Source organism: Microtus ochrogaster, chromosome 1, assembly GCF_000317375.1.
Source record: "Microtus ochrogaster isolate Prairie Vole_2 chromosome 1, MicOch1.0, whole genome shotgun sequence".
Taxonomy (NCBI): domain Eukaryota; kingdom Metazoa; phylum Chordata; class Mammalia; order Rodentia; family Cricetidae; genus Microtus; species Microtus ochrogaster.
Window position 1 is genome coordinate 99099005 of NC_022009.1, and position 55361 is coordinate 99154365.

At 36.1% G+C, this 55361-nt stretch overlaps 1 pseudogene; it reads right to left on the reverse strand.

Moving 5' to 3' along the window:
• Nucleotides 1-21558: 21558 nt before the first annotated feature.
• Nucleotides 21559-50178, reverse strand: LOC101991590 (annotated as a pseudogene).
• Nucleotides 50179-55361: the final 5183 nt, after the last annotated feature.

The window sequence follows — 55361 nt, forward strand, 5'->3', positions numbered from 1 at the left end:
CATCAGGGTGGGCTGCAGAAGAGTGATGTCAGGAAGGCGACCCTGCGGGCGGAGAATAAGGCTGGTGCTGGCACAGCTCCAGCGCGCTGTGAGAATTGTGGAATCCACCTCCCATGGGAGGATATCAGAAGGCAGAGGCTCAAGATATTATGCAAAGACTGTGGAGAGAGATTTGTCTTCAACCAAGAACGGAGAATGTTTAAGAGAGTTGGCTGTGGAGAGTGTACAGCTTGCCTGGTGAAAGACTGTGGGGGTTGCTCCATCTGCCACCTGCAGCTGCCCCAAGATGTGGCCTCAGGGCTCTACTGCAAGTGTGAGCGGAGACGCTGCCTCCAGATTGTGGAGAAGAGCCGAGGGTGTGGAGTGTGTCGGGGCTGTCAGAACCAAGAGGACTGTGGCTGTGGCCAATTCTGCCTTCGCCCTCCCCACGCTGGTCTCAAGCGCTGCTTGTGGCATAAACGTGACCATCTTAAGAGTGGCTCGAAGGTGGCTGCCCAGAGTCACTCCCAAGCTCAGTCATTGCCTCCACTTCCTGCACCGCAGCACCCAGAGCCCACAGAGCTGCACATCAGCGACCTAGCGCCCACATCACCTATTAAAAACATTCATTAAAATTGTATTTTAATTAAAATGTTAAAAATAAAAGGAAAAATTGTTTTTATTCACATTTTGCAAATTACTCAGAGAAGAGTTAAATCATTGTAGCAATTTATTACCACTAGCAGCTGGTAAAAATGAGTCTCATACTTAAAAGCTTACTAATAATCCAAAGTGTAATGAATTTATTTTGCTTAATATTTTATCTATTCTTTACATTTTGTCTTTCAATATTTTGAAAATATTATTCTGCATCTTTATGTTTTTATCCATATTTCTTAAAATATGTGGATATTTCTAAATTACTTTTAATGAGAATATATGAAATATCAACTTTAATGATTACATTCTGGTAATTTTATACTTAACTTGGAGCATTACATAAAAGTAAACTGTATCTAAGGAAATTTTCCATTTTTGCATATTGAAATAATTTAAGTGAAATTACTGCTCATAATTCAAGTGTAGAATTTGATAAGCATTTATGGAGCTCCACAATCAGGTTTCTGAAAGTATCGATGAATCCCCCAAAACGACTCAAATCTAATTTTAATCATCTCATTCTCTTCCTTACTAACCGATTGTACCCTTAAGAATCAATAACACATGTGTGCGCTGTGTGTGTGGTGTGTTTGTAGTTTTAGTATTTTTACACATTTGAATATTATCTTCAACATTATCATATTTGTACATGTGATCACATTGGCATCCCCACCCTTTTACCCATAACCTTTCCACTCCCACCAACCATCTTTTGTTCCCAGCTAGTCTCCGTCCTACTTACATTACCTCCACATTCTTATTAGAGTAAGAAGTAGACAATCCTAGCTGTGGTGTGCTGGTGCGAGCAGTGTTCTACCTCTGTCTTTTCCATGCTTCAACTCCCACAGTCCTTCACTTTCTTCAGTGCTATTCCCTGGGCTTCAGAGTGTATGACATTTGTGGCACTTTGATTAGCTTAGCACTCAGTTACTTAATCCTCATTTTTGACCAGTTTCGAGCTTCTGGTTTGACTATTGTATATTGGGAAAGTTGCGTTAGTCTATGAACATAAGTATAAATATTAGAAAATTATTTAACTTAAATCCATTTCAAGAAAGATCAGCAATAGATTCCTACGTGAAGTCTGTGACATCCTTAGCCACAAACCTTTTTCTGGATCTACAGTCTCCAATATAGATTCCCATTCTTAAATTAATTCAGAAAACAGTCATGACCCCCAGAATACCAATGCACCTTTTCAGCAAAGGACTTATTTTGTTAGGTGGGTAAGGTCTATAGCTGTATGTGATCATTGATAATCTTTTTCCCTCCATGACCTTCATGAAAACTTGTAGGACTGTCAACACTAGGTGTCAGAGAGGAAGCTTCCATTCAATCTTGCCTTCATTTCTCTGAATCCTGTATCTAGCTGCCCTCAGTAATTGTGTCTCACTGTCTAGATCTGAATTGCAACAAAGAGCAATACTGATACCCTGTATTTTGTGGGATATACCTGGGGGATCTTCAGGTGGCAATTCACATTTGGCACTGGAACTCTTGTTTGATAAAATGCAACTTGTAGAAACGGTACTACCACAATGCGAAATGCCTCCAGAGTATCCTGCATGCTTTCTTATTTTGTAGCCTCTTTCATCAGGACAATATATTTAGGGATTCACCCATGTTATGTATATATAGCTACTTAACTTCCTTTTGTTTCTGAACAGTATTTCATTATACATATATTCCCAAAATATATCAATATTTTCATATATAAATGGGCTTCCTCATAGTTGTTTGAAGTTAAGCAAATATAAACTAATGTTGAATATAAAACTGCTTATTATATTCATAGTCAAGTGGTTTTGAAGGATATGTGATTTCCTTTTGGTGTAAATGTACATGAGATGAAAGTTTGAATAATGTTTTCGTTTCCAGCTAATTTTCGAAGAAATTTATATTATTTTCTTTAAAACACTACATTTCTGAACCTCATCTATGTTCTGATAGCATCCCATTTCACACACAGCTGAGAAATTGTCTGCTGTAATTAGAAGCCAGCGCGATGTCACTGTAGCTTGATTTTTTCCTTTCATTAATGATCGGTGATGATGAGCCTTCTAAAGCAGGCTTATTTATCACTTGCATAGAAGGGGAGTTCCTTGTCTTTTGGAAGCATGGCATTTCTGAGAAAGAGGTTGCCAGTGACTCTGAGGTCAAGGGGAAGGGACACAGACCTCTCAATCTCCTTTTTTCACACTGTGATCTTCATGTCATAGCTGGTGGTCAGTGCCAGCTTTAAATGTCTCACTGCCCTAAAATCACAATTTCTCTAGATATTGTTTTAAAAATGTATATCCAAGTACCATGGATTCACACTCCTACATAACAAGAGAAAGAAACTGCAAATGTTAATTGTTAAAAAATATGCAGAGAAATTTTTATAAATATGCATAAGAACTTAAAATATTATTTTTTTTAAATAGAGGGAAACAACTTCAAGGGTGGGGCTCAAGTTGGAGCAAGCATTGATTTACTACTCCCAGATACTAGATAGTCAGAGGTTAAGGACAGAACCAAACACCATTGGCAATAAATAAATAAAATCAAAGAAGTGACTCCTGATGATATTCTACTAGACTCATAGATGGGAACCTAGTTTGTCATCAGACGACCTTTATGCAGCAACTAATAAGAACAGATGCAGAGTCCCACAGCTGAAAGTTAGGTGGAGCTCCGTGAACCCTGAAGAAGTAGGAAAGGAAGGACTGTAGAAGCCACAGGGGGTGAGGACACCATGAGAATAAGGCCCACAGAATCAATTAAGTAAGGCCCTTCGGGGCTCATAGAGATGGAAGCAAAAATCAGGGGTCCTGCTTAGGTATAAGCTTGGTCCTTGACATACATGATATGTTTGTGCAGCCTGGTGTTCTTATGGTACTCCTCACAGTGCGAGTGGGAGCATCTCTGATTCTTTAGCCTACTCTTGGCCCCTTTTACTCCTCCTGGCCTTTCTTGTCCAGTCATGATATGAGTGAGGGTATGTGCCCAGTTTTACTAAAACTTGCTATGCCATGACGTCATTGGGCTGCCTGCTCTTTTTGGAAGGAAAAAGGAGGAAGTGGATCTGGGGAAGAGAGGACATGGGGGAAGGAAATGGGAGGAGTGGGTCTGGGGAAGAGAGGACATGGGGGAAGGAAATGGGAGGAGTGGGTGGAGGGAAAACCAAGATTCGACTGTACTATATGAGAGGAGAATATTTAAATAGTGGGAAACAGGAATAAGAGAAATTTGAGCTGTATCTAGTTCATATTTTCAATTTTTAATTAGGCAAGTGTACATTTTGTTGAAGATAATCCTAAGTAGATAGACACAGGGCACAACTGAATTTATGTCAGAATTCCTTCCTGAACTCTCTCCTGCTGACAGGACCCTAAAGCACTGCATTGAAACACAAGATAGGAGATACAGTTTAATACATTAATTAAAATCAGCTTTCCTAATTAATTTTAACATCACTTGTTGTTTTTTGTTTCTGAATACCTAAATCATTGGGAAAAAAATGAAGAGGTATTATCTTTTTTAGACTTCTACAAGATTTCTTGTACCTCATTATCTCTAAACATGTTCACATTTACCTGAAAATAGCCATTTATTGCAGCAATTAAAATAACATGAAAATGTTTCTGCTAATTAGAAAGAATGAACTAAGATGTCATCTCTCATTTTGGACCCAGACATGAAACCAATAAATGACATTTCTCCCTTGGACTCAATCATAAACAGATTTCTAAAAGATTATTTGCATACTTGTTATAAATATTTTGAAAAAGGGATGATTAGCTCAAACCTGTGTTTAATTTTGCATGTGTTTTTAAAAGATTCTTCTTTTAATTCTATACACACGAATTAACCAAAGTTATCTAATGCATGTTTGACTAATGAAAGAGAAGTCGTTAATCAAACAACATTGACTTCTCAGTTCACTTGCTCACAAGCACACTCATTTGTACAATGTAATAAAAGTGTTGAAATAAAAGAGACAAAAAGAAGCTGCAGGAGATGTGTGGGGGAAACCTGAATTAAAGTTGAAACAATAAGATAACAAAGAATTTTAAGAAAGCACATGTTTTCTGCCAGAAAACTTCATACCAACTAATTTTACTGAATTCTGTGCTTATTATTTCGTAAAAAATGGGTTCAGTGATGAAAGAACTTGATGGAATGTTTTGAAGAAACAATGCTTCATTTTTACTGAAATTTAGAAGTAGTTACCTTGGGCTATGCCTCTCTATAGAAGGAGAATAATGTAGATCACACTTCATTAACTGAAAATGAAAAGTGTAGAACTGCCACACAGATCTAAATCCCACTCTGTGCTCAGAGGACAGAAGGCAAGCAAGTTGTAACAGCTCCTGTCTGTTTCCCTAAATGACCTCTGTTCCCCCATTAAAATGCCTGCCAGAGACAGCTCAAGGCTGCCAGGACCATCTACTGCTTGCGCTAGCCAATACCAGACAATAGGCCCTGACCTTTCTATCTTAGAGCATTTATGAAAAAGGCTTACAATTATGAATCTTTCCTTTGTCCCTTTGAGATGTATGGGCATTTCCTACAACTCAGAAGTGTCTTTCTCAAGCACCTGAAAGCCATTGCTTTGAAATGCAATCAGCAGAAAAAAATAAAAAAAAGAAAAGAAAAGAAAGGAAGGAAGGAAAAGAGGCTTTAGTTTGAGGCTCTTGGGACAGAAAACAATCTGCATTTCCACAGTGGCCAGAACCCTACACAGCAGGCCTCACAACATCTCCCCTGACCATCTCTTTATTCTCTAACTGCTAGGAGCCCAAGTCTCTGTGTCTTGTTCCTTCATTTTTCCTTCAAATATCCAATAACTCACCACACTTCAGAACAGAACTCAGAGTTTTTGGAAATCATCAGTATTTACTGAATAAATTCTGTTTAAGCGACTTAAAAATTCAGCTATGCTTTTCTTTGCCAAAATTAAAGTGTTAAACATTCACCTAGGAATACATTACTCACTCCAGATCCTGTACTTGTCCTCTTATAGAGCTGACAAAATTTAATTCATTGGGAACATTCAAGAGTTTAAAACATTAGGAAAATAAGCACACCATTGAGCTATCTAGTAATTTCACAGACCCACTTGTCACATTTACTGTTTATCTGTAGACCATCAAGAAGATCATTCTTCACTAAGTTGTGTTGTCTAATTGATAAGAATAATGTTAGCTTATACAGAGTTTTGATGAATAAAAATAAATACAAGGACATGCTACACAGCCAGGGTCTGTGAGTTTCACCTAAGGAGCTGCATTATTGTAGCTCAACTTAATTATAAGAGAAAAACAACTGAGTCCCAGTAGCCCAGGAACTTTATATTCTTTTAACCTTAATGTTGGGAGATGTGTTCACAGGTTTCAGAGTACATTACAGCTAAAAAAAGGTTTAAAAATAACAAAGTTAGACTAAAGATGTTTTTGTTAAATAGCTTTGGGTGAAAAGCCCACGAAGAAAATTTCATGTTTTAAAAGGGCGCCTAGTTGAATGCAGAACCTTGTTAAGCTCAGGAAACAAGAACAAAGAAGTCCAATTATCATTGGCTAATTTTCTTTTCTTGCTAAAGTATCGTTTGCAAGGTTTGGGGACCTTAACCCTCATACAGGGTTGCATTGTCCAGACTTTATTCTAGGGGGGAGTGCCTGGACTTACTGCAACTTGCTATGCCGTGTTCTTTTGCTAGCCATGGGAGGCCTGCCTTTCTCTGAAGAGAAACAGAGGAATGCTTGGGAAAGGTGGAGAAGAGTGGTGGGGCATTGGAACAGAGAGGAGAAGAAGGAGGGGAAACTGTGATCAGCATGTAAATTGTCATCATTATAATAATCATTACAATAAATACAAAATCTTATGAATTCCAATTAATGTAAATGGTTTAACAATAAGGGTTTCCATGTGTACATGGAGTGAATAACTGTTTTTCTTTAATTTGACATATTACCCACACACACAAAAAAAAAACAAAATGCTGAACATGGTGGGTCTTCTCAGAAGTAATGGCATTTATATGGCAATATTATTCATAGAAAATTTATAGAAATATAAATATGAAGGATGTATAATTGCTGTGCAATTGTTGAAATGCTCTTTGATTTTTCTCTATGAAGTTTGTCCTTGCATATAGTTCTTGTTGGTATGTTATCTTCAGACTTTCAAAGTACTTTGCCACAACTCATGTTACACATGTGCACCAGCTAGTCCCTACAGACCACCTGGTAGCATTGAAACTGTACATCAAAAAATATGACCAAGGGAAAAGCTGGCCACTCCATCTCTTTACTTCTAATGATAGTTTCTAGAGGAAAACTCACTGATTTTTGAAGCCTGACTTGACTTTCTTCATACAGTAAATCTACCGTGTTTGTGTGATTTATAGAAAAGATATCTCTACATTGACACAAACAAATGGCTTCCTTTTAGCTAATTTTTGCTTAAATAAATTTTGAACAGGAAAACATATCTCAAGAAAGCTATTCAAGCACCACTTCAAATTTTATTGTCTAGAAGAAGTCAGAAAAATGATTATTAGTCCTATGCAAAGGACTAATTTTTTGTTTTGTTTTGTTCTGATTTTCGAGACAGGGTTTCTCTGTGTGACTTTGGAGCTTTTCCTGGAACTAACTCTGTAGACCAGGCTGCCCTCAGACTCACAGAGATCTGCCTGCCTCTGCCTCTAGAGTGCTGGGATTAAAAAAAATGCATCTGGCAGGACTAATACTTTTTGTACATACAAAGTGTGTAAAAATTGTAATCAATTGATAATTTATAGAGAGTTTCTAGACTGCAGAATAGACCCGTAGAGATGTGCATTGGAAATGGCATCCATTACCTAGCAGGTAAAAGATGCTGAGATTCAGTGGGAAGGAATGTATGCCCTGTTTCCAGGACATACGTCACATTGTTTCTAGGAAACTCTCAGATTCTGTTCCACCTGAGATTCGCAAAAAACCAAAAGTGCCATTTTTTTTTCCAGGAAACTTTAACTTATCAAGTTCACAGCTTCCATTTCTGTCCTGAAGGAGAAATCAATAAATGCTTTGGAGTACCTATCCCCACTGGTCTGAAGTCTTCAGGAGAAGAATTTGCGTTGAATAAATGTCTGGGGACATTGCAACAAAATTTCTCTTTGGGCCAAAAGCACATCAACTGATTTAAAATTTCCATGTGGCATCCATTTTTTAATTTTGTGCTTAAAAGTAGCTAATTGAAAAGCTTCTCAGGGATTTTTTTTACACTAGGTTTATTTTGCAAATAATAGTATATCTTGAAAGTAATATTTCATTTTAAAACAATTTTAATGTTCAAATTCGTGCATTGTGTGTTACATGAGTAAAAGAAAATTAGAAAGACAAAATATAATCAATGCTAAAATATAATATCCTAAAAGAATTAAGTAAATTTATAAAGCTAACATTTTGAAAATTAAATTGTTAGAGTATAAGCAAATATTATGCTTTTTATTATAGTTAGCTTAACAATTAATTCCAGATATATGCTTATAGAAAAGACTTCAGGCCATACTCTTCATATGTCAATCTTAGATATGAAAATATTAATGCCTTAAGCCTATTAACATCCCATTACATAATACATGGAAATCATTCAATCAGTAAGTTTGACTGACTATATAGTCTAAAATTCTCAATAGCCAATGAACAGTAAGGTGTTAGGTGTTTTGGATCATGCAGCAAACTAGTAGACCAAACTAGTAGACCATATATATTAATTTTTAATTAATTCCATTTTTGTTGTAAATTAATGACACTCTGAGAATCTTATTCTTTTGCTGCAAATATAAATCAGTCTGGGTAATCTGACACTTACAGTTAAGTCTGAAATTATAAAATTACACCACTTGGAGTTTATAATGTCTGGCATAGCATATGTTTCTTTTAATAAAAACATCACTAGTTATATCAACAAGTGTCTATTTTTCTACCTCTCTTTTTTTTTTGGTTTTTCGAGACAGGGTTTCTCTGTGGCTTTGGAGCCTGTCCTGGAACTAGCTCTGTAGACCAGGCTGGTCTCGAACTCACAGAGATCCACCTGCCTCTGCCTCCCAAGTGCTGGGATTAAAGGCGTGTGCCACCATCGCCCGGCTTATTTTTCTACTTCTTACACAATAAGAAGCTGAGAAAACATCAGTATATAGTTCAAATATAATATATTTGAGATAATACATTGCAGTACAGACAACTAAGTTTGGTTTCACTAAAATTTGTGTCTGGGCAACATTAGCAAAATTTGACAGCTAAAGATAAAATATACATTTGTAGGAATGAAAGTAAAAAATTAAAAAAAAAGCATTATATTGTCTTCCAACTAACAGAAAAACATCATGATCATTCTTTTTTGAGGGCTCTGAATTCTCTAACCAGTTTCTAATTTGAGTATATTTCACTCTTTTCACCTAACTATTTCAGAGAAAGAGATACCCAGATAAAGGTAGTCATGTTCATTCTTAGGTAACATAACTGTTCAAGGTGACCCTCAGAGAAATACTTCCCACTTAAATCTTCGTCCTTTAGCCAAGTGAGATGAGTGCTGGACCGCCACTAACACCATCTTCCTTTTCTATCTTCGCTGAGTTTGGAAACCAGCCCAAGGTGCTACGCACATCTGTGGTTGGTCTTTATTTGGATTTTTCTGGAGACAGCCTTACAGTCAAAACTAGAGATGTGTCTCTTAGGTAAATTCCAACAGCCAGTTTGAAAATGGATTTTTACCACCACAATATACTTAGTCTTCAAGGTATTTCAGGATAGAGGATTGTCACAAGTATGACTTTACCTATAGCAATTTCCATGTGTTATCCTGCCAGTGTGTTCTATTCCTGTTAAGAATATGAGAAGAAAAGAAACTCCTGTCTCTATTGACTGCTATTCCTTCCTGTCACCGTGTCCAATCCAAAGCATTTTGCTTTGTGTATTGTCATTTTAAGTATCTCCAGTTTCCTAAAGAGTATTTTAAAAATTGAAATCTCTTCTCTGTGGAAGTTTAATGACTGAAATACGATTTTTCTGCTATGCAGAGCCCCAGGATAATATGTCATTCCTTTTTTACCTCCTTTAGTATGTCCACAATTTTCTGAATAGTTTCTCTATTTAACTCACTTTTCCTTTTTACATATTATTTTTCTGTCTCTTTCTTAATGAGTTATATTTTTGACATAAATTAAATACTTCAGTGAAATGATCAACAAATTCAGACACCTTTAGATAGAAATTGTACCACAATTCAAATTTACCTCATCATGCTTTGTTCTAACCACTGTTTGTTACTTACTTTTCAGAAGGCTGGGGGAATTTCATGCAACATATATGAAAAGGCAAGTATTTGGATAAGGCTGCTTTAAAAATATGCATGCGGAACCAGAAGCATTAAGCTCACCAAACAAGCCTTGATTATCAGCATATAATACAGGACCTCAGCATAGAATACAGAAAACTGTACTCTAATCTTCCTTTCCCATTGCTTGAGCTACATCTGGAATCTTCTCTCTGTTCTAAAAGACTCTATACCTTCTTGGCCAGCGAAGGCCAACTAACCTTTGGAATCATAACTTGGAGTTTAACATTATCAGGGGTAGGACCCTAAAATAGTTTGAATTGTATGTAAATGAAATCAAGTGCACAATAGAACATTGGTCTATGGTACTAACAAGCTACAGCTTTGTCTTCTTTCTCTGAAGCATTTTTACATGATGCCTTACACACCACAAATCTGTTGTTCATCAACTTTTTAGTACAGTCTGTTAGAGCATCATTACCTTGTGTTCCTCTTTATGCCAATTCAAGTGAGTCTTCTCTGAAAGTACTCTACCATCCAACCTGAAATAACTGCTTCTCTCAGTATCTGTCTCATTTTGTTAATATCTCATAACAGTCACTATACTTTTCTATATACAGATTTGCTGTTTTTCTTGTCCTAATAGTGTGATATAAATTCTTTAACAATATAGATTCCATCATGAATATAGTCCTACTGTTTTCAAAATTGAAGGCTTCTATCTAACTTAATTGGAAAATCTTTTTTTCTTCTTCAAACCCCTCACTTCTTCCCTATCATCTGGAAGTCATGTTGCACAAACTGAAGAATTAACACATTTCTTCAAGAATGTTCTGTAGTCTTCATTAAGCTTTGTTTACACAATGCACTGACAGTCATGTGGTGAAACCAGAATTGAAGGCTGAGCATTTTAACAGTATATGGTAGATTAAGAGCAGCCATGTCTGAAAGAAAATGTGTCATCAAAATCATAAAGTATTGCATGTGGTAATTTTATTTCCCAATTGTCACTTGATTTTAAGTATTTACCAAAATCTACTGTATTTGAATTTATATCCATTGCAGTGAGAACATTACAACATAGTAGAAAATCTGGAAGTCTCAACTTTAGAGATCTGGTACCTATCAGTAGAAAAAATGGCATCATTTCTTGGATTTAAAGTTATTGCTTGTAAGCTACACAAAAACGTTTACCACAAAACATCTGTTATTTTAAAACACATTTAAAACAGCACACTCAGCATTCTCATCTGATAATTCGGAAGAAATGTTTGTAAAATCATAGATTTTAAATTTAAATTTAAAATCTTTGCTCAACCCTTGAAATTCTGAATATGATTCTACAATTCACTGGATATCAGAATGACTTGGAGAAGTTTCAGTGGCCATGACCAATTAAACCTGAATTTCTATGGGTAGAATCTAGGCATCAACATCATTCCCAGCTTTCCAAGTGACTGCAATATTCAGACAAAACTGAGATCTACTATCCCAAGGATGAGTGAATGTAAAAATGGGCAGCATGCCTAATATATATGGATATGAACAGAGTCAGAGATGGAATATTTCTACTTAAACCTTATGCCAGTCAAGTTGAAGTTTTGCAGTTACATTATGTCATTATCTCTGAAATGTGCTTGGTTGAAATCCAAGGAAGATAAATGAGCACTCTTCACAGAAATGGTTTAATTTGGCAGACATCACTGCTTCCACAAACAAACTGTTCAACAAAATCAATTCTTGGAATCATTATAACTTTAAGAATAGAAATTAAGAACTAAGAGGCAGGTGTTACATGTAGACAAGGCAACAGAAGCACTTGCACTCACTTTTATTACATGCAGCAGTGCTTCTCAAGGTATTTGGCTTTAAGTTTTGCCATACACCTTGGGTAAATGGCATCCCATTCTCTGCTGTTGTTATAGAAACTTTTTCCAAAAACATGACTCTAGTGTCAGTTCCTACACTTCTCTAAGAACATAAGTTATATAGGTAAAGTATCAATATTGTTACTTAAAATGAAATGTGTGTATAAATATATATTACATATATATGTACCAAAATATATGAAAGTGTTCACATATACACCAGAAACGTATCTATAAGTGTGTATCTGTACCCACAATTCATGTATCTGGCTAGCTGTCCTCTGTAGTTTTCCAGCCGTTTAGTAATCATGTATTATCTATACCTTCCAATCTTGAGAAAAACTGTAAGAACATTATCCTGTATTTTTCTATATCTTGTGACTGCTAAATTTAGCATATATCTTATACCCAATAAAATATATTACATTTTGATAATAAATCATAGTTCTGATTTTGTTAAACTTTTCACATACAAATTATATGTCATTCCTTAAATTAGTCATTTAGCTCAAATACATAGCTTAAAAATAAGTTCTATTATTAATTAAATCATACTAGGTTAACTGTCAAAGGAAAATATACTGTAGGGTATGAGAAAAAAGTGGAAAAAGCCAACCAACCAAACAAGAGTGTGATAGAATAATTATTTATCTTTTGGTAATTTAGAAATCTTTTACTTTTTCTTTTTTATGGTTTGGATTCTTTTTCCTCTCTAAAGGTTGCACTTTGTATCTCTTAGTGTTGACTCTTAATTTGAAATTTTTATTTGTTTAAGAAAATTGGTATATTTACTTTTTTAACATAGAGAGCAAAGAATTTTGTTTACTAATTTCACATTGTTGTAGAACAAGTGTGTGACTATGTGTAATAGACATCTTGACTTAATGAGAGTGCAATTGTTTAGCATCCTGGACACCTTGGTTTAAGAGGACTAGCCTCCCTGAGACTAATTTTGTGTGTGTGTGTGTAGATAGATAAATAGATAGATAGATACATAGATAGATAGATAGATAGATAGATAGATAGATAGATAGATAGATAGATAGATAGATAGATAGATAGATAGACAGAGAGAGAGAGAGATATATCCACATTGACTACCAGGGTATATGTTAATTCTTATTACATACAAACACACACATCACATGCATAACAAAAGAGATTGAATTGGTATTATTTTTCTTACCTTACATTTAAATGGCATATATTAACTGGAGCATGATGAAGGGTAAGCAACAATATGAATCAGAGACTGGATTTGCTTCCATTTGATTCACAGTTGCAATTATTGACTAGAACTGCCTGTTGCACATTATCCTTTAACTGATTACACACTGTGTTTATTAATTGATTGTATTAATTTTATAGTTTAATTCTTTCAATGTAGGAATGGGGCAACACACTAATCTCAGTAGAAGGGTCTTCATCACTTCACTACATCACAGCTGTTGTTTTTTCTTTGTTTTGCTTTGTTTGAGACAATGTCATACTCTGAGAGAGGCTGAATTGAAACTCATGGTCCTTTGTCTCCGCAATGCATGATGGCAATTGACAAAGTCGTTCCTTTATACGATATTTTAAGAATATAATTGAGCTCTGGTTTCATAGGTATCTGGCTTTATCTATCCATCCATCTATCCATCCATCCATCCATCCATCCATCCATCCATCCATTCATTGATCTATCGATTCATTGATCCATCCATTGATCCATCGATCCATCGATCCATCCATCCATCCATCCATCCATCCATCCATCCATCCATCCATCTACCTATCTTTTCATCATTATCTATTGAATTTCAGGACTCAGCTACACTGTGTAAGAATAGTGTTTGTCCTTAATTTTTGCCTCTCCTGAAAGGAAAAAGCCAGTCTCACAGAACTGGTGACAAATGACTCTCATCTTATTGCTCTTGTAACATGCCAGGTGGAATTCTAAGTATAAGAATGATATTAAGTGTGGTGGCACACACCCATAATGGCAGCATTTGGGAAGTAAAATCAGGAGGATCAGATTTCATTGCCAGTTCCGTTCCAACACAAGCCGAGGCTCCATCTCTAGCCATAAACATATAGCTGCTCTTGATTTTTTTATTGTTCATCTGTAAGTTACTGTTCCACCATTGAGAAGGCAAGATCACACTGGTCACTTTCCACAATGTCCTGTTCAAATCTAATGCATCACCCCTGTGAGCCTGGGTGACATTGTCAAGCACAGAGCATAAGTGGAACTCTTTTAACTTTAAACATCGATATCCCATTCCTTTACTATGTCCCTCAGGCTCCCCGTTGGTACCAAGGGTCTTCTTTAAGTTGGAAGGTATTGCAGCATTCTGCATTGTATCCTGGGATCAAACATTCTCATTTTATTTTATTTCATTTTAAAGTTTTTACACATGGAGCAAATTCATCTTTATACCTTAGTGCCACTCCTCTTTGTGCCACTCCTCCCAGGAGACCATTTACTTCACTTTCACTTGTATTGATGAATTTAGGAATATATGTATGCAACAACAATTAATTAAAAAAAGACACAATTATTTGAAAAAGAACAAGGATGGGGTATATATCAGTGAGGTTTTGGCTGGAGGAAAGGGAGGACTGTCATAAGTAAATTTTAACTTAAAAATAAAAAATAATGTATAAAAACAAGCCTGAGCAAAGTAATTTAAATGCATACTAAAACAAACATTATAGATACTGATAAAAGCTTATTTTCCTTTTCTTTATGCACAGTAATCCTTCCTCTGCTGCACCCTGACAAACAATCGCAAGATAATTCTGAAGATTTAAATCAAACAGAACCAACCAGAGTTCTAAATATCAGAACTCCAATGCAGTGAGATTGCTTTAGTAGGTTTCTCTTGCTTAGATTCTCTGGGGTTCTATTCTGAAAAGTAAAACAAAGAATATATGCAATTATAGTAAACTCAAGACTGATGCATGAGTCCATTGTAAAAATCAGAGCATATTTTCTATAGAAGCAGTTTAAATTCAATGAAGACAGTTTAGTAGTACATCATTTTACTACTAGATAGTGTGGTTAGTCATCAGATCACAGTCATAAATATAAATATGATACCATAAATATATCCATATTTCCTCATTTTGAAAAATATGCAATTATAAGTATTTTCTTTTGAAGTACTGAATGAGGCCAATGCAATTTCTTCCATTTGCATAGTTCTTTTTCTGTATAACACTTGATTTAAATCACTAAAGCAAAAAAGTGTTTAAGGACTATGAAATGGTGGTGTGTCCAAGCCACACCAAGCAGTAAGAAAATAAAAAGAGGAAACGCTCCTTGGCTCTACAGTTTGTAAACTGTATGGTTCTTTATTAATTCATTTGCCAGTGACCTAGTTTTCAATGACTTCTTTAGTACATTTTGCCCATTTCACCCCCATGTGTTCCTAATAATTGATCTCACCTAGTTGGTCCATGTTGGCATTGCTTCTGGAAACAGTGTGAGAATGAGCGTTTCTTGTGAATTAGACATGCCTTTTATTCTTGCGGGACTTCCGTGTTTAAATGAATACTCACACTCTTCATTACAGTATCCCTGAAATGCATGCAGACCCCGAGGCATACCAAATTACTGAATTAAGGTGACATAATTCTTAGAGAGTTCAGTGCTTCACTCCTAAAATATACCCAATGTCTCCAAGGTTCTGACTAATTTATGCTGCTGGGGGAACTGCCCCAATTTACTTTGGGTTTCAATAAGGTATCTGCAGTTGTATCTAGCTCCAGCACTGATTTAGGACATCAGTATTAACCAAATCAATGTTATCACATTTTCATTATTTGTAATTGATCCTTACTCCATAAAAGTAAAGAAGGTTATAGCTCATTCTCACTTGTTACATTTGCTGATATTTGTAAATCTGTGATGCTTCCAAGTTGGAGAGTATTGGGGATTTTTGTTGTGGTTGTCGTTTTCTGGACCTTGCTCTAAAATAACAGGTTCTTGTATATAAAAACAGCAGCAGGTGTACAGTCAGGATAATTTCTTTGTCTGATTTAATGGTCTGAAAATTCACAGATGTGATGAAAACAGTTAATAATTAACTGAAGAAATGCTTGGATAATACCATAGAAGCAAATCATTTTGTTCACCCATAAGTGACAGAACTGGATACTTAACATTCAAATGAAGCAGGAATATTGTGCTCCTTTATCCTGGGTATCTCTCAAGGAACAAAAGAGGGCTGTAAATAAAGGGGTAAAATTAGCAATCAACTTTGTTAATTTTTCAGGACGAATGTTGATGGAGGAAGGTCATTGGTTAATTAAATAAAGAAGCTGCTTGCCCTGATAGGTTAAAACATAGGTGGGAGGAGTAAACAGAACAGAATGCTGGAAGAGGAAGTGAGCTCAGACTCCACAGCTCTCCTCTCGGGGGCAGAGGCCTCAGAGACGACATGCTCCCATCTCCAGGGCGGATGCGGGGATAGCTCTGCTCTCTGAGGCACACACGATGAAGCTCCGACCCAGGATGGACGTAGGCTCGAATCTTTCCCGGTAAGACCGGTGCTACAGTTTATTAGAGATGGGTTGATCGGGATATCAGAATTAGCCAGTAAGGGCTAAAGCTAATGGGCCAAGCAGTGTTTAAAAGAATATAGTTTCCGTGTAATTATTTCGGGTAAAGCTAGCCGTGCCGGCGTCCGGGTGCAGGAACACAGCCCCGCCGCTCTTATTACTACAGAATGTTATATCTCAGTATTAAAAATTACTAATAGCCTGCTTCATAGTTTCTAAAATGTGGTTTTTCTAAACAACGTTCATCCATTCTTTAGTTTTTGTCTTTTTGTTTATAATGTGCTAACATAAACTGGAAGTTACTACTCCCATCTTTGATAACACCTTTTAAAGGAATTATTTCATGCTAGGGTCCTCTCATTTAATAAATTATGGATTCTCTCCAGGTTATTCCATTTCTATTTTGCTATCTCAAATCATGAATAAACTCTTTGCTAATCTTCTGTGGGTTTGTTATTTTTTTACTAATACTACTTGAGATCTCTGATATATTCTGACTTCTATGTGAAAATATTAGCATGGTTCCAAAAATGCAACATAATATAAGAATGTTCAAAGTCAGGAACAATCATGTCCTCATTCTGATCATGGAATCAAGTGGGATCTGGACTTTCAGGCAAAGATGTAGACTAGAAAGTAAAGATTGTTCTATGATTTCAAGGATTCAGTCATTTTTCCTAAAGCTGATTGGAGGAAATCAAGCAAACAATATATGAGCATTTGAGGATGCAAGCATTATTCCTGAGTAAAAGATTAAAGTTTATAAAGGACGAAATATTCTATATAATAGCTTATGATAAAGCCAGAGAATTGTATAGCTTTTCGTGAATTAAACACACTGACAGCATAATGGTATCAGAAACCTCAGACAGATATGTCTACAGAGTCCTGATTTGGATACTATGTTAGTATTTTATGAATGGTATGTTGAGAAAAATGGCATGAAAACATATGAGTTTAGTAATTAGGAAAATGGCTCCATGGTCCGAGCATTTCCCTGTAAGAAGTGAATAGATGAGCTGTAGTTTCCATCACCAGCACCGACTAATAGCCTACTGTGTAGAAGAAGACTAGAGAGGCAGAGACAGGATCCCTATAAAAAGACAAATACCTGCATTAGTCATATTACTGAACTCTGGATCTTGCTGAGAGACCGTACCTCAATGAATAAGATAATGAATGATAAAACATGATTCCTGATATCAGCCGGCAATGGTAACCAGTTCAGGCTTATCAGATCCGGGCTATTTATTTACCACTATCCCCTTACTGTATGACATAAGATGTCCTCACTTAACACTGTGGCATGGTTGTATATTATTTATTTTACATCATAAAGTGTCATGTGACATATTTTCAAGAAATTTTGTTCTTAGAAAATGGTTGTCTGTATGTGTTAATTTGTCATGGATGGTAGATGTTGGACCTATTCACCTCCATGTTTGATGATTCGATGTAATTTTAAAGGCATTTATATGTCTGAAAATTTTGAATATAAAACCGTCAAAAGGATCAAAGCTAATTTTTCCCCTTAGATTCACATCTTGCCCTAAAGTACTATTATTGCATCTTTCCCTGACTTTTACAAAAGACTTCTGAGTTCTATGAGACTCAATTGACTCCATGCTGTTTGTTCCAAAACTTGTCTGTCTCCAGTTATGAAGATCATCATCAAAGCCAAGCTCCCCATCTCGCAGGGACATGGGAAAGAAGGCTTCACTCAAACAATAAAAATGAAAATAACATTCTAATCATTGAGAGTTTCACTACTAATCTCATGGTAATACATGTTCATCACTGTTTATGATACTTAATATGCATTCAGTAAAGTTATCTAAACTTAATTAAATCAAGTAACCTAACATAACCAATAGCTTCTGCTATTTTCTATTTTTCTAAAGATGTAAATCCAGGTTGTTTCTAGCCCATGAACCTTTACAGTCTCTTCATCTTCCTGAAACCTACTGAACTTTTAAAAACATGGGTCTGCATTTTAGAATCTTAAATATTAATTTTCACTCAGCCTTTAAAGATTTCACACATAAAAATTTGCATTCAGAATCAATGGCTCTTTTACATGATAATGTAAGTTCTCTTAAATCAGCTTCTGGAATTATAGCTTGCATTTTAGTAAGAGATAGCAAGTGCCTCCAAGAGGCCTGTTGGTTTCTCTCTTTGGTCATTTTCCTTTTTTTTTTTTGTTTTTGTTTTCTTGAATTCTATTAATGCTCTTTAAAATTAATACACTCATTTCTATAATGACAAAATTGTCAGGAAAAACTGACATACCCTGGGTGTTCCTTGATCACTTGAGTCCAAACAACCAGTTTTCATTAAGGTGGAATTAATATTGTCTGTTGCAAAGCAATAGAAACAAATCGCTCGATTGTGGGTAGAAGAATTTTGTCTGGATAGAACTCTTCAATCATTCTGAGGATATGAGAAATCAACAGAGAAACAATAATAGCCTATGGATACTCAGCTTCTACTCCCATGCTACACACAATTTACTTAAAATCAGCAACTTTACATTTGGGGTTGTATTGCATGTATGTTACCATGACTAATACTTCTGGGAGAATCTTCTTGCTTTAATGTTGCCACATGTTTATTTGTTTAGAAATGGGGGATTACGTAGCAAAGGGTGCCCTTAGACTCCAGTGACTGAGGACAACACTGAATTTCTGATCATTCTGTCTCTTTCTCCCATGTGCTATCGATGAAGGCAATGCTGTGCACCACCACACTTGGTTTGCAACATATTTTATATGGAACGGAATGACTTCTTTGCTTGCCACTAAGAGGTAAATACATTAATTTGCTCAAGCAAAAAGAATAAGTGTTCACAATGAATGTAATATTATCACTAATAAACATAGGAAGTTTGAAAACAAAAAAAATGACTGATGTAAATACTTTTAAATTTGTTGAAAACAAATGTTAAAACGGTTGAAAATAAAAAATAAATCACTGAGTAAATACTTTTAAATTTGTTTTCAGAAATACATGAAATTATAAGTCCTAGTAGCAATGTCCACCTCTAGAAAATATACACTTTGAAGTACATGGGTCTCATTACAGACCTGATATTCTTTCCCACATTCATTAAGAACTGATAGATAACATGCTAAACATATTTGACTGTCTTCATATATATTAGCATCCTACTGTTATAATGATATATCTAAGGGGAATGGCCTAGTTGATGCAGTCCATGATGGATTGACCTTGTGATAGACTGATGGGTCCAGTGGTCTGCTCTCTTGGTGGGTGTGAAGCAGCAGGAAAGAGAAGACACCAGCTCTCAAAGTGCCTTTTAAGCTTTGTACTCAACAACATAAAACCTCTTAAAGTGTTCACCACCTTTCAAGCTTCAAGTTCAAACACAGATTTTCACTTGTGGAATCAGGGGTATCTTTCAGATCTGAGCCACAAGAGCATTAAAACATCTGCTATGCTCAGTACTTGATCCTACTGGCATTTCATTTTTAAATGAAATGAAATTCCCACATAACATAAATTTGTAAGAAGTTTTCAAACAAAACTCTACCATATTTGAAATTCTGCTTTGCATTTCTTTTGTAATTTTGTCTCACAAATATACAGTTCAGTTCAACATGAAGTGGTGCAGGAGGACTTTCTGTATTTGGGTTTCAACATGCAGTGGTGTAGGAGGACTTTCTGTATTTGGGTTTCAACATGCAGTGGTGTAGGAGGACTTTTTGTATTGGGGTTTCTTTCATTGGTTGAATAAAGAAACTGCCTTGGACTTTGGATAGAGAAGAGCTTAGGTAGGCGTGGAAAAGAGAACTGAATTCTGGGAAGAAGGCAGAGTGGCAGATGCCATGAAGCTCCTGCCTGAGACTGTTGCTGATTAGAATCTTTCCCGGTAAAGTCACGACCTTGTGGTGATACACAGATTGGTGGAAATGGGTTAGATCAGGATGTGAGAGTTGACAAAGAAAAAGAAATACTGGGCCAAGCAATAATTTAATTAATACAATTTCTGTGTGATTATTTCGGGTTAAGCTAGCCAGGTGGCCAGGACAAAAAGCAGGCCCACTCTTTCCTCTGACAATGCAGACTCCATGCAGCAGAATTGTGGCTCACTTACACGGGGTGTTTGGACAGGTTTTCATGAGAGAAAACTGCAGAAAGACGGTAGGGAAATTAAGAACTTACAGTGTGCTACCTGATTCTATCAATCAGGAATGGGGAGACAGGAGTGAATATCACCACATCAAGTCCTAGGATGAGATAGGTACTTCACATACAGGACAGCAGTTGGAAAAGGGCTGTTCAGCCTCAGCAAACACAGCCTTTGGGGCTCTTAGAACCAGGAAATAAAGACCATGCTTTCTCTGTCCTTATCCACTGGAGAAAGGTTACCTGTTACTCGGCTTCCAGGATATGTCTAATACAGTCAGCGCAGCCCATTAAGACTAGGTTCCAGGACATCACGCAGGATGGAGAATTAAAAGAAGCTTTGAAGAGGACAAAGGAATTAACAGCCCGTCTGTACTACATTATCTTAATGGAGCTGTCATTGCTTGTGTTCCATTCAACAAATAAGGGAGGAGAAAACCATATGGATTCCCTTCATAGTATACAGCAGAAAGAGTAGCAGAAATATGTGTATGTTTTGTTACAATCAAGGACTATAGTGATGTATAAGTCTCAAAATGTAAGTCATATATATATATATATGTATATATATATGCAATACATACAAGTCATAAATATATACACACATACATAATACATACATACACAGAATAAAATAGGAGGATAGTTAACCTGGCTAAAATAAAGTAACTCTCCATATTGAAGCTGATGAAGATGGAAAATTAAGAAAGTTTACATTGTATATTCTAGAAGTTAATACAATTTCTTTATAATTAATCAGCTGTTAGAAATTTCACATGCTATCTCCTCAGAAAATACAAAACCCGTGGTTTTGCATCTTCATTTATACCATGAAAATCTACACTTCACCTCTATGCATTATATATATATGTATATATATATAGTGTGTGTGTGAATATATGAATGTACATATATATGACATGATATATATACATTTTTTCATTTACAAGACATTATCAGAAATTATATCTTTATTTCTTTATTTTGAAAGTTTAAAAGTAGTTGGAAGATGTTGATTTAGTATTAAAAATGATTATCAGAACTACATTGTTAGCTTCTTCATAACAAATTCTATTTTATTTAATAGAATTAAAGAGGTGTAATAATTTGAAACAGCTTGAATAATGTGTCCGAAATCATTTGGTAGTTGGATGCCAAGTCATATGCAGGAAAAGGCTTTGGATTTGGACTCCCGATCAATTTTTTTGCACATATGTTGAAGCATTAAGTATGGAGAAGTAATGAAGTCCTCACACCTGGGCAAGTCCATCAGTTAACACAGTCAATTGGGGTATTCTGGGAAGAAGCTGCAAGAAAAGAGCAGATGGTTACAAGGGTTGCTGAAACCAGGCACTAAACTTAATGTCTATCTTTGTATCAAAACAAACATAAAATAACTTAGAGCAGGTACACAAAATATCTCTTCTGACTTATGGACTGACCATCAGTTAACCAGTAAGATTCCCTGTGGCACACTCTCCAGCAACCAAGGATAGAAGCACCTTCTCCACAGGAATACCAATAGAAAGAGATTCAATCATACAGAGATGATTGACACTGTTCACATAAATACTTTGGTTCAGAGTTTACCAAAAATATAAGAAAAGAAAGTTCTTTATCTGTATATGAGAGACTTTTAGTGGAAATGGAGAGATAAATAGGTAGATGATAATGCTTTTGCAACATTTTTGAAATAAAATTTGTAAGTTAATTCAACATAAAAATAATAAATTATTCTGATATAGAATTTTAAACCATTGCACTTTTCTCTAGGAATGAACAAAATTGTATCCCAAAGAGGCAGTGATAATTTTCTGGTAAATATTTTCTGAGAAGCTAAAGATGTCATATAAATCTTATCACTAAAATGCAAAATAAGGTGATCAGCAGGAGGAGCAAGAGAAGTCACAGGAGTTCAATTGATGACATTAGCCAGCATCAACTTTTGTCACAGGTGTATTTCTTAAATATATGCCCTATTATAAATATTGAATATCAGGGTAGTATAAAATAGTAATAGTAATAATAAGCAAAAATGGAAGCAGTATTCCAGTTCTTATATGCATGTTCTTGGATATCCATTTTCCACTGCATGGAATATGTGCACATATGTTTATATGCTTTGTGTGGCAGCTAATTGCTCCTGTCTAGATAGCCTCATTTTGTTAAAAGAGCTCTGTTACCACACTGGACTGCCCTTCATTTGCCCTTGAGAAAGTGAGACAGCTGAATGGGCTTCTCTCGTCTGAAAGCAAATCTGGCTGCTGCTCGTGTACAAACCCAGACTTTCCAGCAGTGGGAACATGCTTTCCTCACACGAAGACATGTAAGACATAGTTTCTTCTAACACAGGCTTCCATATAGAAGTATAGAGATTCTATGGTGATATGCAAGATGAGGGCTGCTGAGAAGCCAAGGTCAATGACACTGGGTTTTGATCCTACTGCATGTACTGGCTTTGTGGGAGCCTAGCATGTCTGGATGCTCACCTTCCTAGACCTGGATGGAAGGGTGAGGACCTTTGACTTCCCACAAAGCAGGGAACCCTGACTGCTCTTCAGACTGGAGAGGGAGGGGAAGGAGAGTAGGGGTAGGGAGTAAGGGGAGGGGGAGGGAAAAGGGAGGCGGGGAGGAGGCAGAAATTTGATAGATAGATAGATAGATAGATAGATAGATAGATAGATAGATAGATAGATAGATAGATAGATAGATAGAAGTATAAAGAGTACCCTGTGCAGTTATACACAAGAGGAGAAGAGAGAAGCTGGTCAAGCTTACCTTACCTATTATGTTCCAGAGGTTATCATCTAAGATGATTTCATACCACAGAGATATTAAAAAATCCACAAACATTGTATAAACACAGTAAATTGTCAAATGGCTAAGGCTTGAAGTTAGCCTTGGTTTGATGACTGCAATGTGTCTCTTTTCAATGTTCTTTAAGTTTTTTTCAATTAGTTTAAAATATCTACATAGAATTTTTTGGGTCAACTGACCAAATATTAACATAGACCATTTTAAAAGCTCTCTTAGCAGTTAAGAGCACCGACTGCTTTTTAAGATGGCCATGTTCAATTCCTGGCATCAATATGGTTGCTCACAAGGACACAAGGATCTGTAACTACAAGTTCAAGGGTCTGACCTCTTTTTCGGGCCTCAGTGGAAACAAGATATGCATCCAAGGCATAGACATACATGCAGGCAAAGTACATACATTTAAAATTATGAAGTAATGTTTAATGTGAACTACTAAACGCTAAAGGTTTGTTTTTTTTTTTTTAAAGGCAGATTCACAGTTTGTATAAGCAGTGAACAAAAAGTAAACTTTCAGAAAGTTCTGGGTGATTTGTAGTGGTGTACATTACTGCAGCTGAGACTCTGGGTGTCTCACAAGTTCTACGAATGAGCAAAATCTCCATCCCACAATACAGTTCTCCTTGAAGCATGAAAACACACACACACACACACACACACACACAGGGAGAAAGAGAGAGAGAGAGAGTTCAGAGTTCAATAACTCTGCATTTAGTGTTTCTTTTCATCTAAAATTACTGAGAACTTAGAATGTATTGCTGCAGTTTGTATTAATTGTGTTAATGTATAGTAAGGATTTACTTGTTGATATAATTGATTGAAAAAAGTCACAACCATTTGCAGCTTCAGTTAAGGGGGACACAATACCCTCTTCTGACCCCCCAGAGTACCAGGTATACATGTAGTACACAAACATATATGCAGACCAAATATTTACACATATAAAGTAAAAAATAAGTCCAAAAAACAATTATAAATATGTTGTTCTTTACTGTAAACAGACAGTATCAACAACCTTGAAATTCTTCAAATATGTAGTAAAAAATTAAATTATATCAGTAGATTGTTCACTTTCTAATAATAACTAGGGTTTGGACTTATTTCAAGTGGAAAGAAAGCTCACAAGATCTTAGAAATATAATATTTCAGGCAAGCAAATCTATTACTAGAAGAAAAATAATTTTTAGCGAAGTTTATTTGTAATGAAGACTAGAGGGCATCAAAAAGGATAAATATCAATTCTCTTTTATATAAATAAACCACCATTAAAAGCCACTAAAACACTTAAGCATGATTAAGTCCCAGGATCTTTTATATGATGGCACCTTAACACTCCCTCTTTTTAGTGAATAAATATATTTGATATCACCTTAGTAGTTTTTAAAAATTAATTAAATATTTTAATGTCTTAGCTCTCTCCTTTTTTGCTGGCCCTCTGTTGAAAATGAAACACTTTGTTATCTATTTTTATTTCATGTACGTAGTTTTAAAATATTACTTGTCCCTTGTTAGTGTAATGAAAAGCTAACAATTAAACAAAGAGTTAACCACTACTTCTACTACATTTCCGTTTCTCCTAGAGTCCGGAAATGAAATTCTCATTTTCTATGCCATGACACAAAGCTGTCTTTCAATTATTGCATACCTTTTTTCTATTGATTTTAAATCTAGAGCAATCATTACTCTCGCAAGTTCTCAATATGTTACATTTTCTATGCATTTTTAATTAAATCTATTTCCAGACTTTAAGTATCTGAAGTTTTTTTAAGTAATTCTAAAGCATAAATTGATCATAACAGCTTTTAAATTATATTATAACATTACTGTACAACTACCCTATCAGAAGTGTCTTATTTGTAATGAAGTCATCTATATTCATCTAAATTCTGAGAATCTACAAATGCAGACACATTTATGCTTGATAAACCTTAAGTGTATGTTTTGATTATTGAAAGCTAATTTTAAGCCCACTGGAGCTAGCTGTTGCCCTGACCTTTAGAGCATTTTATTTTTATTTTTAGATTCTAGGCACTGCTCTGGGCTCAGCCTGACTTGACAGATATTGGGCAAGTTGTTGTTCTTGGCACTTTTCTCAGTGTGTTTAAGACCCAGCAGTAACATCTTTCAGCTTAAGAAAACTCGGCATGAACAGTGGTACTCATATTTGTACAGACACATACAAGTAAAGTTTGCTTTTTAAGAAAGTAACACCAGTGAAGCTTTGAGGGTATTTATAAAACTGCATATGTGCTTAAGTAGAGTAACCTAATGATGTCAGATCTTCATAGAAAAATAATAATCATGATGAATAAAAATGAATAATAATTTCTGAATTTCAATAATAATTTCAAGGTTCAAATTTATTTAAAAATGTACAAATTTTGTGTATAAGTCTATCCATTTCTTCAATTTTCTTTCAGAAATTCTAACTGAAGAAAACAATTTTACATTGACCTTTTAGAGTAATTGCTTTTATAGACATTAAAGTAGAAAGAACGTTTTCTAGACCTTTCGTTTAACATGATCCAAAATATTTTTATATATTCTAAGTGTAGCTTAAAATTTTATTGAATGTTGCATTAAAAAGTTTGATATAGTCAAATTATACCTTTATCAATGCCTATAATACATGAGGGTTCAGAATAAGCTTCCTTAAAATATCAGATTTGTTTTCTTTATCAGTGTGAGAAAAGATATTTTGTTGTAATTCATGCCAAATTTAATTATACAGACTATTCAGGAGTCAAAGTACATCTGGCATCATTCAGTCGTGATTGCATGTGCTACACTCCAAGGCGAAAGACAATGATAGGTTTAATGGGTCTCAATCAGGGAGTGCTGGATTTGGAAGAAGTAGGAAGCATCTGCCATGGAGAGACATTACTTTCCAGCTTGAACAGTGTGCCTTTAAAGAACGTATTCCATGTCCAACATTCTTAAATTATTGGGTCTTGAATCCTAACTCATCTCTACTCTTTCTGAAAGATAGAAAATCATATGTAGAGATGACAATTTAATTGTATACATGCATGGAGACCATGCATATTTATACTTCCTGAAATTATTCTCAGACAATTCTTGTTAAAATGGCACACTAAACCAACATTTGAACATTCATACATGACATATAGGTAAGAAAAGCATTTATTTCTCTTTGTAAATTGGCTTTATTAGTTTATAATTTTCTGTATGTTTTGATTATCACTGCTACTAAGGTTTTAGATAATATTTATTTTTAAATACTTTTAATGTTCATTTACATTATGTACAATACAAATTTTTCCTGTTTTTCTAAATTCTCACACTGGGTGGAAGTCACATGATCTGTCATCAAAAGTGCATCTTTGGTGGCCAATGGGCACACTTATTGTTTAATGTGTCATCATGTGAAATTGACTATGTCAAAAAGACCCATTATGAAACCCAGATGACAGAAGGGATGGCCTGTGACATTTTCTCCTCATGCCATGTGTAAACTGACTGAACTGAAGAAGGTTTTTCTATATAACAAAAACCTAAGGAAAACAGACTGGTGGAGTGTATTGCTGGTGTTTGTGAATTTCGTTGCAAAGGGAAGGGAAAGGGACAAACAACATAGCAAAAGTCCAGCTCACTTAACATTAATTTATTGCAGGTTTTATCTTTTCTGTAAGAATTAACTTCAGAATCATGGTCTACTTGAGCATTTTTTTCCCTCTTATTTCAGAGGTCCAGAACAAACATTTCAGCTTGGTGGGAACACTTCAGCTTCAATTGTCCCATTGTGAGGTTTATGCTGGTCTGCCAGTCACATGCAGCAGCTAGCATATTATAACAGCCTCCTGAAACTCGACTGTAACACTTTTAATAAGAAGACATACACACACACACAGAAAGATAGATAAAGAGAAAGAGAGGGGGGGGGAACCCTTTTCTTAATGCAGTTTTAAGGAAAAATGGGCCACTGTTCATAGATTGCTTCAGCAAGGCACCATCTACAATCGTGGAAATTTGAATATCATAAAGATAAAAATGGTTGAAACACAGTTTATCAAATTTAGAATATGACCAGAAACCATGAAGCTGAGTCAAAAAAAATTTTACTCTTTCCCTTCTAATGTCAACTCTATTAGGCTATGTATGTGATACAAAGAATACAATAAAATGAATGAATTACCAAGTCCTGTGCAGCATACTTTGTATTTTGTTGGTGGCTGGTTGCATTCCAGAGACAATTTCTTCCCTTCTCAATGGGAACACTTTAAGCTACATTACTGAAAGAACACATACTGTTTGGTAATCTTCAAGCTGCTTGAATCTTTTATAGCTAAATGGCTTTTCTCCAAAAAAGAATATAAGGTAAGCTGATTGAAGCCATAAGCACATCAAGAATTGGCCTAATTCCATCATTAGAGATCACACCTCAACTTAAGACACTCTACAAATATTGATAGAACCATTTTTGAAGTTTTAAAGATATTAATAGGATAAGATATACTACATAATATCAAATCAGTGAAAGATGTTAGAAGCCATAAGCATTCAAAAATTATCCAGGAACCCAGCAATTCCTATCTCCTTGGACTCATGCCATAGGAAACATCAACCTTAATATTTAGTTAATACAACTCAAATAGATTCAGACTCAATAAAAATGTTAAATATCTGATGATTTTAACTTCATATAGATATTAAAATTTCAAAATGTAATTATTTTCATATGCTGATGAAAGGCATAGTGATATGTGGGTAGAGCAATAAGTCCTAAGTAGTTCTTTCTGTACTATGTCCACGTACCAGAATAATCATTATTAGAATCTCCCCTGGGTCTTATGACTTATCTTGCCATGCATTCCTGTCTCAATTAACAGTGCCAAGTATGGGTCCATCTTATGAGGCAGGTTTTAACTTAGATCCAATCAGAAAGTAGTTGACCACACTTATAACATCTGTATTGCTATAGGCCAGTGGGTATATCTTGTCAGGTCAGGTATTATTGTCGCTCACAGAGTTTACATCTATATAGGACTGATAATTTTCAAAACAGCCAATTAATAGCTTAGAGTTTCTTTTCAGTCTGTTCTTCCAAAAGTCTGTAGATGAAAATGACTTTGCAAGATGTATGGACTTGAAACAATACCCCCAAGACCATAATCACAATGTTTATTATCAAAGGTTTCTGTAGGGGCATTTCACTTGTATCTTAATAAATAAATCTTGACTGAAGATCGGAGCTTAAATAAATCCCACTGGTCAGCCTTATAGACCAAGCAGTGGTAATTCACACTTTTAATCCTAGCACCCGTGCTTGTTGCCATAGAAACAAGGAAGTGCATGCCTTTAATCCCAGTGGTACATGCCTTTAATCCCTGCCCCAAAGAGAAATATAAAATTGGAGGCGAGGGGAGACAGCTCTCAGAAACAATTTCATTCTGAGATTCCTGGAGGCAGGATTGCCATTTCAGACTGAGGTCAAGGTAAGAGCCAGTGGCTGGCTGCTTTGCTTTTCAGATCTTCAGGTTGAACCCCAGTTACTCTTTCTGAGATTTTATTAACTATACTTCTTGTTTCTACATTTGTTAATGCATTTTACAAAAAAAACCCCCATAGCATGTGTATAATATACCTAACATTGAACTGCTTGTATAGAAATCAGGGCAAGAGTCCTACTGTCAATGTCCTGTGACATATTGTTCAAATGCCTAGTATTATTAGATAAGACTTGAAATGCAGACTAATGATTTGGTTTGCTTTTGTATATATAGCAGGCAAGAGAAATTAAAACTACTTACAAAAGTGACCACTTAAATCAATGGATGAGAAAACATGACCCTTAATGAAAGTCTGTCATTGACTTAAGCGTCATTCCTTGCTGATTAGCTTTAGACCTAGTGTGAATATTCCCTTTCAACTTCATATAAGAAGGGATTGAAGAAAAGGAGATAGTATTGATTTCTTAGCTCCAAAGCACAATTTTTGATCTAAAATCTAACCAACAATTTAGTCATATAAAGTGGAAAATGTTAAGTAATCTTACTCCCATCTCAAGGCAGTGATATATGAATTACCCATAATGTTAAAACTCACTGGACTTCTATAACCAGACATTTTTCTCCCACCAACCTTTTCCCTAATAACCAACACAGAGGCCTAATATTATTTATAAATGTTTTCTCAATAGCTCAAGCGTATTACTTAATAGCTCTTACATTTTAAGTTAACCCATATTCCTTATTTATGCTCTGGCACGTGGATGCTCCTTTATTAGCATAGTACATTCATCTGACCCCTCTGTGTCTGGATGGTGACTCCTCACTCTGCACTTCTCCATCCCATCATCCTTAGAGTGGTTACCCCAACTATATTTCCTGCCTTGCTAGTGGCCAAATCTTTACAGTATACAAGAGGATTATTCTGTAGAAGACTTCCTCTTTGCCACTTATACTGTCATCTCACAGTGTTGGTTAATGAATTTTTAACTGATTCATTTTGTCTCTATGAAGTAAAAATAATATTCTCAAAGCCAGCCATGATTGGAGCATGCAGTTCTACTAATCACCATTCTCATTTCATTGTCCTTTTATTTTTTAAACCTGGTTATTATTTATTTAATTCCTATTGGCAATCTCTTCAATTGTTATGTTCTAACATTGGTGGCTCCACATTTTTCTCATCTCTACAAACTTAAATGTTTATATAATGTAATTGCCAAGAGATTACTCAATGTCTGTTGTTATTTTCAAATATTGTTTACTGTTTATTTGCTTTATTTATTTAAACTTTGATACTCTGAACAAGTTGCTTAATTATTTACTCAACTGACTCTGTATATGGTGTTCTCAGCCTAAGCACTATTGACATTTGAGACATGTATGTGTTTATTGCCAAAGGCAGTCACATGTATTACATATTCTTCTATAGCATATATGGTGATAACAATGAATGTCACTACTTCAGAATTCAGATAAGAAATAAAAACCTTACTACAGAAGTAAAGGCATTTGTTATAAGGATTAGGCACTCTCAAGTGTAAGAGTACCTTACCATAGGGACCATTGTAGAAGAATAATTTATATTCATAAGCAGACAATGGACAGCAAGACCATTGTGGATGTAAACACTCCCAAGTAGTGAAAGTGAATAATGTCCAAAGTGACCATGTAGCTATAGTAAGGAGGCTGCTTGTTGGTTCCTGGTTGCCCAGCTAGCTTAGACCCAAAATAATCACACAGAAACTGTATTAATTAAATCACTGCTTGGCCCATTAGCTTTAGCATCTTATTGGCTAACTCTCATAATAATTTAACTCATTTTTATTAATTTGTATATTGCCTTGTGGCTGTGGCTTACCTGGTACAGTTCCCGACATCTGTCTCAAGCAGCTCCATGGCTTTTCTCTAACTCTGGCCTTCTTTCTCCCAAAATTCAGTCCATTCTTCCCTGCCTAGCTCCAACCCGCCCTGCTCTGCTATAGGCTCAAAGCAGTTCTTTATTCATTAATGATAATGCCAGCAAAACAGGAAAATCCCACATCATGTGGCAATGAAAATTTTGTTAGTTAAACTGTCTACTTTTTCAAAAGTTCCTAAACCAAATGGCTTTTTATTAGTGCTATTTTCTTGTTTAAGAATTTCACAAGCCTGTTTGGATTAACTCATAAAGAATGAGACAATAGCAATTATTATTTCTGCACCAGTAAGGTTCTATTTGGATTACAATTGTATGTTTCCATGATGATTCCACCTAAGAATAGTGATCCAACTCAGATCTGATTTTTCCTGAGCAGTAATAAAAATCCAGAAGTTTCAGGACCTTGTTTTGCAAGATATTGATGATGAGGAAGAGATCTATTTTCTGTGACTTGAAAGACAGTTAATTAATACATGACTAGGAACATCAGAAACATGATCTCTATTCTGAAAATATTGCAAAAGATCAAATACCCTCCCCAATTTGAGATACTTACAGAGTCTCTAACTTTCCCATGATATACAGTGAGTAAAATTCTTTGAGCTATACTTTGGCCTCAGGCATATGATTTGCCTTGGCACTATGATTTAAGAACTTGTCTAAATTAAGATTGTATTTATACTTGAGCTATATAATTGTTACTCTCACTCATTAGAGAGCACCTTCCATATTAAAGGACTTTCTGTCAGCTGTCAACAGAGAACAATTTCAATAGGAATCTACCTACAAAACCATGAGAAAGCCCAACATGGTTACACAATCTTTATACAAAGATGACAGTAAGAAATGAATGTATATGGCACACTGCTTTGTAGCAAGTATTTACTCGTGATTAATGAAGTATTACATTATTCTGGGTACCTTCCACTCTGAACAAATGGATTTGTCACTGATCTGAATCTTACTTTGTAGAAATATAAGAGCTTGGAAATCTCATTGGATGTCCTCTGGATTCTAAACCATGTCTCTAACAATAACTTTCTAAAACCATATCATGGTATGGTTATTTGAATGAGAATAGCCTCCCTAGGCTCTTATATTTGTGTAGGTGAACACAGATAGAGTCATCCCACACTAGCTCAGAATTGAGTATAATAATAAAAGTTTCTTTATCTAGGGGGCAGACTCAGGGATCTCAGTCCTCTGTATGAGCTGGGAACAAGAACCAAATCCAGCTTCCAAGAGAGAGCTAGCAAGCCAGCAGGTGCATTCTTTGGTATCCAAGGCCACACCCAACTGGGTCCAGCATTTCAAAGGCCATTGCCTGAAGGAGTTCCCCGAGCATATTAGAATATTTAGATCCTGATTCTTTGGGAAAGATTAGGAAGAAAGGCCTTGTTGGAGGAGGTTTGTTACTTAGTGGTGGGCTTTATCTTCAAAAGTTGATGCTGGCTCTCTCTCTCTCTCTCTCTGCTAAAAATTTACAGATCAGATATGGGCTTTCAGCTACTGTTTCAGGGCCATACCTGCCTGGCTGCTGATATGTCCCCTGACAAAGCCCACCACTCATCATAAACTAACCCTCTGGAACTGTAAGCAAGCCCTAAATTCAATGCTTATTTTTATATGTTATCTTGGTCATAGTCTCTCTTCATAGAAATAGAACAGTAGCTAAGGTGGTTGGCATTGAGATGGTGAAGAAGAAATCGTTCTTTGCTCTTCTCTTCAACTCATTTGACCAAACTGTAAATCAAAGCATTTGTCTCTATGAATTTCTGTGCCTAATGTCTTTTTAGTACATGGAAAGTGATGAGTCCATTGTAGATATCTTACCTTGCAAATATTAAAGAAGGCTATTGGCTGACAAAGGCTGAGTTGGGATTAACATTAAGGGGCATTCAGGAAAAACAATGTAAATAGATATGTATACAATGGTCGCAAGTCTATACAGCTAATAATTTATTCCGTGAAAACTAAGAATTTGGAAGTTCTGGATTTATACACACTTAAGAAAATAAGAGGACATCTTGGACGTATGGAATAGAATGTTTGCTTTAAATGAGCTGTTCCTAAGAACAACAACAAAAATACTGGATATATTTTACCATAGCTTATTGTCAATATTTTCTCCCACAAATCTAATAGCCTTAAGAATCATAGTTATAACATCCTTAATCCCTGGTAGAACTAGTTATTCCTGTTTCCCTTAAAATAGTTCATAGTCAATTTAAAAATAACTGGAAAATCAATATAAAATTGATTTTCTTAAGGCTATTATTGCATAACATTTATAAATTAATATAAAACAGCATTGTGTGACATTTAATTTTATTTTCTTATTAATAATCTGTGCCTCCACATATTTAGAGTGTTTTTTTTTTTCAATGAAAAGTTATATATTTGAACCAGTGTCCTCTGGAAGAGTTGCAAGTGCCCTTAAATAGTAAGTTATCTCTCTAGCTGCTACACTCATTTTTTTTTCAGAAGAAAAATATACAGTCTTTTCTCCTGCTGAAACTATTGCTGTTTGCATACTGTCTATTTCCAATTAATAAACAAACAGATTTATAAAGTGATTTTAAGATCTGTTCTGGTTTGAGGACCAAGCATTATGCTACCCTTACTTCAATAAAGCACATCTGAAAAAGATGTAACTCACTGATTCCAATAATACCACGCTTCAGTGGTAAGCACATTCCCTTATCATCATAAAACAAGAACCTTTAAGAAAATGCCAGGGAGTACCCGTTACTTCCTGATGATAGAAATAAAACAAACACAAAGAAAAACGAAGCCCAAGACTAAAGACTCGGCAATTTCTGTCAGGGCCCAAGTAATGCTAGAAGAGAGAAAGTAGCAGTGGGGAGAGATATAAGCGAGACCTCATTGGGAACACATGGAATATTTTCCCAGCCACTACTCAGATCATTGGAAATCTATTGCTCTGGAACTTCTTGCAAAATGGAATTCTTACCTCTGAAGGAAAGAAGAAGAGTCTCTTATTTTAGGAGAGTAGAATCTCCAAAGGAAGATGTCAGAAGTCATGGTGCCAGCACAACTACATAACATTGTGAGTGGCACCTGGAAAGACACATCATAGAGAACTCTAACAGAAGCATGGAGGGCTGGACACAGAGGAGTTTTCTAATCAGAAAGGAGTGGTTACATAGCTCGAATACAATTAATTTGTAAAACACCCAGAAACAAAAAGAGGAAGTTACTGACCCCTGATGCCTCCTAATGCTTTCAATTAAGTGAACAGGAAACAAAAATTCTATTTAATCTAATAAAAATCATGAGAACATTCAAATGAGCCAACAAAGTATAAGAATATAGAATAATATATTTTCAAAGTAAAATGAAGGCTTAGTAAAATGTCTTAATTTGAAATGACAGCATAAATAAATCATGAAATGCAAATTAACAGGGAATAATTTAAAATGAATATAATTCATAGTCAAGCATGTTAAATTTTTAGATAAGATTAACTATTGTGGAACACTAGAAAATAATCATGAAAATCAAAAAATAATTATACAAGAAATGACTAAGGGGTTCAGATGCCCAATAGGCAGCTTGACTAAATTCAGAATCACCCTGGAAACTCCCACTTTGATGTGTGTACCTTGACAACATGACTCCCCAAAGGTTTAACAAAGGTAGTAAAACCCGCTCTGAATGCGGACAGCTGTTGGATCTCAGTCTGTAAGTGGAATCTCTGACAGAAGAAGAATTTGATGTGAAGACCCAGTTTTATAGATGAGTAAATATTTTATCAGGAATTAAGCCAAAAGACAACTGTAGTATATTCTGGTAAAAAATAATCTAGCCATAGTCTGCCAGTGTCCTGAGAACTTTAGAAAAGTTGAAGTTGCCTAACTCTTCTGACAGAAGAACTTTAAAGCAAATAGCAGTCAGGCTAGACCACTGTCTGTTTACTAAGAGTTACCTAATCATTCTGTGTGGAAAAATGACTGTGGGAGAAAGATCTAAAACCTGGGCTGCTTGATAGGCATGGGACCTTCAGAAGACTTTTGAAGTTGCTAAAAATGAGGATGCAGAAAAGCTATAATTCTTTAAAGTCAACAAACACAAACAAACAAAAACCTGTTTTCAACTAAGACAACAAGAAAGCTATCTTGACAACAATATACCATTTGTGGAAGGCTCCAATACACGAGAACACAAACTGTTTTGAAAAGATATAATTGGAACTGAAAGTCTCTATGAAGAGGATGCCTGATTATGGATGAAGGCTTAGGGAATTGTAATCATTTCTGTGCTTCACTAGTTTCATTACAACAGTGATAGAAGGGACAAGATGACATTTTGATTCATCGGCAGGAACTAGTAACAATACCCATGGGATACTGGGTCTTCGTAGCCATGAGAGATGTAAGAACATTATGAAGGACAGGCAATGGGTGGCCAGTGCATAATCTCTGGAAGAAATCCCTTAAAGGACACTGCATGAGGCTGAGAAAGTGAAGACTTCAATGAGCAATTCATTATCTATAATCAAAGACTATTATTAGACTAGAGAACTTGGGATGTCACATTCACCTTAGCTTAGAAAGTGAACTGCTCCTGTTTCTAGTTATGGTGACAAAAACAGCCTAGAGAAGATAGGACATGCAGAGAAATGAAATGTGGTATTCAACTAATACTCTTCATTTTATTCAGCCCAAGACCTTCCTTTAGTTTGGCTCTTCCCACCTCAATGAACCCAATTTACAAAATCTGTCACAACCAGGCTCACCAGCTTATATCTTATGTGGTTTTGGATCATGTCAACTTGACAATCAGTACTGAGCACCATACTATCAGACAGGTTTATGGAGAGTGATTGACAACAGAGAAGAGGGGGAAAGGCATACTGTGGGCTGACGTTTTGACTGCGAGCGCTTGAAATAAAAGAACTGAGTGATTCAATACAGAAATTAAATAAACTATGCAGATTGCAACATTAGACAATATAGACTACCAGAAAGTGATTTCGAAGTACAGCTAATCTTGTTTGAAGGTTTAAGCTTAATAACAATTGAGTAAATAATAAACCTTATGCCAATCTTGTTTGCTTTGACACCACAAGGTGACCAACTTTTAAAAGATTACCTCTATTGTCAGGGTATTATTTTCAAGTAATGGTAGGTAGAAAGGACTAATTTTAAACAATTATTTCCTTAGATACATCCCCTGGGAAATTTTCTCAAAAGGTTCACTCCACATAATGTGTAGTCTTTGTAAAATGTGGTGTAAATCACGAAGTAGTGATAATAGAGGGCCCCAGATCAAAACTTAAACGATTTCAAACCATGTTGGATGATATTAAGAGTCAATTTCATGTTCTTGCCCAAAGACTAAATTAACCTACTTAATTCTCATTTGTTGCATTGCCAGACTCTCTTGCTACAGCTACCCCATAATTAATACTGGGAAGCATCTAATGAGGTTCTGCTGTAAGGGATCCATAAGCATTCTCCCACTCAAATTACTTGAAGATATTCAGCTTAGTAAGTGGCTCCATTTCTTTGAGCCTTCACGGAGAATGAAGAAATCACAGGCAACATTACCAGATATGTGAGGTAAAAACAGAACGAGACACAAGGTGTACTAGTTTTACTGTAGCACATGCTTGGCCAGCCTGCTAGTCCCACCAGCTGTCCAGCAGGGAGCACGTGGGTTGATGTATCAGGGAGTATAAGTGAAGGTATGGGTTTATTTGCTCAAGAATGATGTGATTTTATCACTGTTTTCTGTAACTTATTCTTTTAAATTTAGATTTTCACTGATACCGAGAATGATCAAAAGAGGAATCAATTTATTAAGATGGAAATCTGAAGATCAACACACCAGGAGGAACAAAGGGAATAAGGAAAATGAAAGGTTAGTTGCACCCTCAGCAGATACACCTAATGTCATAGTAAGAAAACAGGAGCGATATTGTTCATGTGGACCTATGTTAATTTCTCCCTGATGTAGTTGAGTAATTTATATTTGCCTTCAAGTTAAACTATTATTTGTAAACAAGAGGCTGCTCTTTTGTGTTCCAGCCACCCAGATCCAGATAATCACAAAGAATCAGTATTAATTACAATACAGTTTGACCTATGACCACAGGCTTCTTATTAACTAACTCTTACATCTTAAATAAATTCATTTCTATTAATTCATATTTTACCATGAGAATATGGCATACCAGGAAGGTTTCAGCAAGCATCTTTCTCCATCAGCAACAACATGGTATCTTCCTGACTCAGTTACTCCCTCTCTATACCTCTGTTTGGATTTCCTGCCTGGCTTTACTCTGCTAAGCCACTGGTTGAAACAGCTTCTTTATTAACCAATGGCAATTAAAACACATTCATAGCAAACAGAGGGGAATCCCACATCATTTCCCATTTTTTGTCTAAATAAAAATGAAAGTTTTAACTTTAACATAGTAAGGTTACATATAAAAAAGAGTTAACAAGCAAAAAATATAGTTACAATATTTAGTCCATTTGCTATTTGGCAAATCAAAGAAAATACTCTAATACCTATCCTATCTTTGAGTATAAAGTTTTATATCAAATTTATCTTTTGTCATAACTAAGAAAAAGTATAATTGTCTTTAACCCCATCAAAGATCCCAGAAGGATATATTATTACTTAAGTAAACAGGAAGTGCATTATAAACAACTTCCAAACTTCTAGAAATGACAGAGACATCTCACTGCCTAGATAATCACACAAAGTTCTTCTATAACATCAGGGCATCCATCTTCAGGCTACAGGCCTACAGTACCTGACAGACTTCTCCATTAAGCAGGAGATTTGAAGATCTGTTCTGCCTTGTACTAAGTTCATCAGTTGCTTTCTTCTGTGTCCTGCAGAATGTCTGGCAGTTTGTTCTGGGAAGCAGGAACCTGAATGACTGTCTAACCTTCTTTAGGCAAATTCAGCAGTCACTTTTCTGTGAGTCCTGCATGCCCAGTTCATACAACACACCATCAAGCAGTCTAGGCAAGAACAGTTTCTTGCCCAAATGGCAAATCTTGCCATATTGAAGACAATTACATAACAAGTTCCTTTGATGCCCAGCAACCTCTCTTAAGTAATTGCTGCTGCCAGAATCAGACATGTCTCACTGTCAAGAAAAGTCAAGTTCTTAAAATCTTTTAAATGCCATTTTCATTAGGCCTTTGAAATGTTGAAGATTATCTATCTAACTTAAATATATCTCGTATAACTAGAAATTTTAACTAACATGACAAGTTTGACTATTATAAACGACTATCTGTAATTTTTAATTATACATTACATTCTTAAATGAGCTGCACAAACAAAATATTGTAAATAAGAGCAGAAATATATGTACACAGTGTAACAAAAGCAACCATAAATTTGTATAAATAGACCAAGACCCATATGATTTAGGTAAGTAACAGGAATAGTTTATCCGATAGGTTTTATGATCTGTCTAGCCATAGGTTCTTGAACTCTAATAGTGAAAGGCAGGAGCTTTGTCTAGCAGAGCACTATTTGAACCCAATTAGAAAGTGACTGGTTACTAAAGTGATGTTCATGCCACTATTGCACCAGTGAGCTTATCATATCAGGTAAGTGATAGTAATACTTGGCTGGTTTCACAGCTGGATAACATTGGAGATGAATTTTGTCCTCTGGTACTATTCATAGAACCATCTAGCACTATTAGTAAGTGGCTATGGGATTCTTAATCCTAAGGGACCATCTATAGTACATTCCTCCTCCAAACGATCAGGAATCATGAGAGAAGACAGAAGAGGAAGGGTATGCATGCAAGTTTCTTTTGGACATATCAGGGTGGCTGCAATACAGACTCACAGTGACTGTGAAAGCAAACCCAAGGCCTGTGCAACCTCAAGCCAGACCAAATCTCAACATGGAGATATGAAATAGGAATGAAGTACCACCTGTAGCTAAAGACTTATTGATAAAGCCTGCTGCTGGGGGAGAGAATTGGTTTTGTCCATTACTGTCATCCCCAGTAGGTTAACCACTTTCCATTGAAAGGCTACACATCTAAGAATATATGGGTGTCACAAATCATACTTTATGAGTGTAAAATAATTGAAAAAAATGAAAGAATTCAAAGTTCTGTGAGAAGAGAAGCCAGGTGATCTAGGGGAGCTAGGGGAGGCCATTAATATGATCAAAATACATTGATGATGCTTTCAGAGAGTTAATAAAAATGTTTATAATGTCATAGACTATCACACCTTGCTTTGTCTAAGGTTTGTAAGACTCTCATTCTCTTTCCCTACTGCACACACACTCTTTTATTCTCTCTCCCAATTTTTCTCTCTTCTTCCTCCTCTCTGGTACATCAATAACTGATCATGTATTATTTGAAATAATAAAATACTAAATGACTTCTTTCTTAAGTTACATCATATTTTAAGCTATATCATAATCTTAGGTTAATGTTAAATGTTAGATACTAAGAAAAGCACAGGCGTATCACAATGGCTACTTAGTAATCATTATGCAGTTTAAAATCTGATAGATTTCATTTTGCAGGAGAAAATATCCAATTCTTCATTCAAGTCTCCGTTTCCTAGATATTTATTGTGCCACACTTTCATTTTTACACAGGCCATCTCTTCAAAATCTCCTAATTTCTGACTCTGTCTCTTAATTTGTGGCACATCCAGTTTTCTCACAATTAGTGAAGCTAAGTATTGGAACTTCTTCTGCAAGCATCACAGCATGCTTTTCCCAATTTCTCTCCAGTGGCCTCTGGCACCCTAGTCTCCTGCTACAGCTGCTGTTAATATCTCCTGCAGTAGTGCCATGGGGTTCCAAATCCCCTACTCTGTGTGTCTTCATTATGCAACAAGGAAGGAAGCTTTGTTTTGATCAATACTCAATAATTACTTCTGAAACTCAGCAGGTAGATTTATTAAATAAGTTTTTCCTAATGAGAATAAGATATTGCATGGCATTCTGGTAGTCAAGTTAATTAAATTAAATAACCTTTACATATGTACAGAAGAGTTTGGAATATTTCCTTGGTATAAACCCAAAAAATAAAACAATTCATCTTCTTTCCAGGAATGTATTCAAGGATGTACACCAGCTAAAACAAAACATCTCTATAATAAAATACCACCATTTTATTTATGCAAGGAGATTATGACACTATCTATAATCTTATGATAAAACTCCTTGGGTTATTTCATCAGGACTATGCTTGAGCATTTGCCTTTTCCCAATGTGCACACTTTCTACTGCACAGCTGAAGAAAATTGTACAAATGCTTATTACTATTAAAATATGTAGTTAGACAATATCAATATAAGAATTATATCACCCTTGGTAGAGCTTGGTCTTTTGATTACTCTAGACTTCTGATTAGGCACCTTTCTTCATGGCCTTCAAATGTATATACAGATTTATATTCTTACCTCTATCTGCTTATTGAATTGATAATTGTTAATATGTTAATGATTTACTGTGAAGTTAAAACTTGGGATGATGACCTTAGAAAACAGAAAAAAAATGGGAGAAATATAATATTGTATTTGGCCTTGCAGTAACTATTGTGGTTAGATTTCTAGAAGTGGTAAACTGTAAAATGAAAATTACTTTTAAGATATGAGTATTTGTAAGCAAGAATTGGAAGGAATCGTCACAATAAAACTTTATGTTGTGACTGAGAAATAATGCAGTACGTTTTAGGGCTCAGTCAAAGAAATCAAGAAGAGTACTGGGTACGTAGTTTAGTGGAAGACCACCTGCCTGTCATATATGAGGTAAAACCTACAACCACAACTGTAATACATTAGCATAACTTCTAACTGCACTCTAAATATTGTCCTTATACCTTATCTCACATCAAGGAAACTTCTCTTGCATCAGAAAGTGATCATTACAGAAAACCATTCCCAATAAAAATGCAGAGTTGTTGATCCTAGTCCCAAGTCCCAGCAAACAAGAACATAGAAGAAAAAAGGACTGAGATATTGCTTTGAGATTTTGTCTCATAGAAATGTTATAAAAGCTATACCCATGAAGTCTCCTAAACATGAGCAGAACATGTACATCACACCAGATATGCTGAAGTGGACAAGGAAATGCCCATTAGACCTTAACCACAAACAAAGATGGAGGGGCACTAAGAAATGCTAACAGTAGGAGAAATAGTCTTCTCAGGAAAGAGTACACCAATTGGCTCCCCAATACCAAATACTGAGCCCCAAAACATACATACAAGCAATATTATGCCAAAAGAACAAATTATATTTAGAAATATATATGTTGGTGGTGGTTGTTTTCTTTAATTATTTGCTCTCACTCTATAGGGGCCCACCACCCAGCTCCCAAATAAATCATTCATGGTTGCTTATTCTTAATTATAAAAGCCCGGCCTTAGCTTGGCTTGTTTTTAGTCAGTTTTTCATTAACTTGAATTATCCTGACTACATTTTACTATGGGCTTTTTTCCTTTTCCTACTTCTATATATCTACTTTGACTCTTACTCCATGCTTGGCAGGGTGGCTGGCCTTTTACATCTGCCTCTCCTTGTTCTCTCTTCTTGCTCCTACCTCTCTTCCAGATTTCTTCTTTTATTTATTCTCTCTGCATGCCAACCCCTCCTATTCTTTCTCCTTTCTCACTATTGGCTGTTCATCTCTTTATTAGACATAAGGTGTTTTAGACAAGCAAAGAATCACAGCTTCACAGAGTTAAACAAATGCAGCATAAACAGAAGCAACACATCTTTAAAATGCTAAACAAATATTCCAGAGCATAAACAAATTTAACACATGTATGCGTTCAATGATGAGTAGGGGAAAAGGGCCTTGAATTTGAAAATGAGCCATAAAGTACATGATAGTGATTAAAGTGTGGAACAGGAATGGAGAAATAATTGTATTATAATTTCAAAAATAATAAAAGTGCTGAAGATAAAACAAAGCTATATCAAATACAATAGTGAAATAAAGTTGGTCACTCAGCTTAGAAACCAGGACAGTGTACACACAATCTATTCTATTGTAGTAACTGGAGTACTGCCTGGGTTAATGACAGCAAAATTAATGAAGAGAATGACAATGAGACTGGCAATAACAACATCCAAATATTAAGAGTAAGATGTAAAATATATCAATCAGAACTATAGCTGGCTACTTTGCCACAGGTTATTGGGACAATGCTTTAGAGGCTTACATACTGAATAGTTATAGTTACACAATGAGGCTGTAGGATGAGCATGCGAGGTCATTGCAAAAAAGGACTGTAGGAAAAAAAAACTTTCATGTGAACAAGATGCATGCTATGAACTACAAAGTGACTGCTGTTTTCAAATATTTTGTGAAGACAATGAGTTTAGCAAAACAATCTAAATGACTGTGTATGTGTGTGTGTGTTACTCTGTGTGCATGTGTGAATGTGCCCGTGCAAAGCTACAGATGAAAGTTATAATCCCAGATGTGGACGCAGGGTGTTCGTGGGCCTTATGTGCATCAGCACCAGTGCATGCCAGATGGAGAATTCTCAATTCTTGTACAATCAGATAAACAGTAATAGAACATGAAGACTTTGTTCCCAATGATCCCGACACAGATACTGTCGCGGTCTCTGAACACCTCAGAGAATGAGGATTAGTAATGTTGCAGAAGGCTTGCTATTTCAGCCGAGGAAATGAAGGGAGAGAGAAAAATAAACATGTGTTCCCAAAGACTCATGTTTAATACATGTTTAATTCAGAGGGGGTAAAAACCAAGAAAGGGAAATTTAGAATTATTCCTATGCTATCCTCATAGAAACTGAAAACATTCTTGTATCCATATTAAACTGTAAATAGTTGATGAAGAAATGAAACAATTCACAAAGCATGGCTATCAACTTAAAATAACTAGAAAGATAATCAATCATCTAGAAAATTGGAAGGGAATGAAACTGCAGAACATGGAATAAAATATAGTTTGAAAACAGTAAAAAATAAATAAACAAAACAACAACAACAAACAAGAAGCTCTAGGAACTTTCTAAGACTTGTGAGTTGTGGACACACTCCAACCTCACACACACGCATGTAAGCAATATCAAAGAACTATCTTCCTAAGCAGAAAAGAAAAGCAAAATAGAGAAACAGAGGAAATTCAAACTAAGGAAAGAAATAAAATGCCTAAAAAAATAAGGAAAAAAATGCCAGGAAAAAAAAAGTGCCAACAGCCAAGTAAAGATTTAGAAATGAGATAAAACAACAGTCCAATCCTTACATGGCCAGAAACATTTCAGGATCTCAGTCTTAGGAATTGAATATATAACCTAGGCCTGCTAGGTGCTTCAGTGTTAAATTTAAATTTTGAGTAAGAATAATACATTAAGAGGCCTTTCTATGTGTATTTCCCATTGAATGCTTACCACTTACTAAAAATAATCACACAGAGCCCATGCCAAAAAAAAAATGTATCAGAAAAGGGAACATTGAAAAATATGTTAACAGACAGGGAAGCTACCTGGTGGATTAATTAGAAATATACACTTCCACAAACCCAAAGCTTAATAACTTTGGGAAGTAGCAATCACTTTTGTAAATGGAAAAAAGGTTGTATGTCTGTGAGAAATTTGAAGATAACAAATTGAAAACTGAAAAAAAATGGGTATCCTGGTCCTTGGTGATGAAACAGTAACTTAACAGTTTCTTAACTGGAAGAACAGTAAGTGAAAACACACAAATCAAAGCTTTGAAGATAAACAGGCAAACGGAGCAGGACTCCTTTAGTAATTCAGTTTTCTGAATTTACAGGAATATCGCAAGGAGTTACCTCTAGAAACATGGGCAACATAAAGGTCACTGCATCTCTACAAAGCCATCCCCACTGGTGCAGCAGTTCCTTAAAGCAGTATCTGTGTCACTTCCTGCACAACTTTCAGTCAGCTCCACCAAAAATGTCTTCTCCCTCCAGTTACTTACAACAAGTGTATCGTAGGCTAGGGGCTCTCTAGGGTCCTGAGTCTGGTTTATTTTATGAACTTCTAGAAGTTTACAATCCTCCATTCTTCCTTTCTTCAGAAGGGAACATTTAAATTATGAAAACACAGTACAAAATACTGGAAAAAAATCTGTATTCTTTCATTTCTCTATAAACATTCAGGTGATAGCAGACATGGGTTTAAGTACACAGATATAATTCCTCAGATTAGCTGGGTTTTTCTTTGCATACAGTTTTTTTGTTTTGTTTTGCTTTGTTTTTTTGAGACAGGGTTTCTCTGCAGCTTTGGTGCCTGTCCTAGAACTAGCTCTGGTAGACCAGGCTGGCCTCGAACTCACAGAGATCCACCTGCCTCTGCCTCCCAAGTACTTGGATTAAAGGTGTGTCACACCACTGTCCAGTGCATAACACTTCTAAGATCACGGTGAGTGCTCTCTCAATCTCGCTCCCTTTCTTCTTTTCCCTGTTCCCCATTATTGTTACTTATTGATAGCTTATACTGCTGTTCTAGGCTTTAAATTTAATCTACATGTACTGAGCCATATTTTTCACATATTTTGTGCCTGTATACTTTAATATTTCTCTTTCAATTTGTAGGGCATTAATATAGACCTCAAAGATCATCTTTATCCTTCTATATTTTGAAAATATTTTTATTCACAATAAACGATTCATTGTCTCATTTATGTTTGTATATGAATCAAAGAGAGGGAAAGGCAAAAAGAAAGGGAGGTATATGGCTATTTATGAATGTACTAGCAGTATTTAATTGCTTTAACAAAATATTTCCATTCAAATTACCAGTCTCGGGTGTAGGAGTGTGGGTCAGTGGCAAAGCACGTGCTTAGCATGTGTGAACTGCCCCTGGGTTGTTCAGTATGAAGATCATGAGCTGTATTCATTTGAATCCTATTCATCATTCTGGCAGGCTCTGCTATCCTGGCCCACTGTACTAACTCTTAAGGAATTGGGTGGAACTAGAAGCTCACCTGTGATTTGTGAAAATCGTTTTAATGCATTTGTCTGTCACAAGCATGCTACTCCCTATTGCTGGGTATATGACTTTATCATTAGTACAGTTAATAACCTGATAATAATAATAATAATAATAATAATAATAATAATAATAATAAATGAAGATGGGATGACAGCAGGGTTTGAAGTACTTGTGGTAGTGAGAGGTAAAGTGACTGGAAAGCTTCACACAGCATCCTGGGTCATCTGTGCCCGGAAGCAGAGGTCATAACCAAAAATGGTCAAAGCCTGTGAAGGTGAAATATGAGGTATCTCTGGTCCAGTCACTGAAGGAGTTCTAGGAAGCTACGTCCTAATGACCTAGGGTGGATTCTGATTCGCTGGGCACAAGAGCTGTACCACCAACTCTGTAAGGTTCAAACTTCTCCATACCCACAGCCTGAGAGCTGAAACCCTAGACACACTAAAAGCAGAGAAGCAGCTTTGGAAACTGCTCATTATTGCCATGTGTGTAAAACGAAAGGAACCCACTCAAAAAAATCTCACATGGCTGGAAAACACTGCTGTGGGACTTGTCACTTGTACTGATTTAATAAAATGCTGATTGGCCATTAGCCAGGCAGGAAGTATAGACAGGGCAACCAGAACAGGAGAATTCTGCGAAGAGGAAAGAAAGGTTCGGTCTGCAGTCATCACTCAGACCAAGAGGAAGCAAGATGAGAAAGCCTCACTGATAAAAAGATACCAAGCTACATTGCTAACGAGAATTATGGGTTAATGTAAGATGTAAGAGTTAATTAATAAGAAAGCCTAAGCTGATAGGCCAACGAGTATATAATTAATATAGTACTCTCTGTGTTCTTTGGGACTGAACAACTGTGAAACCTGGTAAAACAGAAACCTCTGTCAACAATACACTTAAGGAATTTTTCAACATACTTAGTCATCAGGTAAATCTAAATCAAAATGACTCTGAGATACCATCTCACACCAGTAAGAATGGCTAAGATCAAAAATATTGATGACAACTTATGCTGGCGAGGATATGGGGTAAGGGGAACACTGCTCCATTGCTGGTGGGAATGCAAATGTGTTCAGCCACTTTGGAAATGAAATTTGGGAATCAATCTACCTCAAGGCCCAGCATACCACTCTTTGGCATATAACCAAAGGATGCACAGTCATACCACAAGGACATTTGCTCAACTATATTCACAGAAGCATTATCCATAATAGCCCAAACCTGAAAACAACCTAGATGCCTCTCAAATGGATAAAGAAAAAAAAAGTGGTATATTTATACAATTGAGTATTACTCAGTAGTTAAAATAATAATAATAATGGCATCTTCAAATTTGTAAGCAAATGGATGGAACTAGAAAAAAACATCCTGAGTGTGGGAACCCTGCCCCAGAAACATGGTATGCACTCACTCATAAATGGATATTAGACATAAAGCAAAGGGTAACCAGGCTACAACCCAAAATGCCTTAGACACTAAACAACAAGAATGAATGTCCATAGGAAGGGAAATAGATAAGATCTTCTGAGTAAATTGGGAGCATGGGAGTCAGGAAAGGGTAAAGGGGTGGGAGTGACAATCTGAGGAAAAGGATGGTTGAGTTGTGGGATGGACAGAGAGGGAGAGCAAGGAAAGAGATATCTTGGTAGAGGGAGCCATTATGTGATTCGGAAGAAACCTGTGTTAAGGAAATACCAATAATACTACTACTCCTACAATTATTACTACTACTATTGCTAACGATGATGTAATAATAATAATAACAACAACAACAACAACAACAATGGGATTACAGCAGTACTTGTAACACCAGTAGTGATAAAAAGGTGACTGGATTTTATTGCAAGCTTGTCGTACCACATTTCTTTCTTTTATTCAGTCTTTCTGCATTCCCTGCTCTACAGCTGAGCCCACGATATTCAGTCATTCCCAGCTTTTCATGGAACTCAAAGAGGACAGCCTTCACCTTGCCTGAATCTGCTGTTTCCTTCACAGGCAAATTATACACAAAGAAGTATAAATTCAATGATGGTGGACATAACTACAAAGAATAGGTGTGGGGAGAAAAAAAAGAAGGATAAAAATGTAATATGAATATTCTCCTAATATCCAACTGATATAGACATGTCTAAATTTTAATTTAAAGCAATTCAAGTGATTATTTTACCATGGCTTAGTTTTAATTTTATTGGTAGGTAATAATACAAATTTCAAGGACATATATTCTCAAAGCTCATGTGAAGAAAGATAATTCGCATGGTTCATTACTACAGCTGGCTATCTTCCTTCTTTGATCACTAACGTTCCATGTAGGCTTGTGTGTATGTGTGTGTGTGTGTGTGTGTGTGTGTGTGTGTTTATTCAGGAAATCATATCAAACAAGAACTAGACATTAATTTATTTTTTCAAATATATTTTTTCCACATTATATTTCAAATTTCCCTTCAGATTTAACATTTTCTAAATGATTTTTTTTTGTATAAAGCACTGCTTGTTTATGTAATCCTTCTGTTCTAAACTAGATCTTGATACACATGCAAATGCAGAGCTTTATGTGTTGTTTTACTATTGAACCTTGTCTATATATCTATCTGTGTGCCTGCATGCTCATATATATTCAGGTACATGTGAGTATGGGTGCACATGCTGCTTGGGTCTATGCTTCAGATGCCATCTACAATGGCTTTAATATAATCCCTCCTAGACTTGCAATTCGCCAAACAGGCATTCCTGGTAGCTGAAGAGCTCCAAAGAGACTCCTGTGGTTGTATGAATATACCTATATGGTTGGCTTTTTTTTTTTAGGGGGACTTGATCGGGGGAGGGGCAGGGAAATGGGAGGCGGTGGCGGGGAGGAGGCAGAAAACCTTAATAAATAAATAAAGTAAAAAAAAAAAAAGAGTTCCAGAGACTAAAGTCAACCACTTGTTGACAGTACCCTATTTTAATTCTTAGTCATCATCACAGTCTGTTCACCTTGTCCTGGGAGCAGCCCCACAGTTCTTACTGTAGCTCTCATAATTGCTATCTTTTATATTGTTTACATGGAATCTGAATTTGGAAAGATACTGATAACATGTTATCTGGCAGACATTCTCTTCCCAGCTATCATAGTGCTGCTTTGTTTGAGATATGCTTAGTACTTCCTGATCTACTTATCCCTAAGCACAACAAGATCCTCTACTACAAAACGCAGAAAAAAATATAGTGAGAAATACTGGATTTTAAATACTATTCCTCCTTTAAAGGTTGCTGTTTGTACAAGCTAAAGGGATGGCTACGTAGCTTAGCTGGTAAAGTGTAACTAGCATCAACAAATCTCTGGGTTCAATCCTCAGTTACATATGGCAGGACTGGATGGAGAAGAGGACAGAAAGTTCATTTCTAGCTACAAAGCAACTCTGAAACAAGCCTGGACTACATCAGATACTCTCTTGAGCTATCTTAATGTGGGGGCAAGGAGCTAGTGAAGGCACTTGTTGCTAAGCCTGAGAGCCCAAGTTAAATCCCTGGAGTCTACAAAGAGGTAGGAACAAGTGACCCCTGCAATTGCTTTTCTGTTCTCTGTAATTCCATCGGGGGATTGCCTACACAAAGTACAAACACAATTTAAAACGAAATGTTGAAAAAGTACAAATATTAATTGAAATGAAGGTGAAGTATATTTATATGCTAGATTTCAGAATTACATTATTGAAAACAAACCAAATGATGCACACAAACCAAAGCAAGTCACTGAATGTTTCATTCCTGTGTCCAACAGCATTATTTACATAATCTTAGCATCATGCCACATATCTAGATTTAATAGCATCATACTGACACCATTATTTACAAACGTAGAAATAGTTACCCAGACATAAAATATTCATACATAATGGATTAATATAATACAAGAATGAGGAGAAATAGACATATAAAGAATTTCTCTTCATTCCGTTTACTACTAGAGACACGACTTGGAGCAATTCATGTGTTCTGTGAGATTTACTTCTCCATCTGCACAATGGGGGCTGATTGCAATAACAGCTCATCATGATCGCTGCAGCTATCACAGATCAAACATCAGAAAGTTCTCTGTGTATTTGTTTCAAACTGTTAGCTAATTTAATTAACACTAGAGAGGTCATAGTCTAATGTGCCCAGCATCCACAATCTTTTACATGTCCACTTAGACGTAGGAGAGACAAGTCATTCACTAATCATAAGGTTATTATAAAACCATCTTGTTTATCATTCAAAAGAGACAAACGTTAATCAGTCAATTAAAAATGCCACAAATTGAGAAGTGCAACACGTTCCCTCTGAGCTCAGGATGTGTGGAATATTGGGAAAGCAGGGTTAGATGACCAGAAATAATAACGATAATTAAACTCATAGATCTCTGTTGGATACCTATTAGCTGTATGCATGTAAGGACATGAAAAATATATCTACTGGATTTAATTTATACTTATTAAAATAGAATCCAAGTAAAACATAAACTCAGGTTGTATTTTATGGTCTGAATATGAACCCAACCGCTCCAGGCTCATGGCTGCTAGTGCTGTTTGAGGAGAAACCATATATGCTGAGTGGTGGGTCACACGTTTGTGACTTTCTACATTCCCCCTTGAGCATCGCCAAATCATGCCTAAACGTTTTGCTTCCTGATAGTCATGAGGTGATTGGTTTCGGTGTTTTCCTTCTGATGCCACCCTGATCTGCCTCACAAGGAGCATTAATAACAGAGTCAAGGGAGCGAGAGTAGAACCCTCTAAGACCTGGTGCCTCGAAGGATCTTCTCTCTGATATTTACATCTCCCTTTTAAAACTTGTAACTAAAGAGCTTTATTTTCACTGAGTTATCTGGAGGGCACCATATATCAGTGTCACTGCTCCCTTGCTACCTCGTCCGGTTGGCGTAGTGAGTGTTATAAAACATACAATGAAAAGAACCATTTCCATCTACATCATCATAAAAAAGTTAAAGAGAAAACTCAATGAAAGGGGCAATGGAGTTTTCAGAGTAAAAGGAGGCCCGTAGTTCATCTAAAAAATAACCAAAGGAGGATAAAGGAGGGTGAGTGTGAAATTGAGCACCACCCCAGCACACATACCTGTGGTCCAAGTCGGCCCCGGCGCCGGAAGCTTCCAGATCACTATGACCCGGTCTTTTGTGCCTGCTGACTGAGAAGCACGTAGAGCCTCTCTTTGATCCACTCTCGGCTGTAAGGCTTGTAGGTCTGGGTGTCTTCTAGGAACACCAGGCAGATGAGGTTCACCATACGGTCAATAAACTCAAACAGCTGACCGATCCCATACGTGATGGACTGACCGGGAGGGTTCATCCGCTTCAGGTGTTCTTCGTACATCCTACAGATGCCTTCCATGCATTCATTCACGGATTCGTACTCAGCGTAGGTTCGGCCTTCAGGCCTCTGAGTAGCCTGCACCAGCAGCTTGACGGGAGTCATCACAGCCTAAGCAAGTCTGTGGTGGAGCCAGCACCGTGCTTGCACGAGCTCGGCGGCAACGCCCCTTACAGCTGGGTCTCGCGAGAGTTGCTGCTCCAATGCAGGCATGCACTGCGCATGTGAGGAAGTCGGTCTCAGCATCCAAAGACTGACACAGACAGCGCATTTCAATGTTAATGGTTCCATAGTCGTCAAAGCGGCTGATTATCCAACTCTGGGCTTGGAGTTCTCGAGAGACAATCTCTGTAAGGAATTATATTGGCTCAATGCACTTGTTTTTATTTAAATAACCTTTGCTAAATATGTTTTAGAATGAAGTTGTTTAAAGTCATAGTCACCAAAGCAGAGTACACAAGCCAAGTCCATATTTACACACTTCTCTTTGCCACAACAACATGAATTTATTCAACCTTGTTTGCAGCTCTCATTAACTTCACCTAATTGTTAATACTGTTTTATAAATATTTGCATAATGTTCTTTCTTCAGACTGTAAACCTCATTTCAAAGTATGTGTTAATGCACTATTCTACTTTGCAAAGAATGTGAGGTTGTCTTTAATACAGGGTAATTCACAAATTTCCCTCCTTTACTTTTTCTAAAAGATTTAATAAGAAGAATAAATTAGAAAACTATCAAGTGATAACAAAAGAAAGCTATTTTTATGCTCTGTGGATTGCGAGAACATTGCATATTGTTAATCTGTACCATAAAAGGAGGCAGTATCTACCAGCTACATCTATTGAAGGAATGTTTTAATTTACAATAAAATACAGAACTGGGGCAAATAAGAATCTATCAATTAACATCACCTTAAAAACCACTTTATAAAGAGAATGCCATCATTTCAAACACGTGTTTTCTAAAATTGGCGAAAATGAATGCATAAGCACCATCAATGGGCCCTTTAACAAAGAGAAGCAGATCTTATTAGTGACAACTCACAGCCAGGAAAAGGAACAAAGAGATATTGACGTTTCACGCAGCACTTTTATTTTTATAGGGCAAATAATTATATAAATGGTTTTTCAATACTTAAGTTAAACAGACGTATATATGAGGATGATTAAAATAATTTTCTCAGGAAAGGTTTTTAAGGAGTGAGACGCTCCAGGAAAAGGACATTACAGTTGGTTCTGACCCCAGGCCCTGGGCTCCCGTGGCTGAGTTGAATAAGCTTGCCATTAACTCAGACCTCGTAAAATTTCTGTTCTCCTTTCTATGTTATGAACCCTAACAGAATCTGCATCCCATAATTCACATGCGGCCCAAGTTTTAGGATTTCCAGCAGCACAACCAGAATTCGTTTAATGAGGCTAAATTAGTTGCTGGCAGCAGCTACCTTGGTCATTTTATCCAGTTTCCTAAGAAAAGTAAGAGTAAATAAGTTGTTAGTAACAAGTGGACTCCAGGTCGTGTACACCAGTGGAGGAAGTGACCAGTGAAAACAAAGGAGTGAAACACTAAATGCACAGAGTACCTCACAATGAAGGTACTAAAACAGCTGCCGCACTCTCAACCCACTTCCCTGGCATCGAGGTGATCTTAAATTTCAGAGTACCCGATCGCTATTGACCACAGGACAGGAGCATAGCCTGAGTGACAAGGGGTTCTGGTGGCCGTGATTTAGCAATGGTGGAGGTGAAGGCCACTGCCTAGTACCCTGAAGTTTTCTTTGTTACACACCTAAAGTATTTTATTCCAAAGTACTACTCAGACATTCAATGTTTTGTTGTTTTTTTGTTTGTTTGTTTGTTTGTTTTCTTTGTGTGTTTTTCTAACAGGTAACTTTTTTTTCATAACTTCCTTGTTTTCAAAATCGAGGCAGGTCCCAGTGTCTCTCTCTTCCAGCTGCCTGCAGCTACTATTTCTGGCTGTGTACTGCCATGTTCCTGGCCATGGTTACAATAGGCTAAACCCCTGACACTATAATCAAGATCCAGCTAAATGCTTTCCTCTGTAAGAGTTGTGGTATTGGTTTCTTATCATAGCAATGCAACACCAAATAAGACAGCGTCTGTGTTTTTCTTGCTTACACAGACAATTCACCCAACAACAAAGTCAAGACAGGGATAACATGAAATAACTAATGGAGCAATGGAAAACAATTTATTTTTCTGTTCAATTTCTTTGTATATTTACAGTTCAGAAACCCAGAGAGCAGTGCCTTCTGTGTTGGATGTTTCTTCCTATGTCAACTCTTGCAATCAGTATTATCCCCCTTGGTCTTGCTCAGAGGTCCATCTACCAGGTGACTCTAGATTTGCTCATGCTAACAATTAACACCAATCACATCTGCCATGTACTTCTATCATGACATAATTTTCACCACAAGCCCAAAGTGAGGAAGTCAATTTATCATAGCCGAAAATCTCTGAGACTGTTATCAAAAGTAATATTTTCCCCTTTTAAATTAACTATATTGGGTATTTTGTTACGTTAACAGGAAACTGATTATCATAGAACTTCATCCTTACCTACATTTTCGCTTCTTGTTCTGCTGAATAATCTTTACTTTTCCCATGTAGTGTGACTGTGTTTTCACCAATAAAGTATAATGTGTAAGAGTGAAAGTTTGCCTTCTCCAAGTGTATACTTTTAAAGGTGAAATAATCAATCTGGTTACAAATCCCAGGCACAGTGTAACACAGAGCAGAAAAATATAGTGAACTTTAAAATGTGTAACCATTGGAACTATTAAATATCTGTCCCATGAGTAAATTGAACTTGTCAGAACAACCCAAGCTGGGATAACTTCCTTATCTCATTCGTCTTTAGTGTTTCTAATTTTATATCCGTGATTAAAAATATACTCTACTGCAAACTGTAATTTTAGGGAAAACTTGAAATTGCTCCATCTTCCTGACTCACCCTTTCCTACTAGTCCCATACTAATAATATCTTTTCCCAGGGACCTCCTTTCTTCCCCCTCCCTGTATCACAGTATACGTTAATCACTTCCTTCTTTGATTATCTACACAACAGAGATTCACCAGCTCTGATATTTATGCACACAGAAGTCATTTATGAATTTGAAGAATAAACTCTTCGAAACATTGTATTTTTAGATGTGAATGTGTATTGGATCTCTGTATGGTAAAAACACACTAAATTATAATACAAAGTGCATGGTGTCAGAAGGTATAAATGTTTACAAATTTCAGTGTCAATTTCAGTGTAATGAAAATTGTGAAATCAAATGCAAACTATATGCAAGCATAAGAATGATCAGCATGCTTTTTTTGTATGCTGAGGAAAATAATTAAAATGTGTTTTAATACTAAACATCGTGAATATAGTATAAATGTCTTTTTAAGATATCTAAAACAAATTGGCTCTACTAACATTTAAAGACTATTTCTTTATCTCCAATTAAAATTTGTGTTTAGGCAGAGCAAAGGTTTTTATGCACTAAATGATCCCAACTGAAGTTGACCTAAGTTCATTATCAAGGGCATGAAGATGATTGGATTGGTCTTAGCCTTGCCATTGCTTTCCATGTGACCTATACACAAAGAGGCACAGAAAGAAATCATTAAAACATTTTAATTTATTGTAACATATAAAATTAAATATTTTAATACTTCGCAAATTAATCTTAGAGGGTGTTCTCTCAAACTCAAAATCCACTTTTATATATAGGATTTTCTACTTATTTAAATATATAATTACATCCTATTCTCTCCTCCCTCTTCTCCTTTAAACCTCACCCATATCTCCAGCACTTCCTTGCAGATTCATGTGAATTCATGACCTCTCTGACTATTATTGCTATATAAACATCTCTCTCTCTCTCTCTCTCTCTCTCTCTCTCTCTCTCTCTCTCTCTCGCTGTGTGTGTGTGAGTGCCTATTTGTGTGTTTGAGTGTAAACAAAAAATCCCTGTAGCTTTCCAAGTCGTTTTAGTGTTGCTTGTTTGTTTTAAGGGCTGACCAATTGAGATCAATTGACTATTGAGGGTTCTCATATGTGGAGAAGACGAATTCTCCCTCTTTTAGGATTTTAATTAGTTTAATTGCTCTTCATCTAGGGGTGTAGCATCCCTGTTGTATCTAGAAAACAGAGTCTTGCAAAGGTTGTTTTTATTTACCATTTTATTGATTGTGTGTATGTGAGTGTGTGTCTGTGTGTGTGTGAGTGAGAGAGAGAAAGAGAGAGAAAGAGAAGGAGAGAAAGAGAGGCGATAATAGTACATGTGTTCTATGATACACCTGTGAATATCACAGGACAGCTTACATATGTTGGATCTTTAACACACTGGTTCCAAGGACTGAACTCAATTCATTAAGACTGGTGACAAGTGACTTTATCCATGGAGCTGTCTCATGGACCAAGCATTTTACTCTAAAATATTTAACTCTATATTTATTTACTTATTGAGAATTGAATAAATAAGAATATTTCCTTAATTTACCTGGGAAATATTTTTTGCTATAGTGTTTAAATAATTTCACTAGCAGTAAGATTCACAGCCATTGGGATGTACCAAGATATTTAAAATCTTCAATGATCTAAAAGTATTTCAAGGAAAGTAGTTATATGATTTGCATAAATGCATACATATTCACAAGGAAGTAATACAATGGGCATATTTGGGCAAAGTGGCTATTATTGTGATTGTTTTGCATTTTCACACTACTTAAAATTATTTTCAATAAGTTTATATACCCCTGGAAAAATTACTGACCTTTTGAGGACACTGATATTATCAAATAAAATAATTTATCAATTTATATTCCCTTAACTCTGACTAGGATTCATGTTAGTAATGCCTGGCCCAAAAGCCCATGCTTGGAAGAGACAGTGGATGGATACTAGAGATTAAAAATCAAGGACCATGAATTTATGGTGTAGTATTACTGATGTGGTATTTCGTTTTTTGTTTTTTTGTTTTTCGAGACAGGGTTTCTCTGTGGTTTTTGAGCCTGTCCTGGAACTAGCTCTTGTAGACCAGGCTGGAATCGAACTCACAGAGATCTGCCTGCCTCTGCCTCCCAAGTGCTGGGATTAAAGGCGTGTGCCACCACCGCCCGGCTGGTGTGGTATTTCTGACATACTCCATGTGCAGCATCAAATGAAATGAGTACCAAGGTAGTAGGTAACGTCAGAAAGATATAGGTCTCAGGAAACCAAAATCGATCTGGTCAAAGCATCACATACTTCCATCAGACCCTCTAATGAGCATTCTAGACATTCCTCCATCAGACGCTCCACCGAGAATCCAAGACACTCCT